Source organism: Argiope bruennichi, chromosome 8 (genome assembly GCF_947563725.1).
Source record: "Argiope bruennichi chromosome 8, qqArgBrue1.1, whole genome shotgun sequence".
Taxonomy (NCBI): Eukaryota; Metazoa; Arthropoda; class Arachnida; order Araneae; family Araneidae; genus Argiope; species Argiope bruennichi.
This window is the reverse complement of record NC_079158.1, coordinates 123,364,057-123,436,145: the sequence shown is the minus strand read 5'-3', so window position 1 is coordinate 123,436,145 and position 72,089 is coordinate 123,364,057.

Genomic DNA, 72,089 nt, shown 5'->3' with positions numbered 1-72,089 from the left:
ATTTCATCAAGGCTGAAACTAAAGTAATTTTTTTAAAAATAATAAATTAAACAAAAATCATACAAAAATTAAATTGATATCATTAAGAAGGTAATTTTTTGAATTTTTAAATATTGCAAAAGCTGTCTCTTGGAAATAATATTTTAGGAAGCTATGAATATCATAGTTTTTCATAGACAAATCATACTGATTATCCATCTAGCGATGATTAAGCCTATTTTCGTTCTCATTAAACTTTGTTTGACGCCTGTTCTATCACCTTCACATATTCAATCCTCTGATTGAATGAAGGAGGCACACGGCAAGCCCAGAACCAATAAATTCTAATAATATTTTGATACGCCATAATTTATTAATTCTAATATTATTTAGTTAAGAACAGTTGTAAAAACATTTAATGAAGCAATTTGAAATGTTTGTGTGACGCTTTGTTTACATTTGACTGTAATCATTAGATCATAAGTAATAAGAGGGATTTAGTATGATATAGATATTTACTTTTCCAGTTAACAAATAAAACAATAAAAAAAATTAGACTTTTTTTGTTTAGGGATAAAATCATTCTCATCCCAAATCCATCTTCCACAGTTACTTGAGAGTTTACAAACTCAGACAATTACTGCTTATATTCAACGTACTACAAGAGGCATTTATATATTTATCAGCAAAAATTGTTGTTTTTATAAAGAAGGCTAAGTTACTCTTACACATTTTTAAGAACAAAATATTTATATCTTTATAAAGGTTTGATATAATAAAAAAATTGCTTCCCGAATCGAAGGCAAACTAGAGAATATCAAGAAAGTATTCATTTGCATAGATATTATTTAAACATGGGAAACGATTGAGTGAATAACAGAAACCCAAAAAAGAGTAATTTTTACTTTAACCATTAAAGCAAAGGTAGCAATTTGAACTTCAACACCAAAATAGGAATAGAAACTAAAAAAAAAGAATGCATGACATGGCTTATTCATTTAACGAGCACTTTAGAATAGAAACAACTTTTGAGCACTTTCTGTTCATTTCCAATACTTAATGAATTTTTCATATTTGCAATTCACTTATTGGTTTAACAGTTCCGAATTTCTTTTTCACTGCTTTTCTTCTTTTATTTCATATCATCGCTTCCAAAATATATTGCATATGCTTCCTTTGAACATTCTGAATTAGGTTATTCTGAAAATAACACTTTTGACAGAAGTGTACATCTTGTGTCTATCGACTATTAGAGTGTTGTGATGTTACGGTTTTATTTAATCAGCCAAAAATATATATTTATGATGTAAAGAAGTCAACAAACCCAAAACAGAAGTTTAAACAAACCCACAATCAGAAATTATAAAAACTAATACCAGGTAAACAAAATTATGAATATTGAAATTCACTCAAATTTTGTTTCAAAATCAAAACTGCATAAGTTAAAAAGTATTTTTACTACTACTAAAAGTATTTTTTATGCTGAAACATCATTAAATATTACTCAATCATGCAAAATTTTCTCTTTTTTACTTATTTTTATATATGCGCAGCTCTATTTTTGCTCTCAATAACAAAAATGTGATTTTTTTTATAAATCAAATTCCATGATCTAAATAATATTAGTTATTTTATAAATCGAAGCCCTAAAGCCAAGTTTTATCTGAATAACTGAGCTCTAATCACCTAGGGTTTGGTTTTAACGATCCTATATTTTAAATTTAAAAAAAGATGTTATTTTATACCGCTGGCCAAATTTTTATTAGACATTATTAGCAGAATTACTGTTTTGACTCGTGCAGAAAAGCTAGGTTTGTTCTGTACATTCGATTTTACTTTTCTGCCATAAATATTAGACAATAATTTTCACTAAATTCAAATTCTTAAAATTTTTAAATACTTTTTTAATAAATAATTATTGCATTTTCTTCCTTAAAATGAAATTTAAAAAGCTTACAAATCTAATGTTTCCAAATTTTCAAATCCTCACCTTTTAATTTAATTCAGAACAAATCTTTTAAATAAATATCGTCTGTAATATATGGAAATTCATTATTAAAACTGTTCTACATGTTAACAATTTCACTCGACCAAATTTCTTTGTTTACATTTTCCCTCAAAATGTTTCAGCTTTTGAAAAGTTTACATTAACCAAATTATGTTGAATATGTTCCTATTGTTCCTATGTTCGAAAAAAAGTAGAACCATCATAGAGATTGAAATCATTGTACACAGAACAGAATAATATAATTTGAATTACAAAGAAATGTGATGCATTTAATTAATTTCCAAAATTTAACTGGGCTGCAAACATAACTGAGTGAGAAATAGTTTGAAATCTTTTATAAACTATTTCCTACTAAGTACTTTAAAGATTTATATAAAGCTTTTGAGGCAATATTTTCAAAATTCTTGACAAGTAATTCCTATTCATTTTGACACATTTGGAAATATTTATTTGTATGATTTTGCTATCATATAGTTTTTATGACAATTCGTAACAAAATATTTAATTACGCTCTCTTATGACTTAGTATTGATTGTTAAACAAAACAATCTGATAAATTGGCATTTTATGCATATTTTGTAAAGAGACAATCTAATTAGTCGGTAAACATCTTAATAATAAATATATTTTGCAGTAGAGCCTATAAAAACATAAAATTATTTCTTAAACCAAATGCTGAACTTTATAAATAGGTATTTTAATTCTCTAAAGAACCATTGTTTGAAATGTGTAACAAATAATTAAATTTTAGTTTTTTTTTAAATTTATTTTTGAGATAAATTTTTAAATTTCAATCAAACATCTTTTAATATGTTAAACACTTTGTCTTTTATTTTTTTTCATAAAATAATAGACAATAAAAATAAATCAGTCTATTCATATTATTACTTTGAAAATGTAAATTTAAATACATTTAGTGAAATATGCGATAAATAATAAAATCTAGTTTAACCAACTGCATCTGAATTCTTTTAAAATTCTTTTAATGAACTTTAAATCTAAAAGAAATACTGAGCTTCAAACTTCATTTAAATAATATTTTATAATTATCCCTATAGTAATCTTTAAGCTCTTAATCATAGAAAAGATAAACGAGAAACTCATAGAAAGATAACTCACTTTATCAAAACGCATTAAGCAATTTTATATTAAAGTGATTATTAAATGTATTTTGAAATTTATGCAGCTAAGTCCAATAAATTTCTGGGAATCTGTAAACAAAATTTCAAGCAAAAATGCTCATGTTTGACAATACTAATAGATTGTTTAAAAAATTAAATATTAGATAAATAAAAAGAATAAAATACATCCAGGTGATGTTATTTGAAAATGAAGTTTTAACAGTATCAAAAGATCTTCAATAATATTTGAGGTTTAGAAAAACATTGTAAACGTTGAAATGTGAATGTTCCTAATTTGTTTAAAATTTAATTGCATAAACTTAGCACATAGATCAGATTACTGCACAATTCATATCAATGAAATAAATTTTATATTTCGGAGCTATCAATAACATTTTAGATTCAAGGCAAATTGGACAGTATTTTGCTTTCATTAAATAAATTATAAATTAAAAAACCTACTATTGATCCAATATTCTACTTCAAACTATTTTATTGCAATATTCTAGAATTATTTTACTTTGTGTACTTATTTGTAAGATATTTATAAGAAAATAATTGAGTAATACAGAAATAAATGCTGTAATTTTTTATTTAAATGAAAAATCTATTAAAAATGTAATATTTCCTAATGTTTGAAATTATTTTGTTTGATTTTATTTATCTCAGTAAGATGCTTTAAGCATTATGGATTTGTATTCAGCTGTTAGCTTCCTTTCAAATTAATGCAAGGTACATACAAAAATTAAAAGAAGCAATAGACCCAATTGGTCAGTATGATTTCGTTATTTTCCACAAAAATGCGTTAGATTTTTTTATATACTTTATAATTTTGACTTAGTTGTTTTAATTTTTGTGAAGAAGGAAATTTTTTATTTAATTTTATTAACTGAAAAATGTATCTTTCTAATTAAAGTATCTTATTAATAAAATATAATACTTCAAAATGTAGTGCGTTGATTATTTTATCAATTAATTATTGCCTTATTTTAAATAAGTTTTAAAAAGGCAAAGATATAAGAAATTATGATACTTCTCAGATTAAATGTAATTCTTCGTTTCAACTGTCTAATTTCTTTCCTAATCCTAGAAAATGGATTAAAGCCAGGATTTTCTTCTGGCTGTAAGCTAGCAGTAATTATTGACATTTTTGAATTTGAATCTAGCCTTCTCTTTTGAAATTTGCCAGTACGGAAAATAAATATCAATATGGATGAATAAAGAAGCGAATAATTTTTTTAAAAAACAATTTATTCTTTTATTAAAGAAAATAGCATCTTAAAAAAGTATTTTTTTACTTTTTAAAATGTTGACTAATAAATCCTCATTAGAAATATGATAAAATCTTGAAGGTTTTTATTTATTTACTTATTTATTTTTGCTAAATTCATAATGAGATAGAGCCACTTTTACAGGGTTAAAATTTAATTAAATTAATCGATGAGCAGATGAATCGATTTGAGATCTGAAGATGTTTAGGAAGTTCATTGCCATCGGTAGCACATACTTGTAAAATATTTCAAAACTCTAACACATAAGAAACAGACTAAAAAGTCGAATATAAAATTCAAAAAAAAAAAAAAAAGAAAAGAAGTAAGTGAAATGAAAGTGTATAAAAAGCTAACACATTTTTGGTAAGTATAACTGAAACTTACAGATCAATTTGGATCTAATTCGCGCACAAATCCGTCATTAATGGGTAAATACTCATAGAGTGCATTCAACAAAGGAAAGTGAAGCAATACATCATATTACGTTGATGATTACAATGATTTATTTTAAAATGATTGTTGATAAATGATTGTAGTTTATTTAATAAACTTTTCAAATGAAATGTATTTTTTTTTTCACCATGGACGAATATAATGAAGATATAGAGTAAAGGCCAAGAAGCAGAGATAGTTACGTATTAAATTATTTTTCTCTACACCTTTTCAGGCTTTCTAGTCGTTCTTTCTAGTCTAGTCACCTTTCCAAGCATGTACCCGATGTAGAAATAAAAGTTAAATGTAAACAAACGATTTTTGTTTCATTTTGTAATCTTGCTATTGTTTATGTACGTCATGCTTGGTATGTAATATGACTTTTCGGATTTGCGATGGAGTGTGGCATTTGCAAACAGAGAAAAGCGTAGTCAAAAAGCGAAACCTTTGACGATTGAATTATGAAAGTAAATATGTAGTATTATTATATATTTGTGTTTGTAAAATCTGTGTGGCTAATACATTCTAAAAACCTGACTGCTTCATTAGGTTTTGGAACAACAACCGCCATTAGCAACATCCAGATTTCATTCACCAAATTATTTGTTTGTACGTTTTTAATCATACATAAACAAAAAGATTGGCAAATTAACTTTGAAAGGATTAAAACGACGATACTCAAATCTCCAATTTGAATTTTTTTTTACAATCTTTTAAATATATTCTTCGTATAAAAGAGAATTCCAAAGACCAAAGAAAAAAAATATATCTTGAAAAAGATACTCAAAATAAGATCACTTTGAATATTAATGTTCAATAACAAAGAAACTATTTGAATTCTAGATTATCAAACAATCATAATAAATTAAATTCATATACAACTGTTTTTAATTCATTATATAATACATACTTCAATAAATATATCTAGAAAACTAAAGCACTTACTTTTTATTTGTTATTAAGGAAATCTTTTACATAAAGGTTATATGAGAAATAACTTCAAATATAATAATATAATAAATGATGATAAAGTTTAAATTTCTGAACTTTGTTGAATTCGACTTGAAACAAATAAATATAAATAATGCTTTATATTTATTTGCTTTAAAATTTAATAGCATAAAAAAACCTAAGAACTTACATAAAATAAAATTGAAGCACTCCATTGGAATTATAAGCATTATTTCAAAACAAAGATTTTCGTATTCAATATAATTTCATGAATAATGATGGAAAAAGATTCATTATCGTCATTACTTCAGAAAATGATAATAAATGAACCATTCTAAGTCATAAAAACAATCTTTATGCTAATGAGGAGCAATCACTAAAATTATTATACTTTAAAATGGAACTTAAAAAGAATTCGAATTTTTTTAAAAAAAAAATTATCTTCAAAAATATGATACTTTATTCTTTTTGGCAGAAGGAGAAAAAAAACTCATAATCTTTGAAATTAAAATAAAAGTCCTTCAAAACAAAGGCATTAAGGATCATTAAGGAAAAATGACCTCCTATGCTCTTCTGTATTCTAAAGCTTAGTGACAAGGCACTGAACCATAATTAAAGGCAATGAGTGTTAAGAAGGAATTCGCCGACGATTCCACCGCTCAATAAGGTGGCAACTCAGAGCGACAATGGTCCAATGAGACTCGACAGATTCACTCATAAATAACTTGAAAAAAAGAAATATCTTCCCAAAATTTTCTCATAAGGAAAACTAAGTAAATATGATCTTTGTTTGTCAGCCTTTTAAAGAATGGATTTTTATTTTTAATGTTATAAGAAAGGTTTTCTTTTATTATTAAAATGAGTATTAATTGATATCTCACTTAAATATAAAATAAACACTATTCATGAAATAACATAGGCTCAATTCTTCCTAATTATAAGGAAAACGTGACCAAATATTCAGAAGAAAAAAGCTGGGAAAAAGAATTTTTCTTAATTTTTTAAAAAATTTCCTTTGAAAAAGAAATCTGACATTTTAAATAAATATTTGAAAATATGTTCTAAATAACTGTTCTTGTATAAAAAAAATAGAACACAAAAATACAAGTAGTAATAATGATCTGCTAACAAAATCGTCGAGTTTAAATATTTGAATTATCAATAGGGTTATAACACCCCCTAATTAGAAAACTAAATCCAAATTACACAATGAGCTTTAATTAGCTAATAACAACGAAACTGCAATAAATTAAAAGTATATCTTTATTAAGGTTATTATTTTATAATATATATTTTTCATTTGTTTGCTTTTTTGATACAGACAAGTCTCTCTAATTTGGACTTTTCTATATAACTGAAAAATTAAACAGTTTAATATAAGGTATTGCTCACCATTTTACAGCAAATTATATACTGAACTAAAATTTTGAAATATATTCTGAGTCATAATTCAATTATTGATAAAGTTCAAAAATCAGCCGCGGAATCAAAAAAGAAAAATTTATTTTGGAACTCTCAAAGCAATTTCTCTACAAATAATTACAATAACTTCGTACTGGATTATAAATTCCTTGCCTTTCGCCACATGACCGATGGCCAAATAAAAAAGACGTTAATAAATTACTAACTGACTCATGATGTGAGAAAATAAACTAGGGTCATCTAGGGGGAGAACAACATCTCTCTAGATGATATATCTTTCACTTAGAGATATAGTTTATAATATGAAGTCAATATTAATTTCTTCTAAATATTACGTGACAAAAATTAAAACCCTTTAAAAATTTAAACTTTTTCACCTCGATTCACGGTTTATTATTGTTATTGAATTTTAATGCTTTTCATTTATAACCTAGAAAAATACTGCAACGAGTAAAAGAGATTGTATTGCATTTTTAAATTTTTATCAATTCAATTAGATCGGATTGAATGTTGTAATAATTTTCCTTTAACCCAAATAGCTTCCATATTAATAAATGTAAAGAAACTTTTCGCCAGATGAAAGAACTTTATTATATGTGAATGCAATAATATAGATCCTGTGTTATATTATTGAATGTGGAAGCCTTAAAAATATGCAGCAGTTTTTATATTTATATGGCTTAAAGATATGGTGAAGAATATTAGTTATGTCGTAAAATTAATATTTGACTGGAAATGCTTATTTATCATTAAGACCGGTGTACAATGTTACTATCACATATTTCTTAAATTTTAAAACCAGTTATTACTATTCAACTACAATCTTCATTTTTAATCTACACTAGAAATAAAAATGCTAACTTTTTTTCCAACTTTTCTATTCGATTTCTAAGTGTTTTAAACAACGTGTAGAGGCACTTAAAACCTAATTCGTCGGTGATGAGGTTGGTCACAACTTAATTAGTACTTTCAAAGGAATTTAGATTTGAATATTAAATATTTTCTCCTTTCCCCCACAAAGGCATAAAATAATGGCGCTTTTGCCCATAAACTTTACAAATTAATTTTTAAAAGCATATTAAAGAATTTTATAATTTTTCAAATATTTTTTAATAGATAAAACATATTTTTTGCACTTTTTTACACTGATATTTAATTTGCTTTAATTCACGCTTATAAAAATGTAGTTTATAAATGGGGTTTTCATTTCAAGGACGGAGCCTAGAAATTAATTTAAGAAAAAAATTGATTTCAAAATATTCATAACAATGAATTTTAAATTAAATTTAAAATAATTAAATAAAAATATCTTGTTGAGCACTAATAAAAGTACGTTTTTAAAAATTGCTTTTATTGAAATAATTTAAATAGTTATCAAATTATATTTAATCCGTAAGTTATTAAAGGTTTAATTATAATATTTATTTATCAATTAAATTTTTCCATAGTATCTTGCAAAGAGCAAGATGAAAATAAGTATTCATTTAAATACTAAATTCGTAACTCTAATTTTTTCCATCATAAGAATTGGATCAAAATTATTTCAAATGCAAGTAAATGAAGACAAGTTACATTAAATTTTTTAAAAAATTAGAAATAACTGAAAAATAATTTCCATAAAACATTTAGAGAAATTTACAAAGGAAAGATGTTATTTTTTTATTAGTCCATTCAGAAAAAAAAATGTTTCAAAATTATCATCTGAAAAGAAGTTAAAAAATTGCAGAAGTTTTAAATGCTGTTGAAACTTTTCTAGGAAATTAATTCTTGTCCTTTGAAAATATAAGTGAACATTATTTCGTCATTTTTATTGTGATTAAATTCAGTATTAAATTAATTTGTATTCCAGAATTAATTTAATTTAATTTCACCACTAATTTACTATTAATTTTACAAGTTATTCTTTAAATAACTGCATCCAGATTTTTAAATAAGTATATGTAATACCATCAGAAAAATTCTCGAAAATTGAAATTATTAAAAGCAATTTTGGGTTGGGATTTAATCATTTCAGATTAAGAAAGCAATTCTCCTTTCGAAATGTTTGCTAGTATTTTACAGAAAATTCGTGTAAATTCTTGTAAATTTTCTCTTCTTATTATCCATTAAAATAATTATTCATTTACAATCAATTAAAATTAATTCATTTCAACGGAAAAAGTGATAAATATTTTCTGCATTTTATAACTAAATTTTATAACTATAAAAGTATCTGTAATAAATCAGAAAAATTCTCGAAAATTCAAATCATGAAAAACAATTTTGGGTTGATATTTAACGATTTCAGATTAAAAAAGCAATTCTCCTTTAGAAATTTTTGCTGGTATTTTGCAGAAAATTCTCATACATTTTCACTTCTTATTCTCCATTATAATAATTATCCATTTACAATCAATTAAAATTAATTCATTTCAATGGAAAAAATGCTAAATATTTTCTGCATTTTATAACTAAATTTTATATACTTTTTTTATCAAATTAAAAGTGAAATATACAGATAAAAATATTTTTTTCCTGATAATGCAACCATTTTTTGCCATTCATCCCACCCCACCCCTTTTAGAGTCTGAAATTCACGCAAAAACAAAAGTTTAAAGGGATATTTATGTTACGGTATCCAAAACAATTGAAATTTTCTATTAGGTTAGGTGAACAAAAATAGAAACTTAAGAATAAAAATATTTTTGAAAATATTATGAATAATATATTTGAAAAAATGCTGGCGTAAAATGACGTAGAAAATTATTTCAATGGAATATAAAGAAGTCGAAATACGAAACATAAAGAATGAAGCCCTAAAAAAATTAATTGAAGAAAATCTGAAATTTAATTACATTTTTCGTATTTTTTTAATTGTTAATGAAAACTTGAGAATTTTCTTTATAGCTAGATATTCAACTTTCTTTCAAGAAAAACAAATTGTTGTTTTCTTAGTTGTTTAGATTTCAGAGCAGTGCGCTTTTACAATGTGGCTTTGTCCTTATTTTTACTTTTTATGCGTTTTTTTTTTATCTTCAGAATATTTCATAATCCAATTCATACATATTATCTAATGAACAAATTTGTTTCTGAAATTCTCTAGTAATGCTATCTAGTAATGATCAGTAATTAAATTCATCAAATGACTAACGGTTAAATTCAAGTAATATTAAAATACTTTAAGAGCACGAAAGCACAAAAATGTTCAAAGCATCAAAGGAAAATAGAATACAAAGTATAGTCGTGCTTTGCAAAAACGTAAGAAGATTCAAATTAAACAAAAAAAATATTATAAGAATTTATTCTAAAAGCACTGATGACGGTGGTGGTTGCTGCTTAATACACTTAGAATAGAGAAATTTGGACCATCGCCTAATTAAGTCATATCGTAATCTCAAATGTATTTAGCATTTCGTTCGTACAATGAGCCAGTTATTATGTTGCAACCACATAATGTAGTCTTTAGAACACTTTTTCAAGAAATTATGTGTTTTTCTTTTGTGACAGTGTTTTTATTTAGTGAATATCAATACAGTATTTTAACAAAAGAATAATACTCCTTCCGATGATTTAAACCAACTAGGAAATATATCTCAGAGTTGAAACTTATTTGTTTACAATGTTAATTTTATAAAAAATTAAATATATGGTTATGTGAATATTTATTTTTGTTGCCCAAAAGTTATCTAAATTTAATCAACAAATTTTACTGATTCTAATCAAGGGAACTATTATCTTGAATTAAAAGAATAACACAGAACATTAATAATATTTACAAATACTCAAAACTCAACAAATCAAAGCAGAAACCAATGTTAAATGTCGTTAAAAAAATGAGAATACCTTATTTTGTACCATATGTAAAAAAACAAAGGAAGAAATAATATAATGTATAAAAAGTCTTGTATGGGTTCATACATTCTGTACTTCCGTTATGAAAAAAAGATAATGGTCCAGTAAATCAATTTCCTTTACTCAAATGATTGAATATTTTTTATGATTTCTTTGTCAACTCTAAAACTTTTTCTTGAAAAATTAATTACATAGTTTTAAAATAAATAAATGACAAAATGTATACTTCTTTTATCAATTGAAATTACGTCTTCATATTGCATATTAAAAATGTTGAGATTATTCAAATCTAACAAGTTCCCTTAATCCCATATAAAAATAACCATTGCAATAACAATAACAATAATAATTGTTTCAATGAATACATTGATAAAATGTCATAATTTAACTTTTAAGTTAGTTGATCTTATGTAATATTTCATAAAAACTTTCCCTACGAAGTGCGCGTTTCCCTCATGCAAAGTATGGTTGTGTTAAATTTGGCAAATTTGGGCTCAAAAATATCCAAGGAAAAGGTCCAACAAAAAAAAACAATCCTATTTGCCTTTACAATGAATAAAGTCACCCAATTTTTCACGTGTTTCACCGAACAAAATTAATCCAGTTAACCTACCATTAATTACACCATTTGCACATTATCATAGAATTAATAAAAAGAAACTCTAAGAATATATTATTGTCATAATTTATTTAAAATTAACTATTCTAAGAACATTCACAGTTATTATTTAATTAATTCATCAAGTAAATGATAATGGAGGCAAATGATAGTAGATTAAAGTTCCTAAGCAAAAAGAAGGATTATATTACATTTCTAACATTGTTTTCCTATTTTCTCATTGTTGGAAAATTGTAAAATTTTATCAACTTTCTAAAATGAATGATTTATAATATTTGAATCAAGTTTATGATTGCAGTCTTTAATAATACTCAAGATAAATGCTGACACTTTTTGAAACGTAAAATCTCGAAATCCTAGCAACCATTTATTGACATGAAATGAACAAAAAACTTCAAAAAACATTAAAATTATTTTTAATACTTTTTATAATTAATTTTTCGGCACGCAAAATTTTCTGAACGCACTTTTTAAATCTTTACGTAAAAATTTAAAATAATAAATTAAATATTTTTTTTTAATTTCAAATACTGAAACTAACATTTTAATCTTAAATTTTTTTAAAAAATGCGATCTTTCTTGACATTATAAATTATTAATTACATTACATTATATTGCTGTTGTTATTTTTTTACAATGGCGAACTGGGGCATAAAAAAGAGGCTTACAAATGAGATACTAAACATGGATCCAATTTTTTTTGTCATTCATTTCAAAATTTTATATTCAGTAATAATTAAAGATCGTAAAAAATTATCGGAACTACAAGACTAGAAATAATTTAATGTAAATTTAAAATTTTAAGTTTTTTTTATTATTTATAAGACTATAGTAATTCTTCCCTTACCTATTTAACCTGACGACTGATTTTTTTTTTGTTTACTTATTTATTACAGTTTGATTTTTGTAAATAGTGATATTTATTAATTTAGATAAATCAGTATTTATTGAAAGAATCCTGTTTACACGCGACCTAACCAAATATCCATTTAAGGCATTTTGACTTGCACCACTTGTAAGTTCGTAAATTTATTTTAACACGAAGAAATGACAAAAAACTGTGCACGAAGTGGAAAGGCTTTTTCGAAATAAATAAATGACGTAAAAAGAATAACGGATTAAAATGTCTTAAAATAAAACACAGTAAAAAAATGCTGTATTTCGGATGACTGCCACTTTTTTCCAGCCGTAATCAATAGCTCTAATTGAGGTAACGTTTCACTGATTTACTCGCAATCCATAAAAAATGTATTTGAATCAAGAAAATGAACTAAATAGAAATAAATGTTCAACATTCTTATTTCAATTTACTAAGCTGTTAAAGAAAAATATTAAAAAAAAGCAGCTAAAGCCTGGGATTTTTTTTCTTCCGTTTTCTTGCTTCTTTTACACTTTAATTAATTAAACCTGACTTTCTTACTTTCTGTCACAGCAAATCGGTAATTGAAAGTGAAACTCTAATAAATAAGTCTTGTATTTAGATTTAAATACCATCGAGTCGGGAAAAAAATTACATTCGTTGCAGTGAGTTTTTCTTTTTCGATGAGCAATAAAAATGGATGATTCATTTTTGTATGGCCTTTTTAAGCTTATAAATGCATTTCAATCCATAAATATTTTATCATTCATTACTTCAATGGCTTAGTATGCTTAAAATAAATCTATCTGGAATGTAAGCAGAAGCTCTAAAATACTGCTTAAGTTTTTTTTTATTGACTTTCGCCTTTTTGATCATTTACTTCATTACTGTATTTATTTTGTTTATTTATTGAAATCAGGACAGTATTTTTTGCCATCCATTTAAAGAAAAAATAAAACAGCTCAAATTCGTATAAAAGGCATTTCTATTTACCTAGATATAGAATATTAGTTTGAAAAAAATGCACTGCATTTGCTTAGATATTTAAAATTGTAGTTTACACTAAATGATTTTGCGATTTTCTTCAAATCAATACGGTGAATGATTATTTTTATCCATTGGCTTCCAAAAGGGATTATTTCGAAAAGAGAGAAATAAAAATAAATAAATCATGCAAGGTCGCCAACGTTAAAATGAAAAAAAAAATTCTAGATCTACACGTATTAAACCTGATAATCCTAAAATTCACATTGAGCTGAGCAGAAAGGAGAAACTTATACATATGAGATAAAAATAAAGATAAGCTGCTTTTTTATTTATTCATCCTCTTTCAATTTCTTCCATCTTCTACAATTTCTTATCATCAACACATTTTCCATTCATAACGGGGGAATTTCGACTAGATAATTCTTTCTTTTATTAGTGCTCAGCTTTTTTTTTTTTTAAATAGCGATAGATTTTAATTCAGGTGAGCATGGGAGAAGTTCTATTTTCGATTCAAGTGAAGCTACAAAAGAATTCTAAAAAATAAAAATAAAATGATTCTGAAAAAATAAACAATGTGCAAGTTAAATTTCTAATAATAAAATCTCTAAAATTAAGAAAATATATATTAAGCATTCTAAACCATATATTTTTATCAATTATTCATATCTTTCTTCCAAAAAAATATTTTTGTAAATTATCCATATCATTATTCTAAACGAAATATTTTTTCTGTCATCCATATCATTATTCTAAACAAAATATTTTTATAAATTATCCATATGAATATTCTAAACAAATTATTCTTATGAATTTTCCATATCAATTTTCTAAACGAAATATTTTTATCAATTATCCATATCATTATTCTAAACGAAATATTTTTATCAATTATCCATATCATTATTCTAAACGAAATATTTTTATCAATTATCCATATCATTACTTAATACAGATTAATTATTCATGTATCATTACAAAATCGTATAATAAATTAAACCGGAGATCTTTATTGACACCTCATGTATGAATCTTTCACAAGAATGTATCTTGTGGTATGTAATTTCCGATGTATATATGCTTCAGTATATCGTTTTACTATTTAAGTTTGTATAATCACATAGAAGTACTCTTCAAACATTTTTCATCACAAATCTCTTAAAAAATCGAGAACATAATATAATTCACATCCTAAAAATCCCCTTTACTGTTAGTTAAATTTGTTATTTAAAGTTTCAGAAAAAGAATTTTAAAAAAGTACTTCTAATAATAAAGAATAATTATTAATCCTAAAAGGTTGATATAGATTATTAAAATTTATAGGCCATCTAAAATTATACAGAATAAGAATAAGTCTTTGAGTTTTAAAAGAATTTTCAATTTTTAAATTGGTAATTCCACTAATGAGAATTGAGGAGCAATTAACTCTAAAAAAACTAGAATTGTTCTAATTGGGTCAAAAGTGCATGAAAGCTTATTCAAAAATCCATGTAAATAAACTTAAAAGTTTGCAACTTAACTTTCATAAAACATTGAAATTTTCTAATTGGACCCAAAATGCCTGGAGAATCTTATTTAATGAGCCTGTTTACGGCTTAAATTCTTTAAGAAAGACAGTAAATTACTCCTTTCTTCTAACATGAAACCCAGTGCTCTTTTATGATCCAAAAATTGACGTTACTTAACCACGATCATCTACAGTTCTTTTGTTTTCTAATTAAAGTAAAGCGTTATTATTTAAAAGAAAAGTCACATTTCACAGTTTAAATCCAAGATGGTGGGTATCTTTTTTTTAAACCCAAACTGCTCCGTTAATAAAGTGATTCAATTTTAATTCTACTAGATGTCACTGCTTTTTCTTACTCTTTCTCTGAGATTTAAAAAGTTATTTTGAAAAGATATTTTCTTAAGTATTTTTATTCCTCCGAGATACCGAAGGTAGAAAAAAAACCTATATCATTTCTCCTTCTTTAAGAACCTTCAACCTTTCCTCTAAAAGGTAATTCCATTCTAGCCAAACAGAAAACTCAGATTCTTTGCTTTATAATGAATTGGGCAATCAAAACTCAAAAAGGAGAGAAAGAAGAAAGAGGCGACTGTGATTTTTCTTTTGTTAATTCCTCCCTGGCTTATTAATATTGGGGAGGAACAAAAAGAAAGTAATATGCAAATATCTGATTCAAGTTCTGGATCTTTTATGTCCCCCTCGCTCTCCCGCTCTGTCCCACAAAACTAATTTAGGTTTTATGACGTTTTATACTGCAGATGTTTTCTGCGAGGGGCAAAATAATATTTTCTCTCGAGATGAAAAATGTTTTTAATCATGAAAACGAAATGAAGGGACACTTTCCCATTGTGTTGCTATTATTTCTCTTCCCGTTTTAAACACGTGCATTAAAACAATCAATTAAAAAGTCACCTTCTCCCTTCACCTCCTGCCATCTTTTCTTTTTGAGCGCTCGAATAAATTGGATATGTATATGAGTGCCTTAATATCATTTCATGGCTGCTTTTCACACGAGCCCGGTTTTTAAATGAAATCTAAGAATAATTAAAAATCACTGAGGATTTGCATATATTTTCTTCTTTTTTCACCACGGCAATGAAAAAGTTATTTATTTTGTCTCAGGTTCCATCCAATTTCGAACTATTATAATAATTTTCATTTGGGTTTTGGGATGAGATGAAAATAATGCACCGTTTTGCATTGTAGCTGATGTTAATTAAGTAGAGTATTAGCATATTATCTAGTAACGTATAATTACAAACAATTGTTCTGCATCACTGATTGGCTTTAATGACGTGTAATCGGATCACTACGAAGTATTTTCTGTACCTTGATTAAATTTCTCCAATTAATTTAGCCAGCATACAGTTTATTAGATATTTTAAAAGAAAAATTAATAATAATTATTTACATGTATTTGCTTCTCTAACTACTCTTTGGAGTCATTAATTATTTATGTTAATATATATATCAATTATCTTGAAATTATAACGTGTTTAAGTAATTTGGAAATTTTATCAAGCTATCGTTTGAAAAAAACGCATCAAAATTTATAATTGTTTGAGAAAAGTATTAATTATGAAACTTTTCTTTATGGCCATACTTATACTCTTGACAATAATTATGTTAAGTTGTTCGTCTGCATTTAAATGATTTTTTTACTCACAGATCCTTAGTTTTTAATCCTCTCCGTTCAAAAAAAATCACGAATTTTTTTTTTAATTGTTCATTTAAAAGTTTAGACAAACAATATCAGACAATTTTGCAAAACCGAATATGAAATTTGTGGCGATAAATTCACGGGAAATAATATCATCATCTCTATCCATAAACCATAATAGATCTGCAAGGATAAAATATTTTTTTAAAATGTATATTTTTTAAGTAATTGGTTGAAACTATTTTATTAACTGAATTATTTATATATCCTTTCGATAACACGTCTGAATATTAATTTCAATAATTTACATAACTACATTTTCTAACAAATAACAAACATAGGGCACAATTATGTGATAAAACAAAAGGAGTAAAAGGCGAATCGAAATCGGATAAAAATGAATGGCGGATTTCCACATAGTGGATGGCTCCACAAATATTTGCAAGGAATGTTTCGCTCTACATTGTCAAATTCACTCCATAACGACGGAAGGGTTCCATACTTCATTCCTTAAAAACGAAGCTCTTGCTTGCATCACCTTTTCTGTGATTACCTCCCCCCCCCGCCCTCTCCTGATAAACATTCATACATTGATAAAAAGTGCAAACGATATTGCTATATTTATCTTCATGGCTGCAACTAATTTCCAAAGAATGCGTAAAATATTCTGGAATGTTTTTGATTCTATAATTTCAAGAATTAATGATGAGTAACAATTTGACCTTCGAACACTTCCTTTGACCTTCATGGTCAAACTCACCTAAACTTCTTAGAAAATTCATTTTCTTTATTGATTCATCACTCGTATTCTCTTCCAATATTGACACAGAACAGTAGCTTGTCTGACCATGTTTAGGAATCGTATGGAAAAATAGTGTCGGAAATGCTATTTAAATAATTAGTGAACTCCATAGAAAACTAATACTTCAAGTAGATGTTATGTATGTTTCGATTCGTCTTTGAATTATCAGTTATATTCTTGGATTTTTATAAATTAAGAAGTTAAACATGCCGTGTAAAAAAATCCTAAATTAATACTAATTTAACAGAAATCAGATTCAAACTAGGTACTTATTTATTTAGCGCAATCACATAATCTGTTTATCTAAATACAGATAAACATAACAATTAGAATTTAAAAAAAAATAATCTAAATTCTGAAAGATTCTAAACTTAATGAAATTTAAAGTAGCAAACAAAAAAGCCTTAACTGAAATTTGGAAAAAATAAGTCAATATGATTCTTCACCAGTATTTCCGTTATTAACACATCACTTTTGATATCAGTTATCATCCTTTATATAATTCCTATTAGAATTGTTTCCCCTCTATCAAGTGCTTTCTTTATATATATTAAACTCCAATTTCAATTTTATTAATTTCCAAGGGTTTATCTTAATTCAGCCCATAGTAATTTCATTCTAAAGTGTTCTCTTGTTTCCTGATTCATTCCACTTTTGAAGCTTTGTAAAATTGATGCGCCATCAGTTACACGTGTCAAGTGAAAATGATCCCTTCGGTACCCTTATCCAAGGTCAACACGAAAGTTGAATTGACACGTGGCCCGAAATCCCATGTTATATAAGACTAGTGATCATTTGTTTCGTCCCTTCTTTCACTTCTGCTTTTATGCCGCACTGTGTAAATAAAATGTGTCTGCTTGTAAATAAAATTGCCTTCCCGTAAAATATCTCTTCAGTGTCTTCAAACCTACCTTCCACTTTCAAGAATTATAAATTATACGTTTATATGCAAGAAATAAATTATATGCACACACACACAATCGTTTTCATAAGTCTTAAATGTTTAAATGTCTCAACCAAATAAAATACAGGGACATTGACAGCTGCATACGAAGCGCAAATATAATTAAGATTATATTTTCTGTTAATTGTTTGAAAATCGATTTTAATATATGAGGATAGTGATTCTCTCGTAGATTTTTAATATATGAAAATAAGATTTTTAATGAGAAAAGGTTATTTAATATATTATATCTCAGACAAACACAATGATTTCTTATGGCAGAAAACTTACGCCGAAAATAAAAGGATAAATGCAATAAAATGAATATTTATTGCAAATAACATCTTCATATTATAAATTAACTTTCATTACTCTTTTTAAAATGGAAAATTCAAATTTATTTTTTATTAAAATATAGATATATAAATAATGTATTATATATGTTAAATAAAATTAATATGTATTGTCATAATTTGCGCTATGGAATTTTACAAAAGATATTAACAGCATAATAAAAATATCAGATAATTATACCCAAATATTTTTGATTATATTTATTCTGTACAATTAGTTTCCATCTTTATTATTTATACGATAGCGTTTTATTGCTACAGCATTTAAATGTTCATATTTATATATTTTCAAATTTTATGAAGGTCGAATATTTATTTTGGCAATTTCTACCTGAATTATATGGAATGGTTATTATGAAATTATTTTTCGTTTGTTTTCGTAATAAAAATTATTCAACTATATTATACAATGATTTTCATTCCATTTTTGACAACATTCCGCAGTTCCAGCAGGTCATTAATAATTATTTAGTACTTATTAAAAGTTATTTTTAGTTTTATTTCTGAATAAATTAGATTGCTATCTTGTTTTATTAACATTATTATTATTTATAACTGCTTTTTTAACATCATGAAAAGTATATTTCTTCTGAATTTCTAAATGAGTTAAATAGTTTAGAAATATCACTAAAAATGTAGATGTTATTGCCTTTTATCCAAATATAATTTGCTCTCCATGAAATAGTTCTTATGCATTATTTCTTGAGTAGTAAATAATAGTAAAATATTATAGCTAAACAATATTTTATTTCTAATTATTTCTTGGCTTCTAAGTGGACTTAATTTATAAATATTTCTATATTAAATTGTATTATTTATTTTTCATTAATGGTATAATTATTTCGGATATAGAGTAGTTTTCGAACATTTTAGAGTGAAAATAAGCAATTTTTTTATCTCAGAATATTTCCAAAATGTTATATTTTTACCAGTTTCTTGACTTTTTCATGAAATGAACCAACAAATGATTGTTATAAAGATTATATATTTGTTATAAAGATTATTCATTTAATCTGTATGACAAAGCTTCATGTAATATTTTATAATAATAAATGACATTTAGTTTTTTATAATCTTCTAATGTTCTATTTCTACGCAATTTTTGGTTATGCAGTGAACATAACAAATGCATTATATCTAAAGCAATATTATTACTTTAAAATTATGTACATAATAATATGAACTAACGTTTCAGGAATTTTGTTATATTAAGAAATCATCCATAATTGAAAAAATAATTAAAAATTTAAATCGAATTCAGACTTTGAGCAAGTTTTTATTTATTTATTTATAGCATTGGTCTGAAAGAGTTGACATGCTCCCAAAACAAGTTTCGTTTATTTCCCATTGGCTACTCTATAACTAGATTCTTATTCCAACAGTACATAAATACATTCCGTAAAATTCCCCATTAAAAACAAAAGTTAACAATACGCTTCAAAATAGGAAATTCCCGCATTCTTCTCTAAACTATTCTTCTTTTTCTTACTCCAAAAACCAGACGAAGCACGGCTCATATTATATTTCCTCTTACTTCATAAATATTAAACCCGGTCGCTGAGTTGTCGTCTTTTCGGCGTAGAAAAAACGCTTTCCAGGGAGATTTTGAGAGGATAAGAGAGAAAAATATGAGTTTTGGCGAAGTTCTGTTGGCGCCTGTCATTATCACCAATCGCCTTCAGTGCCGAGCTTCATTATATACCGTCCTAGTTCGACGCTTGGCGACAAATGGGCCTTCTAGAAACTGACAGGTTCTAGGACCGTGGTCCGCTGTCATTGGCTCAGAAATGCAGGCCTATGACGTCAATGGCTTCAACCGTTTATCAAACGCGTCACTCTTCTAGATTTTAATTGGTGGGATTTTTTTTCCTGACTAGACCACCGTTTTTTCAGTCATTTTTATTTACTAAAACTGCTTAGCTCGTGAAAAAAAAAATGGAACCATTTTTTTTCTTTGATATTAATGTCATCTAACATAAAAATTCTAGTTGATAGTGTTAAATGTTTTTATGCCAAGTCAAAGTTTAGATACTCAATATCCTAAATAACTTTTAGTAAGCCTTATTATTTTATAGAGGAATTAAATAAATCTAAGCATTAAATTAAAAACTTTAAACTAACAAGGAAAATGCAAAAGAATAAATCAAATATTCGAATAAGTATCTAATATGATTTTTTTACCATCTTGTCCTAATTTTGAAATATTTTCTTCAGTACTACAAAAAAAAAGTTTAAGCGAATACAAGATGTCTTGTGAAGATCGTTTATTCTTTAAAGTGTAGTTTATGCAACTAAAGATGTTCTTTTTTACTTGTATTCTGTGACAAATTCAGGATATACACAGAGTAATGAAAATAATAAGAATATCCTTCATACAAACTTCACGTTCCTCCAACATACGCCTTGATCACTATTCTCTCAGCCGGAGGCCCGGTAAACGGTGCAATTTGTCAATTCATGGCCACATTTAAGCGGTAATGAATACTGCCTGATTGTTCGCTAGAAGATCAAATTCCAGTTATCTTTAAAGTTGCTGATTCTTTTTTTTTTCCGTATATCTGTGAATGAATGGCAATTAAGCCAGGAAACGTTAAATAAACAATGAAAAATGAACGGAAATTCTTTCCTTAAGTGAAAGAGGAATAATCATATACAGTAACAGAAGAGTACAAAGCAGAAAATAACAGTGTAATACATCCAATGATCATCATCAAATTTACCTATGCTGTCAACAAGATGGGTAATACAACAAATTGGTTTTAATAGCTAAGGATAAAAAGAAATACTTTGATATTCCAGCAACATGAAAACTAGCGGGAATGGTCTCCGCAAAACTTTCTGGTATACTCTCTAATAAAAGTGAATTTGTGTCTTAGATATGGTTCTTCACATCCGATTGAAATCAAAATTTGACAGATAACTATAATTACAATCACAAAATCACATACGAAATGTCTAATATTTGAGTCACTGCACTTTTTAGTTATCTCATTTATATGCTTCTGGAAATGCAGATCGACACAGGGTCAATCGCTTATCGCTTTGATAGGGTCTACAATACAGATGTTAAATATATACACCGAATTCAGCCCATCTAACTCTCCTCGCTTTATAATTATTGTGCTAATATTTTCCAGAAATATTCTTTTCGAACTCAGGTACTACAACGTGTAGTATTGTCAAAATATGGAATTTGAATGTTTTGGCAGTTACAATACTTTTTCTTTACTTCGTATATGAAAAAATAGAAAACGGCTTCTGTTAATTGGTTAATAATAACCATGCTCATTTTACAAGTGGTAAAGAGTTGTTGTCCTGTTCCAATTTATTCTCCATCATATTGTTACGAATATGTGATGCTGCTTCCCAGTATAGTTGGTTCCATCATCAGAAAGACTGTTTTACAGTCATCTGTATTGGACGGAGTCCGGGTGTCACGTCGGAGGTCCCAGAGCTTGGTGACAAAATTGGCAACCATTTGGCGACTTTGCGACGAATTCGGCTACTTTGGCGCCAAAATAGATTATACCCGAAACATCGAGAATTTTCCCGATCCGTCCATCAGGAACCGAGATACGCCTTGAAAGTTCCTGATTGGTTGAGAGGCTTCTAGCCCCGCCTCCTGAGACCTATAAAAGGAGGCAGTCTGCAGTTGCCGGAGTAGTAGTCGGAATCGACGGTAAACAACGGGTCTTCCAGAGATTAGCAGAGCAGCGACGGCGTCAAGCTAGTGCTGAACTAAGCTGTGCGCTACTGTCTGCAGTAGAGTCTTGTTGTGTGCTGCTGTGTGCACGTCTCGGCTGAAGATAATTATCTTCTCCATGCTGTATATAGTGGTCGTCTTTGTGCTTTCCTGTGTGTCGTAGTGTCAATAAACGTGTTGTGTGTTTGTCTACTGAAAGGACTGATCATTGTGTTGCGTTATATTCATACCATACACAACCACTAAATGCACACAAGTATACGAATCCGACGGATTGATAGTGATAGAGGGAAATCCGTAGCAATATTAATGGTATAGTTCGTATGTTGCATACTTCAGGAATGAAGCGAAAAGAACTATACACAGTTCCGAAATACCCTCATTCAACCAGTTGGAATAAAAAGTTGCCATTTTATTAGCATGAGTTAATATTTCTTTTCAACAATTTATAGAATTCAATCTTAAAATAATATGTCCTGTTGTCAACGCAAAAGGACTTCGGACATGAGTAATGCATAGCACCAGGCTGTTTCTAATAAACTGGTCATTTATCTTATATATAATTTTAATTCTTCGTTTTCATTTTTCCATGTGTTTCCTGTTCGTATGCGACACTTCCATTACACGCAGCCAATATTATTTTTCAATCATTGTGTATTTTATATCAGCAAAAAAAACTTTGTGATAAAACATGTTTGAATATCATATATGCAGTTGGATACTAGAAGAAATGGATAATTATGTATAACTACAGTCTCACATGAGCCAATTCCGTAAATATTCAGGAGCATGGCAAGAAATAACTTTTAAGTACGATCCTCTGTATTCACTTCATAAAAAAATCTCAAATATGCTGCATCTAGAAGAATAATGAAAATTGAACATTAAATAATAAATAAAACATTAAATAATAATTATTTCGGCAAACAATTTCAATTATTTGCCGAAATAATTGAAATAAAGAGAACTCCAATAAAACTCCAAGTTAAGAAAAAAGTATCTAGAGACTATAAAAAAATTCTTTTATATAAATGATCAAGCATATTTTCAAAAAATTCAGCTGAATTAAATTTTGCATAAAGATGCATGCTTTATATTAAATAAAAAATTGTTTACTAAAGCAATAAAAGTACATAATATCGTCAAAGAAATGTATGAGATATTTCTTAAAATTTGTCGAAAGAATCTTCAAACAAAGAAAAAGTTAAAATTCTATTTTGTAATTTGTATAATGAAACCATTGTAAAAAATCCCTAATGTTTAATACGAATCCCGATTGACAAACTAGACTAAATGTGTTATGAAAAAAAATTGATAAATTTTCTTTAGTTCAATAAAATGAACAAAATTACTTATCTTTTTATCCACAATAATACAAAAATTTACAAAATACCTGAAGACTTCAATGCTGTACAGTGAAGTTCATCAAAAAGCGATAAAAATGTTTAGCTTTAAAAAAAATTGAATTCATTAGAACTGACATATTTTATTTTGAAAGTTTATTGTACAATATTACTCAAAGTGCTATTTATGATTTGTTAATTGAAATTAATTGCTTAATTTGTGAATTCATAATTAGATATGAAATTTTTGAACTTATTAAAGGTATGAAAAATTATTCTTATCACTTATTAAGATTAGTTCATTCTCAGATTCATAAACAATAAGAGCATTTGCGCATGCGTCAAGAGATAATTACTTCTTCAAAAAAAAAGGAAAGATGGAATAAAGATATGTTTATTTTTATTAATAAGGTGAATTCAGATTATTCATGGAATTAAGAAGCATAATAACGGCCTGTCTTTCTACGTTCCACCATTAATGAAGTAACAATCGTAGAAACGTTCTAACCTCTGGAATATATAGTACTTGCTCTTTCTTTACTAATCATATTTTTCTTTTAAAACTGTTAAATTTAAAAATAAATCATCACAATAATTTTTACTTTAATTTTTTTTCCCTTGTCTTTTTTTTTTTTTTTTCTTCTTCTTCTTCTTTTTTTCTTTTATTGCATTTTTCTATGGTTCCATGTTTGCTTAAATCAAACTTTTGAAAAAGATGAATTTTTATTCTTTTTTGTGAAATCTCGAATTGGTGAACAATAATTTATTAATTTTTAAATCAAATTGTAATGTATCGATGGCTATATTTTGCTGATAATATGGCCCTACAATAACTTCAAAGCTTCCTATAACCCATTGCTTATTCTTTGATTTCACAAAAAAAAATTAATGAAATTCTCTAAAAATTTTTATTCAAAAGAATTTTAATGATAAGAGATCGAGCTTTTGAAAATGCTCTAGCAATTATCAACTCTATTTTCACAAAATGGTTAAATCTAAACGTTATAACATTTTTTTTACGTTTCTTAGTCTCTCAAAGAAAAAAATTATGTTATTGGACTGGGGAAAAAGCTAAAATCTAATTAAAACTCTGGCAGTAATTGTCAGAAGATATCACAACGCAGAATAGAACAAGTTTCCTAGAATTTTCGTTCACAAAAGAAAGAAAATAAAATTACATTCTAACTTTTCTAGTGAACACTTTTTTTTTCTGTTGCGTTAATTAAAAGTAAAGATGCAAACTCTAATCTCATCAGAAAATTTTGCTTTTTAGGATCCTTAACCATATTTATATCAAAGTAGATTAAAAAAGGATTCTTTTTTTTCCCTCGTTGCTAAGAGATTAACTGTCCATTTTTTTTCTGTAAAGTTACGGAATTTAAGATAAAAAAGTTATCTAGAGTGATTGTTTTAGAAATATGTGGCATTTTTTTTCCTGTGAAATATTTTGTGTATTCTTTCTTATAAAACTAAAAAAAAAATGTCTACAAAAATTTGCATTGCATTGTTTGAGAAATAATAATACAAATAATATTTGGATCATTTTATAGTTTCCATAATCATTAAAAATTATTTTGTAGCTTTGATTAAACATATTCGAATTATTTTGTTTAGTTAAAATTTATCTATACTAATAATAAGTAGAATGAGCATATGTGTATGTGTTTATGCACAACAGGAGATCGCTGTATCAAGTTCTACAAGATTTGGCCCAAACAAACCTTAAACGGTAGAAATGCGCATTTTGAATATTTTTTTCAATTTTTAATTAATTAAATATTTAAGAAAATTTTAATATTTCACGTATAACGTTTCTCGTTAATATTATTTTATAAAAAGTTATTTTTTTAATAAGTTTTAACAACTTTTTAAAACATTTTGAGTAAACATTAATAATAACACTTTTCATCGCTACAATGCATTTTATATATTTTTTATTGTTACTAAAAATGAATGCTAAGATTTTTTTTACAATATTGATAATAAAAGTGTAAAGATTTATTTTGTGTCAATTACGAAAGGAAAATACAGACTTATTTAATTTCAAATTTCTACATCTGTGATAATATTTAATCAAATTTTTTCTAACTTTGATTTTATGTAATGTGTGTGTGTGTACCTCTATGTATGTGTGTCTCTATGTGTATGTGTGTGTCTTTATGTATGCGTGTGTGTGTGTGCGTGCGCGTTTGTGTCTATTAAAAGAGACAAACAGCTGGGAAGCAATGAAATATTTACAGCGTATTTCGGAACATGAATGTAGAGTCATTTTCAGAAATTAGCTTTAAAATTTTAAAAATGAGAAAGCATTCTTACTATCACATAAAATTATTTCTACCCCATCTTTTTTTGGTAGATTCCTGTAGGAAGACTACCTGTTTTTCTTCTATCGTTGATAACCAAGGCATAAATATTTGCCCTTTATTTATGTTGTAGATTTATTCAACAAGATTTTTGTAATTTTTTATTGTATTCAAAATACAGATAACAGATTAACGATGATAAAAATTAATTTATAGCTGGTATTTTTCTAAATTATTATGCTCATTAATAGTATAACTGGATGTATAAAAATATTGGATAGCATTTTACTCTGGAAATTTTGCTTTCTTATTGCAGTCCATAAAATCATTTTCTGAATAAATAGTAAAAATTATCTGAATTATGATAGAAACGGTTAAAACTTTGAGGTTTTGCATTAAAACCGATGCTAAGCAATTTCATTTATTATTATTCAGATTGTCAGGTGCATGACACAATGAATGCAATTAGCGTAAAACCTCTAAAATGATACGAACCATGTGACTACAAAAGTTTAAAATAGAAAAACTGGGGAAAACATTAATAAAAATTTACGCATAAAAATCTTATTGAAGATTTTGTTTGCAATAATCCCGGTGAACTAATGGATCGTCAAAATAAATACTTAGTAATAACTAAGGCATTATTGAGCTGAATGCAAGAAAGAGTAAAAATTATTTATTATAATAATTAATATCTGCGAAATTCTGTCTTAAAATAGAGATAATTATTAAATATGAAAAAATTAAAACTTTAATATAAAAATGCTAAAACGAGGTAACTTATAAGGCATTTTGAATCCAACTATTCATTATGAAAAGATAATTTTATCATAATCGTGTTTTTAATAACGAATGAAAATGAGTGCAAGAATGAAGAGGATATTGACTTCCGACATAAACACACTAATTAATTTCATAAATGATGATAAAATATATTAAGGTAATTAATTCTAAAGTAAAAAGATCATTTTTCTTCCATTTATTTTGTTACGAAAATGTATACTATAGATATATGATGTTTATAAGAACTGCGAATTTTTATATAATCTTAAACACAGATTAAATTTTGAGAATATTCTTAAAGTAATTTGAGATTTAAATAGACTGTAAGTTATTCTTATAGAATGATGATGTCGTGTCCGCTTTGCAGCGGAAGAAAGGAGCAGTAGCTTCTGAGGGTAAGGCCAGCGCCCGACTTAGCCTAATTGGGCCAGGGGCAAAAACTTCTGTGGGGCCACCCTCTGCTTCAATACTTCAGTAATGAAGAACCGATTCATTACTGAAGAAGAAGAAAACGTAAAATAAACTTTCTATTCAATTTGGGGGCTCCTCTGATGTAGAGGCCGGGACAACTGCCCCTGCCTTAGTTAGGCTCTAATAAGGACTCCTGAGCAACCGAGGGCAGAAGTCTGACTTCTAGCTTCATATGAAGATGACACTCACATACTCGGTTCCACAACCCTTTTTACAAGGGAATCATTCACACAACTCATAGTTAGAGCACAGGGTAAGTACCAACCATGCCCGAGCCAGGGCTCGAACCCAGGACACCCAGATCACGGGGAAGACATGCAACCCCTAAGGCAGGATGCTGGCATTCTTAAATAATTTATTATATATTTCGCTATGATCGAAAAAATTCCAGAAAATAAATTGTTTGCATAACTTAAAATTAAATCGGAAAAATACCTCATGAGCTCGTATTTTACTTTTGGAAACATTTATTTGTTTATCATAACAGACAAACAAATAATACTAGGAAAAATGCCTATTTCATAAATCGCATAAAATCAAGAGCTAAATGCTTATCTATTTCATTTAAATTCCCTGCATTATCTAAAATCACATTCCGTTCTTTTTTAACAATAAAATAAATACGCGATTTTTCCAAGCGATTAACGAAGAATACCGGATTTTTCCCTCTACGATTGCAGCCTTTAAATTTGTGTTTTTAAAGGCGCGCGTGTAATGTCATGCCTCATTGCTCTACTGGAAAATGGCAACTGATATCGAAGAACGATTTTCGCTCCGAAGGTTTCGCTGCAATCGGCACAGATCAAATAAACACGTAAATGAGCTATATTTCGAAGCTGAATTGTTTTCCCTGCGATTCATGGAGTAATTTGCTGCAGAAAGATGCCTTATTCTTCAGTTTTATGGTGTAAGTTCCCATTAGTTTCAGATCATCTTCTTTGGAATCATCTGTGAAGTCGTTATTTTACAGCTTATATCTCGAGATGAATCTATGTGAGTTACTGCTAAGTCATAGTTATTTCTGCATTTCAGAGAAATTCTGAAGTTCTTAATTTGTTCTTTTTAATTTCTAATAATCGCAGGAATGAAAATCTATTAGTTGACTTACAGTTGTATTGGGAATTGAATGATTTTAAATAAATACGTGATCTTTTTGAATATGAGCTGTGTAAATAAGAATTGTGTACTAAAGTTACGTTTGATTATTTAATCACTTTCTGTCCATCGAGGCCATTTGGAATCATTGAAGTAATCTGTTTTTAATAATCAATGTATATCCTCAATTCTAATAATGCATTTACTGGTTCTTAAGTGGCAACGTGATTTAAATAGAAATAAATAACGAATGAATAATCTGAATTAATTTATCTACATATAATTAATTAATGAAGCTGGATGAAGTAATTTTAAACGTAAACTATTTCAAAATTCCATTTTTTATTATCAAATTTTTAAATTTATTTGTTAATAAATAATAATTTAGGCTAGAGAAAATTGTAGTAAATCTAATTTAATTAAATTAAAGTTCGGCTTATAATCTGCAAATGAATTATTTTTGATACGGTTTGATTATTGTGATTTTTAACCCGGTTCAGACGACAAGAGGTACAACTAAGCAGACGATACATTTTTCAAACTTCCACAGCTTCGTTAATCTATATACAAAGAAAACCATTCATTCACGAGCACACCATGCCAAGCAAACCCAACATTCGCGAACACTTCGCGCTAAACAAACTTGACATTCACGAACAAACCACACCAAGCAGGGTCGATAATTCAGTATCAAAACTAAGGTTGAATGAAGAAATTGCTTCGTTAAAAAAAAGTAACAAAAATTAAATTTAAAAAAGAAAAAAAAAATCTTATTTAGTTGCGGTTAGTTTTCGAAGAAAAGCGTTAATCAGCACTGTCGGCGAGCGTGAAGGTCATTGGAAAATAAATTCAGACATAATAATTATGACAAAATTAAATTTTAATTTCAAATTTAATTTTCAATCCTCTTTTCTGGAACTAGATCATAATGTTAATATCTGAAATCAAAGAATAAAACTTTTAGAATGGAATTATTTTTAAAAAAAGAGCATTCAAATTTTTTTCTTGATAACCCTACTTTTTAAAATAGAGTCAATTACGCTACCAATAAGCTTCATAGGCCAATTACAACGAAAGTAAATAAAATTTATAAGCCGTCCTTCTGACTTACATTTTTTTGTTGTTGTTGTTTACAAAGAATTTAAGGTCAATTTATTATTTGGCTTTATCTCAATATTAATGTTTCCAGCTTTAGATTAAGTTATGAGGATATAACGGTTTATTATTTCTAGATCAAACGTTTATCTTTTCTAGCCCTAAAATAAATATTAATTCTAGTTGCTATACATCAAATCCATACTCGTTTCAAACAACACCCAAAATAAAATGTAAAGACGAAGAATTAATTATTTCAAATACAAAAAAATTATAAATAATCTTTCCTCTTTTTTCCTAATAGCTAAATGCAGCTTTATTAATTAAATTAAGAAATCGTTAAAAAAAATACATCACAATAAAAAAAAATCATTTTCACCGTTAAAATGAATCAAATATTTCATTTTTTATTTATTTCAACTAATAGTTTTTATGTAAAATGGGAATTCGTAATAATGATTAAAAATTATTAAATAAAGATTTAGATATACAAAATTAACTAAATCACTTTGTTTAGTTTTAAATGATTCATTAAAACTTAATTAATAAATTCAACAGATAATGACGAGTTATGAAACATATTCATAAAGAATGTATATGTATATTTTATATTTATGTAATTATATCAAAATTAGCTTTTATAATTCATTATGTCATTATTATTCACGTATTTTAAATGCTTTATGCGAAAGGTGTTCATAATTTTTATAAATGAATTTATCAATTACAATCCTTTTATACGCACAAGTTTTATCTTGATTGTATGCTTGTTTCATTAAAAAATATAAATGAAAATATCGTGTGAGTATTCACTTTAAAAAATTCATTTATTTTCTGAAATATTATTATTATTTTATTGGTAACTTACAAGACAAGTTTTATACGAATTCCACGAAATTATTGTAAAAATTTTATGACGCTTTCAAGTTTAATAATTTTTAACATAAACATAAATAAACAATAACTTGGTTTATAAAAATATCTTGACTTCATAAAACTTTCTTATAATTCATTTACACTTTTCTGATAAAGCAAATTAAAAATATTCTTTTCATTCAATTATCTCTTAAATATGTGTATGAAAAGTAAATGTTAAAAAACAATGCGCGAAGTGATCCTAATTTCCTTACATATAATTCTTTGAAAGAAAATATTGCGTTTATTAAATTTGAAATTAATTTGCTTAAAGATATATTTTATCAGTTTGTTTATGTCATTTTTTCAAAATTTAATGAAAATTTATATTCAGATATACTTCGTTTTAGATCGAATTCGGTTCTACTTATACGCAGAAAATCGCATTATATATTTTACGATACTGTTTTACTCAAGTATAAGATAATGGTGAAGATATCTGATATAATATCTATCTTACTGACTCACTAACAAAAAACTAAAACACAATCTGAAAAATTACGTTTTACTTTGAAATCTGAAATTTAATCTTGAAATTGCAAAGCCAGAGCTTGTAAAACAAATAGAACGTGTGCAAAAGTTATCGATCATTCTTACAGATTAAAAGAACGATTGTTCATTGCTTTCATAGATTGATAATGTTTTTAACTCAAAATTACAAGCATTAATTAATTACGCAGTATTTTTATATATTTTATGTATAGGGATCTTAAAATAGTGAAAACTGCTTTCAAAGACAATATATAATTATTATTTATTAAATGGTTTGTACCATTTTTTTTTCAAAATTTAATTAAAATTTACATACATATCCACCTAGTTTTAGATCGAACTCCGTTCTACTTAAACGCAGACAATTGCATTATATATTTTACGATTCTGTTTTATTCAAATATAATATAATGGTGACGATATCTGATATAATATCTATTGTACTGACCTACGAATCCTAAACCAAAATACAATCTGAAAAAATTATGTTTTACTTTGAAATCTGAAATATATTCTTGTAGCTGTAAAACGAAAAGTCGTAGAACAAATAGAAAGTGTGCAAAAGTTTTCTATCATTATTACAGCTTAAAAAATGATTGTTTATTGCTTTTATATATTGATAAAGTTTTTAACTCAAAATGACAAGCATTAATTATCTACAATTTTTATAGATCTGGAGTATACATTCATCTTAAAAAGCTGAAAAATACTGCTCAGAGACTATATATGGTTTTATAATTTTCTAAAGAAATAAAATATTGTGATAGCTTAGGTTTGAGATTAAATTTCTTGAAGAATAGTTTTTTTTTTCTCAAATTATAACCCAATCCTTGCATAGAAAAACATTCCACCATTATTACAGTCCCCAAGAAGGACTAATTAAAGCCCCCAAAGTATGCCGGGCCAATCATTTATCACTTCCCCGCAAAGCTATTGGCCGATAAATGACTAAGACATTCCCCACTCCACCGATCGCACTCTCGCCACTGGAGGTATTTATCTCCAATATAGGAGATATTCGGCGCAAAGTATTGAAATCGCCTCGGCTGGCATGTAAAGGGCGCTTAAGACGCTTGAAATAATAGCGTGCCTTCTTCTTTCTCGCTTATCTCTTTTTCATTCTTTATTCCTCAATGCCGAAAGAATGGGGATTAAGGGACAATTAATATCCAACGCCTCGAGGTGAGAGGTTGATAGGGTGAATTGTGATAACCATAATTATCATTGGCTTCTGCCACAGCTTTTAAAGGGGCGTTTTGAATGGGCTCGCTAATAACTTATTAAATGCGTTCGTTTGTTTGGCCAAAGCGGTTTCGGAAATCACAGGTTTTACTTCTTTGTGTTTTGCGGTTTAATTAAAGAGCATAAAAAGGAAAAGCAGCCGTTTCATTTTAGAGGAAAATTACGTCGAGAAAGTAATTGTGCAATATTCATTTCGTAATTATTATAAGAAAAAAAAGGGGGAAATTAAAACTAAAAAAGGGAGACTCCGATGTTTTTCAACAAGCAATTTTAGATATTGTATTGAAACATATTGTTTTTCAGTCAGTTTTATTCGCTGTTGTATCAAATTTTTTATATCAGAATCGACAAAAAAATTATTTTATATAGATAAACTGCAATTGCTTTCGAACTGTAATATGCGATCAGTAGATAAAATCAAGTTATAGATCAAAAAATAAAAAAAATCATATCATTTATAGTACTATTTATTACATCAAAGTGTCATTTGTGTATTCCTTTTTTTTTACATACGACATTATGATATAAAAGGGATGTTAACTTATCAAGAGATTAGAAAAAGTTTCCCTAATCAATAAATTGTATAGAAAAGTATTAAACAATAAGAACACATGTTCTGGTGGTACGTGAATGTACCTCTAAAAATTTCACAAAGTAAATGATTATCATTCATTTTTATAGACTAAAAATACGAAGAAATGACTTTAATGTTGACAACATGGAAGTGAATTACATTCTTTTTAGTCTAAGCTACTATCATTAAAAAGTCTAGGTATTAAAATTGTAAAAGATAAAAAAAAATCTAATAAAAAAACTTTTTTCAAAGTTAATTCATTATGAAGAACAGAAACATGATTTAGTTACAAACAAACAGATTAAAAACAAAAAACGATACTAAATAAATTAAATTAAGATTTAAAAACTAATAAAATGACATTAATATCAGTTCCAATTGAACGAACAGGAACGAACAAGTTTGCCATTAATAGTATTGCACATAAAAATATGAGTGAGCCAATGGAATTGCTCTATCCGAAACTTTCTCGTATACGCAATAATGTACATAACATTCTCGTTTTCTATGTTTAATATCTATAACATATACAATATATGTAATATAACCGAGGCGTTTGGCGAACAATAACTATAAAGAATCTTATGGGAATGCAATTTTTGGTGATTCATCACTGATATGAGATTAATATAAAAGAACCGAAACGAAAAAGAGTTTCGAATGTGTGTTGGCGAATCGGATGTGTGTTTGGGACTCTCGTCTTCAGACCGATTTGAATTATAATTTCACATAGAGTTACAATTGTAGTATAAGATCACATATTACATTTCATTCATTTAAGTCGTTTCGTGTTTGAATTATTATGTTTACATGCCCGTGAAAGTACAAACCGATAGATGGCCAGCCCATAGACATATTTGATTCCATATTTGATAAGATCCTACATTTTAAATACTAAACCTATGCAACCTATGTACATTTTAAATACTAAACCTGTGTATGTAAAAGTGGTCATTTTTACTCGATATTTCACGTTGTAACATTCCCCGTTTCACAGTACTGATAAGAAATTTACAGCCAGCTGTGTCGTCGCTGTTACTTACTAAACTCCTCGAGATAGCCAGATGGTGGATCTTTTCACCTGGGTGGTCTCGCATCTGTTTATTAGCGAATACAGTGAAAGACCACACGTGGACATTCCTCTTTCAAGAGATATTGAAAGTATCTTCAAAGAGAAAGGGATGTTCAGACATCTGGATGCTAGTTGTTTCTCTTTGTGAAAGGACTATGATAACTCTGTGTTCCAGAATAGTCAGTTATGAAAGGTGCCTCACACAAAGGACCTTCCCACGACCGACTGGCGCCACTGAGAGAGCATATTGCTGAACCCTGATTGGCCAAAAGAGAGCTCAAATGGCCAATGTAAATTAAAAGGCGGAGATTGTCGCCGAAATAAAGTGCGGAGATTTTTTTATTAGAAGAGAAGAAACGAATTGCAGGTAGATTGTTGGACTACGCCCACGTGTTCGGAGTCCGAGAACCAACTGAGTTTCAAGATATATCTTCGACTTCGACTGTTGTGTCTTCTACTACAGGTGAAAATAATTATTTATTTAACCAAGATTAGAACAAGTTGTTCTTTTGTATATATAGGGCTGAAAATAAAGAATTGTCTAGAAATTCTACTTCGTTATTTGATCAGTTTAGATCAAGACATTACAACGTCATTTCATTAAGTCAGTGATTTCTTGAGGTGAATACTCTGAGGTGGACTGTGAGCGCTTTAATTAGCCTACAGATCTGAAATGAAATGTTTTTTTATTCATTGCAAATAGGATTATATGCATTTTTTAACAAAATGAGCGGAACGAATGATGTAATTTCAATGTGGGAACCTTCACTGATAGCAATAATGTAATCTAGTCAATAAGCCTTCAGATACAGATACTTATTTTTATGTTTAAGAATATAAATTATAACAATTTGATCAATAAGGATTCACAGTCTCTTCTAGACATTTCAAAAGATTCTAAAGATAGAAATCACAGCGAAAAATGAATCAATAGATTAATATCTGTGAATAAAATGCCAGTATATGATGGAAATAATCTTAAACAGTATCCTTTTATGCCCTCATTCATTGCAAGTATTCGAAGGCCCATCTAAAGACGCTCAGAAATGTTACTACTTTTCAAAGTACTGGTTATATAAAATTTACACTACATATCACCGAAAGTTCACATTCTAGCAAATGATTTTTTTTCTCTTCAGTATTTGAACAAGGAACATTTATTCAAATCATCTTGTGCTTTAAAAAGTTATATGAAATGCAAGAACTAACTCATAAAAAAAAGATCATCACTTATATCTTAAAAATATTTATATATGCAGCCATTTTTTCGAGAAACTCGTGCCAAATAAAAATGTTCTACGTAAAGCCCTACTTTTATTTTTGATGGCTTGCATAGACAAAGAACGAGATGTCTTTCGTAATCGGCTTGTAGTTGAATCTTTTTTGCACTTAAATCTGAAAAATTCCGCTTAAATCTCCTTTATTGAAACAAATAGGCCAATTCTATCATTTGTTGTCCCAGCTATGAAGGTTTTTTTTTGCTGTCAGATTTATGCGCCTAATTTTAGCAAGAATTGTTTCATAAATATCCTTTTATGCTCCAAAATGTCTCTCATATTATTTCATAGAACATGCAGATATTATATACATTATCTAAGCAAAATTCTTGCTCTGCTAGAATTTAATAATCATTTTTTTTTATCTTTGTCGAAAATTTAAAGACATTTTGAATTTTTATACATTATCTATAAGACAGAATAAAATGCAATACATAAAATGTAATCTATAAACTGGCAACACTGAAAGCCTTTGAATCGACATCCCATTTTTTTCTAGTTATGATGTACAGCTCCGTAGCATTTACTTTTACAACTTATTTTGAAACATAAATAACAAGAAGTATTTTTTATCATTATTAAGCTGTAATTTTTAATTTAGATTTATTTCAAAAATAATTTCGCATATTTAATCTTCTTCAAAATAAAAACTATTATTCAAAAAACTTTTAATCAAGTCTTAAATGCAAAGAAAAATGATAAAAATCGGTTAAAAATGCTGAAAACTAAAAACTGTATTTCAAAATAATAATTATTTTTCAGAAAAACATAATGAAGTACGGTTTAGTTAAAGCTCCTTAAAATATTTCTTGAAATTCTTCGCAAGTTTTTTCATACCTTGGCTTATAATTTATTTGGTTGTTAAGACCAATTTCTTTAAATTATTACTTCAATCGATAATTATATTTTTCTTTTGTTGGCTTATTTTTTTCCAAATTACCATTTTCTTTTTTATTCTGAAGTAAAACAATTACGTAAAGTAGAACATAATTGATTTATAGTTAAAATGATTTTTTTAGATAGCGGAAATCATTCATTTTAATAAAAAGACCAATTTCTTTAAATTATTACTTCAATCGATAATTATATTTTTTATATGCACTTAAAAAATTCTATAAAATAAGCAATCAGGAAATTTAATTATATTTTAACCCCTTCGAGGCTCCATTTATTCTCTGTTTTGAGTCAAAAATCATTACCTTTATTGTCATTTTTTATAAGTAAGTATTTTTTAATAAGATTGTATTATTAGTATGATAGAAATTACAAAAAAACTTAATTTTTAATTTAACTTTTCGCATAAGGCAAATGAATCAGATCCTTTTTGAATTATTAAATATAGCATACAGAATAATAAATAAGTTTTAATTTTATGTTAACAAATAAGTTTTAATTTTACCTAATTATTTGCATAATTTCTTCGTTTCATATTTTAATATCAAAACTAAATCACTTATGACAGAGGCGAAAGTAATGTCTATTGCACTTTCCGAATTTAACTCATTTTGAGATTTAGTAGAAAGTTTAAAATCAGAAAAAAATCTAACTCTGAACTATCCAAGCTATATTTAACCTCAATACCGTTGAAGTCAGATTAGCTCAAAACAGAATCATAAATTTGCGCGGATTTGGATTTGCATTTGTTTGGATTTTATGGCGCATGTGCCATGATTTTGATTATGTTCCCCCAAGCCAGGATTAGAATCGTATCAATGTAAGATAGTTAAAAGCGAATAATGTGCAGGAGTGCTAAAAAATTCAAACAAGATTTAAATGAGTGGATAATATTTTATAAACTTTGAAAATATAAAAATGTGAACGTGTCCCAGGTACACAGACTGTTGCACAGTATGGTTCGATATTATATGACATTAATTAATATTCCGCAATATACAATATTGCAAATACTGATCAATGACATACAATATTGTACAATATTTGTGTGCTACTTGAGGTAGTGTCTTATCATGCAAGAAAGATTGTGGAGTGTCAGACTTTTGAAAAAATTGCTAACGCTGAGAGTTAAAATTTAGACATTCTGAAAGTGTATATTGGATAGACATTATTGGTGGCTGATCGCCTAAGAAGAAGTGAACATGGGGAAATCTAGTATGTCCTGTGCATAAAAGAGTTAATACAGTATGAGTTTTTCGATTTGTAATGAAGGCAACATTTGTATAAGAGGTTTAATAACATGTAGCTTATTGTTCATTTCAAGGATCCACTGAATCTGCCTTTTGGAATAAAGAAGCATGATTTTTCATAGAATTCATGATAATAAACAAAAGGTGCAAAAAATAGATGAATAGATTTCATAGCCCTCGCACTCTGACTTGCAAAAAACACATTGTATTATCATTTAGTTGTTAGTAAAAACAATAACAATTATTTTCAAAAAATATAAAATTTATTTTTCAAACCGCACTAGCCACGAGACAGATGTGCATAATTCACAATTTACATAAGTTCCTATTTACGTTATACGCCCTTTACCAGGCATTAAACTTAATGAATATGTATTATTCATGGCATGAATACTCCAAAATAAACTAACTAGATTGACCCCTTCGAATCTTTTTCACACATTCTCTAACTAAGGTATTCTTAATCTTCCCTCGGCATGAAGTTGTGGACCTCGAATAAGGACATGAAAACTACAAAGGCCAGGAATTTCATATGCAGAATTCGGACTTGAGGGCTTTTCTTTGTAGTAAAGAAATTAGTAAAGAAGTTCTTTTGTAGTAAAGAAGAACTTTCTACAAAGTTTATACCGATTATTACCAAAATTCCGAAGGCAATATGACAGTTTTAGTAGTAAAATCATGTACTAAATTTCGTTCATTTAAATTATTAAGTTTTTTAGTTATTACGCTTACAAGCATGAGAAAATACAGACTAAGAAACGATTCCTCTCTCGAGGAATTTCCTTCGAAAATTTGGTACAAATTTATACTTTCAATTTTAAATCTGTATACACCAAATTTCGTTTCTTTAGACCGTTACGTTTTGAGGTATCGTGTTCACTAGTATTCGGATAGCCAAATGGATGGACGTCCTGTTCAAAGATTTCGCCCAAAAGTTGATAGAAACCTGCACATTTAGAGTAAAGACTACATGCCAAATTTCCTCTCTTTAGTACAAAATGCTTTTTGAGTTAATATGTTAAAAGACAGATAAGAATTGATCCAAAAAGGTATTTTTTGGACTTACAGAGATCAGAAACGTGGAATTTCGTTAAAATCTCGTGCCGTTTGGCAATTACAATACTTTCTCTTTATATACCTCATATAAGAGAAAATGAAAATGAAGCTACATAAGCGCTAAACTAATAATCAAAACTTATATTAATAAAATATTAATAAAGCATTAGATTTATTTAAAAGAGAAATACACAATGCATTTAAGTCTTTGATGGCAATCTGCTTCCTTGTAGACAAATGTTAACTGCCACATTATACCGCATTGTGAAAATTCTCACGTTTGTATTTGTAATATTTTTTTTATAATATTTGCTGCATGAGTACAAAATATAGTATTTGATGCTCGACTATAAAAATTTTAGACTACCAAATTTCACATTATTCCATAAAAGTGTATTATTCCAAATTATGAATAAGAATTTCAGTATATACAAAAACATTTAGTTCCAATTTTCGTCATCAACAGCAATGCAAGGCTGAACAATGCACAATTTTAACAAAAAAATTTTAAAGCGCTGTTTTAGCAGTGTTCTAATCTGTTATTTGTTATACTAAATATTAATTATTTTCTATTTCAGAATTTATCATTCATATTTATAAATAATTATCAGATTATTATCAGATTTAAAATTATTATCAGACGGCGCCACACTTTGGAAACAAAATTTAATTTAATTAAACCATTAAGGATAATTAGGGTGATTAAGCATTGAAATAGAGTATCATCATGAAGAACACGCTTACATAAAAAATTAAAAACTCTAGTACATAAAGAAATGAATGAAAACTTTATTACAAAATTCTACCTTTGCAATCATAAAGCAAATGAAAATAAAAAGGGTGTTTAAAAAATGAAATTAAAACACACAAAACTATAAAAGGCTTCTTCTTCAAAATCATAAAGTTAGAAATAGCTATCTATAAATAAAAAATTCTATCAATTTTTATGTAAAATTTCTGAATTTTTTTTTAAAAACAACATCAATGTCCCTTATGTATGTCTTAAGATATCTCTTTTAATATCCTTCTATTTTAAATACAATTTTGAGTTTTTAATCGTTATTATTGATAAGTTTCGGCCTTTTAGTTTTTGGAATAGTGTATACCGGTATGAGGAAACATTTATTCAGTGTCATGAATAAATTCAAAATATTTTACTAATATGCCCTTTTATAGTAAAACTATTTAATTATCAGCCTTAAGTATATCCTCAGTTTAAAAATTCCATAAACTTATAATGAAAACGCAACTAAAAACATATTTTTACGGGACATAATAAATCACGTTAATCCATTCTTCTGTAGAATGTAAATATTGTAGGCGTTTCATGACACTTTTCATGACAGGTTAAAATAGTTACTATCTCATGTATAATTAATAGAGATTTGTCATTTTTCCTCTATTTAATATTCAATTATGGTTAAGGAGTTTTAAGACTAAGATTATTTTAACATAATCTTGTTTCAAAACTATGTTAAAGCATACTTTGCGCGTTTAACTGTTACAAAATCGATACGGATCATGTGTAGTTAGTTATTATCTGATGGGGGTTTTTTTTCACCATTAAACGTCCGCAAAGGAAGGTAACAAATATAATTTATATGGAGGAGGCTTGGTAACATTAATTAAAGGAAATAAAAATATGTTAGTCTTTATTTTTATTCTTATTTTTAATGAATCCAGTATTTTTATAGGAATCAGGAAGACTAATAATATATTGCATTCGTTAGGTGTAAATGATTTCATTGAATGATTAATATTAAGGTTATTCAATAAAGAATAAGCACAATTTTTCAGAGATGATTAAAAAATCGAAAAAGTTGAATCAATATTATTATATGTGTAGTGGATAAATTAAGAATATATGGCACGTTTTACATGGTTATGACATCACTACTGTGGCCATGGTATTCGATGAAGCAGTTTTGTTTTACATTCGCTTACGCCAACTAGCTGGAGTGGCTTTCCCAAAACTTTCTCTCATGTTCTCCAATAATTTTTTTATTCCCTCCCTCCCCCGTTCTAGTACAAAATTGTGGATCTTGAGTAAGGCCGCAAATACTTTGCATGGTATAGACGGACAGGAGTTGCGAAACATAGATCTTTGGAAAGCAAATAACGCTTTTACTGACTCTGGCGTGAGAATATGTATTTTGGGCACTTATTTTGTGACCAAAATTTGACACAGAATTACAGTTGTCGTCACACGAAAACCGAAGCATCTCCTAAATAAATACGAATAAAAAAATAAATACGAGAATAATTTTATTCATTCTGCTACACAATATTTAAACTCTGCTGCGGAGGTGTGTACAAATCATAGGCTGCCATAAAGGTTACAAGGAACAACTGATTTATCCGAAGACTTCCATCTTCTTGTTTAAGATGCTCCAAACAGGATGTTTTTTTTTATTTTCTTTTACAGTTTTGAATAGAGAACCGAATATGGGGTTACACATCTTTTCTTGATGAGTAGTTGGGACAAAAAATAAATGGATGCTGTTTTATAATTTTGATCTTAAGATTACATATCGAATTTCATTTATGTCTTTTGAGTTATTGCTTTCACGTGTTGTTAAAAAGACGCTCAAACAGAAAGCCAAACTTTTGAAAGAGTTGGCCAAAAATTTGATACACTATTATAATTCTTTTAATGAAACTAAGAATCAAATTCCGTCCATCTTGCTTTCAAAGAGAGTTTCGGTCAGAGTTTTTTTATATGGTTATCGTGCTTGAATGCACGCTGGCGAACAGGCAGACAGACTTTCATACAAAATATCGTGATTATCAACAAATTTTAGAATTCTGGCACTTAACGTTTTTGAATTGCATCCCGTTCTCATTGATAAATAGACATAATTCCTAAGCTAAAACTTTTTTTTTATTAACTGATCTCTAAAACACGGAAATTCATCAAATTTAGATTTCAAATTTTTTGATTTTCACAGAAATGTTCTGTACTTCAAATACAAGAAAGCAATATTTATTTTAAATAATTACATTAATCAAGTTACAATGAATCTTGCCTCCATTTATCGTACTCCATAACATCATACTAAGTATTCCCAATTCAATCAAATAGTTTTCTATATCCTCTGATTCAGAATTCCGGCATACCGTTCGCATAAACTTAAACAGCATTATTACAGTGAAAAAAAAATTGTTTCAAATATTCACTTTATATTTTTAAACAAGCGATCTTATTAGTAAGAAATCTTACTATTATATCATTTTAAATATGAATTAAAAGTTGTGAATTCAAGTTGTGACTACACAGGTACGTAACATGTTACTTCCTAAACAAACGCATCGAATTACATCGAACATCGCATGCTTATTATTTTAAGACAAAAGAAAAAATACTATCAACCTTTCAAAGTGCAGGAATTAATTTAATGTTCATTAAATGTAGAAATTAACCCATGGCGGAAAATGGCGTTTTCCCGCGATCACTTTGGAGTGAATTATTCCACAAAAAAATATTTTTATATCAACTTAATTTTACCATTAAAACAACTCTTTTTCTATTAATATTTATGAATTTTTAAAATTTAATAATTTAAAAGATGTAGATGATTTTGAAATAGGAACGTTTATAGATATTCGATTCTAGACAATGATGAAACTCAGATCTGCTCTACCTTTAATTTTGGATATCCACGTTTTACTCTTTAAAATATTTTTGCAACATTTTTAATGATTTTAAAAAAATTCGAAACTTTATTTAATTAGATAAAAAAATTCTGCCATTAAAATTTCTTATCATCTTTATTAGTATCATCTGCGAAATAAAAAAAAATTAAAATATTGTTGAAAAGTATAAAAAATCTTGAAAAGTGAGAAATTATAGAAATTTACAGCTTTTATCGCATCTCGAAGGAACTTTCTACACGTGTTTAATGAAACAACAGAAAGATTACTGTCGACACTTCAAATCCCGAAAGTTAATTAAAAGTTTAGTTAATTAAAAAAATAAGCAAGTTTGCTGCTAATTTTCTTCTACATCTTTCAAAAAACATTATTTCACAAAATTTATTTTCACATAATACTAAAATTGAAAAAAAATCGGTGGCATAATTTTCATTTCCGTAAAGTTCGCTTCGCTCATTTCGATAAATTTTTATACTCAATTCATAGCAATGTATATTTTTTTTTATTTTCAAACTAAAAATTAGGTACGTTGAACTGTTGCCGGAATACGCTAACAGAGTTCTGGAAAAAAATAAAAAAGACATTTAAAAGCAGGCCATTAAATTTTATATCAGGAACAACTATTGATTTTATCTTAACTTTTTAATGAAAACTTAACTATTTAATCATTTGTCTCAAAAAATGTGTGAATAAAATTTAAAGTACTTATAGAGAGCCTTATGGAAAAAATTAACTAGCAGTGATTTTTAAAAATTGTCTTTATCCATTGATAAACTCATTTTAATTTTTAAAATAAACATCTTTCAGATGATAAGAGGATTTTTGTGCATTATATTTTATCTAAAAATAGGTTTTCCATTAAACATATTAGACATGAAGGTATTTTAATCCCAAACAACGTCGAGCAAATCAACTTGCATTAAATAAAATCTACACTTTTGCTGAAATTCATACAGAAAAGGTTTTTGCGCACTGCAGAAAAAACATAAAATACTGACTATGTTTTCTTCAAATCTAGACGAATGGAAATGATTTTAATGAAGATTTTGTGATAATTAGTTAAATAGTTAGTTTCGTATTTTATTCTAAATTCCAACTCTATTGTGCCTTCAAAACAATATGATGGTGATTAATTTTGCCTAGTAAACTAATTTTTTAAGTACCAAAACACTGGAAAGAGATATTTAAATAAGTAATTTTTTTCTTTATTCGTGTTCAAATAATATTATTATCGTTTAATATTATGTTTGAATGATACTATTATTGTAAAACATTATATAGACTCTGCTGTCTCTGTCATTCACATTTCCTTCTTCTTATGCCTTTCCCTTTTCTAGTTTCTGATATTTATTTTCTTTGGTTGTCCTCAGTTCCTTTTGCACTTAGCAAATTTTTGAATGATTGATCATTTTATTCTTATCTAAATTCTAATTTTTTTTAAACTTTAATTATGATACTTTTGCCTTGTAACGTCACTTTTAATATACACCAAATCATCATCAGACTTACTTTATTCATATTTAAAAATGTCAATTTAACTCGAAAATTGCTTTGAGATTTCCTCCTACATAATGATTTAAAATCGAATACTGGATTTTACTAGCCAATGAAGTTTCAAATTCACTTTCGTTTTCATTTATTACAGACTATTTGATTTTAATGGCGAATCGAATATGTGTTGTAATTTGATAGTTTTCATAAGTTTACAACTACAAATCGGTACTCATAGAAAAAATAATTCCGAGAATAATCACTCAAAAATTATTAAAATATATTAACATACATTTAATAATTATAATGAACTTATTTTCATTTAAATATGCAAATAATGAATATTTCAATAAAATAGAAAATATCCCGTAACTTGAAAGTCTAAAAATATATATGATATTTTGAAAGATAAGTAGCCTCTAATGACTGATAGACAGATTTCGGTTTTTTGGCACAAGGGCCATTTTTGGCCATACAGTTCCATTCATATGGTAAACTAGAGCATTGTTAATGTTTAAAACTTAGTATAGGATCAAGTATGTTTATGTATAAACTAATATATAACAACTAAAATACAAATGAAAACGAAAAATAAGTTCTTGGTTTTAAAAGAACAAGTGAAAAATAGAAATAGTTAAGCTAAATATGTGGTAAAAAAATTTGTAGCAATTAAAAATGTTTGATTAGTAAATCTTTCCCAGCAATTCTGGGTTGATTGGTTGTATTAACGTCCCGTTTGAAGCAACACTAGGGCTATTTTGGGACGGACCTCGTAATTTTGAACCCCGGTCAGATGACGAGGACGACACCTGAGCTGGAACCACCACCCCCTCTCCACACCAGCAGGAGGACGTTTGGTCATGACGGATTTAACGTGCTGCAGACCCTCTTACACGACGGTTCTTCGGTGGAATCGGGTCTCGAACCTGAAACCCTCTGGTTCAAAGGCCGATATCTTACCACCAGGCCACCGCGGGCCCCCAGCAATTGTGGGAGAATTACATTTGATGAGTGAAAACAAATGGTAGCAATGATTGTCAAAAGCTGGGCATTCAATCAAAATGTGATGAACTGTCAATTCAGTGTAGCATGTGGCATCTAGACAACCTCTAAAGATTAATATTATTGCTCAGAAAAACTAAAACATGTTTAACATATGCATAATGTTTGTAAATATTGTTGTATAAAATTTCATATGATTATAATGAAAAGAATGCTTCTATTGGAATTGAAGAAAACGTGTTTCGAGAAAAAACTTATCTTTCTATTCGGAGGAGCTCTTGTTAAATTCATTGTTAAAGGGTCATTTATAAACTTTCGTCTTTTCAGGCCAATACAAATTATATATTTCTGTAATCAGTAAAATGATACCTATTTTATTAGACTAAAATTGGAAAATCAATTTTTTGAAAGTGCAATTATCCCCAGTTTCCCTAAATGAATATTTCGTGACAATTAATTAAATAATAAATTTTTTCATTAACTAAAAGTATGAAAATAGTTTTTAAGTGCATATTAGTTAATTTGAAGTAAAAATATGTTTATATTTTTAATAAAAGATACACTGTTAAGTACTTCCTATCCTAAACAAGCATCATTCTTCAAGAGTCAACTGTTAACCAACAACACTGCTGCATCTCCCACATACATTCTTTCGCCCTGGCTCTCTATCAACTAAACAATGGCCAGCAAATTACCCAAAGTCAAGGAAGCGAATCACACACCTGAAAAGTAAGATGGATCCATCCGGGAGAAGTCATGCTTCTCCCTGTGTTTTACTTGGCTTCTGCCATGAGTTATGATGGCCGGCATCTGCAGGGGCTGGAAATCTCTTTCGTTGAATAGACACGCTGGCATATTGGTTATTGTCTTCACCGACATGCTGGCTCTTAGTGATAAATGAAGCCGGCTTCACTGTCTTTCAGCCATGAGGAAGTGAGATCAATCATAGATTATAACACGCAGAAAGATCTTAACCATACAGCTGGATTCAATTACGCCTTTCAAGCCGAATGAAGACTAATGCAGTTGCTTCAGAGAGGGGTATTTTTGTTGCTGCTTTTGTTGGAAAAATCATTACTTTATTTGGCCTGATTTAGCAGTAAGAAATATTCTCTTGTTTGTTTAGAATCCCAGAAGTGGTAATACTTCGAAGTTTGAGTAATTGTTTTGAAAGTTATATAACCTCCTAAATAAATTTTTAAATTTCTGTATATGTATTACGCCAAAACTTATTTCATAAAGGTAGCAAATTTATGAGAAAATTCCTAATTATATAAAAAATAAATATTAAATTAGTGACAAGATATGAGTATGAAGAATTGCTTCTTTCGAAACCGCAGATTCGTCGATTTATAAATCCAGTACAAACAAATAAAATGCAAAATGAAGCTTTTAAAATTGAATGACATAGAATTGTAATTATATACAAATAAATTAAAGTGACATTATAAAAGACTGTAAGATGTCAATCAGTCCTGTAGGCTTATTCAATGCATTTTTTTTTTCTTTTCTACTTATTACTAATGAAAAAGATTGAAATACTTATTCAAAGACAAATAAAACAGTTTAAAAAATAAAACACTTTATTCACTCGATCTATATCATCATATCCTTAAAACTCAAATTATTATGTATCCAAATTGCCAAAAAAAATATTGTCTTCTGCCATTAAAATATATCAACTATCACAAAGTTGGAAAAGTACATTCCTATCCAAGCCCCAGATGATTTCCTTGATCATTCTTGAACTCACAATGATTGCTTAACCCAGAAACCTATCCAGACTTCTTGTTTTTGTCTTTCGAATTCTACTCTCTGGTTCGTTACCAAATTGTTTCATACCTTCGAATTCCTTCCCGTATGCACAACTTAACAGCGAAGAGTATTACTTACGATTCTTTGAGAGTCTTATTCGTACTGATAGACATAAACTCTCACACCCATCTATTATCCAGATATAGTCTACCAAATAACGGAACCAACAATCATCACAAAAATGCTCATACAGGTTTGCAAAGTCACCCTGAACATAAACTCTAGAATACATCTCTAATATTAAAGTGTTATGCTTCTTGCCTAACATTGTGGGTGTAGACAAAAAAGACCATGAACGCCACAAGTTTTCAGATTCTCTTCTCGAACTCTTTATTTCTATGGTGATTAATGGTAAAAAGTTAAATTTAAAAAACTACCCAAGAGTACAAAAGAGTCAATGAGTAAAATGTTTATATTACATTCATCTCTATATATACAAAGTTCCCAAAATTTTACGCGTCTATCTATGGAATTTACTTTTAAATTTAGGGAGGCTTTGCACAAATTTATTCGGAAAATTTTATTTTAGAAATATAAATTTATTCAATTTAGAAATTATTGTAGGCAATGTGTTTTTCCAAAGATTCAGATCATCCATTCGTCCAAACATTCAGATCCATCCAATGATCTTGAATTGAAAATATCGTCTATTTTGATATTATTATTCAATTTCTGGCCGATATTTGAAACTTCGGGTTTATAAAGAAGGAAATTTGAATAATACTTTATAAAAAAGGAAGGAGAAACTGAATATTTAAGATATCTCAGAGCAGTAGTTTTTGCTCACAATTTTACGCATATTATTAAACTTTTTTAAAAGAACGACACATTTCAGTTACAAGGAACATTTTGAAATGCTTTATGCAATCGTATTAGTTAAAGAAGAAACTAAATTATTCCTCGAATTCCTAAGTATATTTACAGAACGATTTAGCAATTGCAAATTGCATAATTTTTACTTTCCTGGGGAGGATAAGGTATTAATTAATAGTGATATTGACATGTTAGCTTATTTTTCAAGCTATCATCTTGCTTGTGCTCATGAATTTCATGAGTAGTTATACTCAAGCACGTTTAGAGTTTGCAATCGGTCCTCTGTCCCAGTCATATTGAATTGTCTTTTTTTTTCTTCAGAAATGGAATTTAGATCAACAAATGCCACTGTCATCTGGACTGAAACACCAATTTTTCAAAACGATCATCTTTGGAACTATCGAAGTCCCTTCTCAGTACACTGAGGAGAAAACGGTCGTAGGATAGCAATATGTAAATATATAGATAGCAATACAAAATGAATAAATGGATAATGCAATTTAGGGCTTTCATTTGTGTTCATAGGGATTCATGTGAAAGGGTTTCTTACGTGATGAAAGTCGCATGAGAAGCGTTAACAGACTTTGAATGTGAATGGTAATTGAATCTAGACGCATGGGTCATTCCAACGGAAATTCTTAGGGAATTCAACATTCTGAGATTCACAGCGTCAAGAGTGTACTGAGAATGCCTAATTTCAGACATGACCTCCCACCATGGACAATGCTGTAGCCAATCGCCAGCATTTAATGATCAAAACCTGCGATCTGCGTTTAGAGTTGTCAGTGGTAACAGACAAGCAACACTGTGTGGAATAACAGCAGCAATTAATATGCAACGTACGACGGACGTGTCCATTAGCAGAGATCACGGCGACATTTGACATTCATGGGCTATGCCAGAAGATGATCAGCTCTCCTTGGCTTGTGAATATATCGTTTGGATCCTAGAGCGACAAAAAAGCCGTGATTTTTTCAGATGATTCATGATTTCAGATTGCAAGAACTGAAATTCGGGTTCAAATGCGGCTCATACCCCACGAGCTATGGACCCAAGTTGTCAACAAGGCACTGTGGTGCAAGCTGTCGGTGGCTCCATAATGGAGCGGGCTGTTTTTACATGGAATGGACTGGAACTTCTGGTCCAACTGAACCAATCGCTAACTGGAAATAGTTATGTTCAACTATTTGGAGAACAGTGGCAGCTATTCATGAACTTCATGTGCCCAAACAACAATGGAATATTTTGGATGACAATGTGCCATGTTCGCCGGGCTTCAACAGTTCGTGACTGGTTTGAAGAACATTCTGGAAAATCCCTTCGAATTATTTGACCATCTAATTCACCCGACGTTAATCTCGTCTTACATTTATGGGACATAATAGTGAAGTCAGTTCGTGCACAAAATCCTTCACTGGCAACATTTTTATGAGCGTTTATCTAGGCAACATGACTCAATGTTTTAGCAGAGGACTTCCGATGACTTGTTAAGACGATGCCACATTGATTTTCTGCATTTCGCTGGGCAAAAGGAGGTCCCACACGTTATTAGGAGGTATTCCATGACTTTTGTAACCTCAGTGTATAAGGGGTTCATCAGTGAAACCTCTGATACACTGTAATATAATAGAAAATAGTACACACTACACATTAATAGAAAATACAATAGTATTTTCTATTAATGTGTGGAGTATCTGTTTTAGAAATCTTCTATTCTGTATATCAAAACGATGAATGGTAATCGAAATTTTCAGCTAAATGTGAATCACTTACATTGTTCTGTGCATTAAAGTCTCCTATAGATGTGGCAGACTGTTGTCGACGAATTCAAAAAGTCTGTCTAAATGTCACAACAAATGATTGCATATAGAGAAGTATTGTTACAAAACGCATTATATAGGAGTCGAAGGCCCTCATTTTGAACAAGTTTTGAATATATTTCAATTAATGTATTATTTTATCTTTCTGAAAAGAGAATAAGAATTATTATTTTTCGATTCCGTCCTTTTAATAATTTACTATGCTATTTGTATCATAATTGAAATATATAGAAAAAACTCTTTCGAACACCAGTCTAAGGTAGGAAAAAGTGATCTAATTCAATAAATTTACCTTTTAATATCTTAGAATTGGATTGGATTGGATTGGATTTTGGTGTTTATTGGCTCAAGAGCCATATCTGACCATACTGCGCCAGATATATGGTAAAAAATAATAATCATCAAAATAATAATATCTTAGAAAGTTTGCATATAGAAACGGGCTTTGTGTGCTTATATATGAAAGAAAAGAATTTACTAATTGACAATGTTTCACTATGTTGGCTGTATAAAAATTTAATTTTTTTAACATTTCATGATAATTATGTCAGAGAATCCAGCTTTTACTTTTTGTAATCATATGGGAAACAGTATTATATATTTAAAATTCCACTACAGAAATAAAATGTTGCATACAATTGCCTACTTTTTCTTGCCTATCTAAGGCAATATTTAGGGAAATAAAAGTCTACTTTTTTGGAGATACTTTGCATATATATATATCTTGTTGAGAGAATGTAACATAAACATGATCTATCTGTGTAATACCTAATTGTTCAGGTTATGTTCCACATTTATTTTGTGCAGTGCTCTCTTAGGTTGAGAAGACCCCCTTCGTGCTAATTGAATTGCAACTAATTTAATAGACATTTTAAATGTAGCTGATTTGAATTTCATTTAGCTTCCCTTTTTTGTGAAAAAATTGCTTTTATATTTAAGATCTGATATTCTTACCATAAATACATCAGAGAAAGTGTTATGCATTTAGATTTAGGGCACATCAATATCATTTTGTTAGACACAATTTATCTCATTGAAATTCAATGCCATTAGCCTAAAAAAAGGGACCAATACTTGCATTTTTTCTCTCTCTTTAATAAGGAAGTATTTTAGAATATTAACTCTAAAACATTTTAATTTCTTCATTACTTTGGAATGGGTGTAAACCAAGGAAACCGCTAAAAATACTCAACGGAATATTGATTAAACTTTTAAAAGAATAATATTACCACTATATTAAGAAATGGCTGGAAATATTTCTTCTCATAACATTTAATTAAAAGTGTTTCGGTAAAAAAAGGGGAAAAAAATTCTAAAAATAAACAGAAATAACGCAATTACCATTTTAATCACTTCGTTGGATTCCGAAAGTTGGAATGGTGCTTTATTTAAAGAAATGGGTTTTGCACAATAGGTAGAGAGGGGAAAAATATTCAAAACCCAAATTTTAATTCTTCTGTAAGGCTCCAAAATCACTGTTTTCACTTTCGAAATCGAATTAAGCCGCGAAAATTAATTAAACTTGTCATCTTCCAATATTTAGCATAAAATAATTTGGTATTTCGGAAATATCTTTACCAATTTATATAAGTAGTACTTCTCTTATTTAATTATGTATCTGAAACTTCGGAATCTCATTCTTTTCCGAATTCATTTAAATAATAAAGCGGCGGTCTTATTATTTTTTTCCTGGCTTCGGAGCAACTTTTCTTTCGGCTCCGGAGCAAAACAAACCATTATTCAAACTAGCATTCTTTAGAATAAGTCATTCCGAATGCATTTGGTTTTTATGCATATGCAAATGAGTTTAAAATAATACCTTCATCGGTATCTTTTCTCCCTTCGTTTATATGCTGCACTTAAAATTGGGAGAAAGTCTAGACGTCTTTGTTTTATTCAGTGCACCTTTGTGAGGAAGTTTTCTTTTAAGCTCATGTTTCGGAGCAAAAAGTTTGAAAGAAATAAAGGATTCTAAATTCGGTGATAGTTTTTCTAAAATCATTAAAAGGGTGCTTAATAAGCTACGCAGTCGTTGTTTCTATGTGATTCTTAGGGAAACATGAGACAAATATTTCTATAATTTCATGTTGTTTACAAGAATTTAAAATGCAAGGAAATGGTCGTACATAGCTATTTTTACATCGATTTATCAATTGAAAGCTTTATATTTCTGTTAGCATAGTTCTTAGTATTTTTGCCATTACGATAATTTGAAATAAAATGCATATAGAATGTATGAAAAATAAAAGAAAAAACAAGATTTATTTTAGGTAAATATGCTAGAAATGTTTTACAATTAAAGCTTGTCAAATAATTATTTTCATTCTATGAAATTTCGCCTGAAATGGTATGTTTTAATACACAATCATAATTAATAAAAAAAATTATTTTTCAAGATTATCTCATTTTTACTAAAAAAATCACTAATGATATATTTGAATCTTCTACTTATATAAACATTTTCAAAAGAGAAAAAAATCTTTTTACCTTCTGCTAAATGCTTCTTGCTTAGTTAGAAATACTCTGCAGACAAAGTATTTAAACATTAATACGAATTTAAACAAGTGTTATTTGTAAGCAAAGCATATTTTCTATAGATTCGGTGAATGCTTTAAATAGTGAAATTGGTACAGAAACATCATCTCTATTAAGGACTACAAAAATTAATTAATTTGTCAAATTTGTTTGTTACAAATCTATAAAATACAGATCGAAAAAGAATTGAAAGGCTACATTAATGCTATACAAGATGTCTCTGAATTCATGTGTCAAACTTTTATAATAGATAAAATAAATATAAAGAAGCACTTTTTCTAATGGAGTCAGATATAAAAAAGTGTAGGAGAAAAAAAACGATAAATATTGAGAAAATGAAAAAACACTTTTATTTACATAATATTTTCAGAACATACGAAATACAAGTTTAGAAGTGTAGCTTAAATAACGATGAATTTTAATTTTTCGGAAGAAAAATATTGAATAGATATGGATGTTTATTTAGTTTGAATTATCAAATCGTTTGCAAAACAATTTTATTGAACTTGAATGGCATTACGCGAGCTTCAAACGATCTTTTGCTGTTACAGAATATTTTTCAGTAATGGAGCGATTTACGCTCTCTGAGAAAGCAGACATGCATCTTGTATACAGCGAGAGGCGTTAGGGTTTTGCCATGAATGCTCCCCCAAGCCAGATCACAAAACATTTCCGCGTTTAAATTCCAGCTTTGTGAGAGCAATTCATTTCATGTCAAGAAACCGAATGCGGGCCGCTCTGTCACCAACACTTCTTGTTTTTTGTGCCTACACCTTTCATTTTCAATTCTATATTGCTATACTAAAAAGTTTCTTTATTTGTATTTTACCTTCCCTTCAAGCTTGGTCCACGAATTGAAAAACGCCCTGTATATGATATGTTAGCAAAGTATAAAAATAAGCCTAAAAAATTTTCAAAATTATAACTATAAATTTCTTTGAGGTGTTCACAATGAAAATAAATAGGACCAATAACCTCACTTCGAAAGTCTTTGGAGCATGTTGCCAATAACAATTGAAATAGATTTCAAGAAAAGACATTTTTGACCAATAAAAAGAAAAAAAATCTTTTTAACTGCTGCTTAATAATCATATTTAAACACTCAACTCGTAACATAGCGAGACATTTAACATCGCCAGTCTCTGTGCCTATTTTAAAATTCCTATTCTTCTACTTCATAGAGGGGGAAAAAATTCTTCGTAAGTCATATAGATTGCGATACGTAAAGCATAGTTTTCCTCAAATAAAAGTCAATCATTTAAATTAAATTGATTAAAATAAACTATTCAACATTTGTTCTACAATATTTTAGCAATAAGAAATCTTTTATCCTTTGTAAATTTTTATCACAGGAACCTATTTCCATAGTTGCTCAAGATCCAATCTTGAAATACTCAGTTTTAAATTAAAGAAAATAAGTCAATAAAAAAATTCTCAGTCTTGCTATCAGCTTGGGTGAGTTCTGTTCTAGAGTCTGGGATCCTTGGCGCTGGTTATGCGTCTTTTGAACCGTAGCTTCTCCCATTACTATGGTGTGAAATCATAATAATCTAACTATAGTGAAATATTGTGATTATCATTTCCATATATCATCATATATCTTCCAGACGGTATGTATAGGTAAATTGTTTGCAGAAATATACCAGTAAAAACAACAGATCCCTTTACTACAGTCGTTTCCACATACCTTTATTTAACTTGACACGCGTCCTATTAGTATGGAATTTAGAAATTTATTTTTCACTTACTTCATGATACGCCAGAGTTTTGAAATTTAACTCACTTCAAAATTAGTATCTTCATATAATTATTATTTAATCGGTTTCATATAGTTAAATTTTAGCGCTCTTCTAGTGCCAACATCTGCAGTGACTGAAAAAAAAATTCATTCTTACTTCTATATTTTATAATATTTATACCAAAGAATAATAAATTAAATAACAAAAGAAAAAATAATTAAGTTAAATATTCTATTCTTTGCAAGAGAACTGAAAATGCAATGATTTAAAATGCATTTATTAGACCTATTTTATAACTAAAATATGTGGCTCGTTTAGGGAGCTGTTACAATGTCTCAAATATGATTGTCACAGATTTACAAATGAAAATCATAGAAGAAAATCTCATATACATTCAAAGATAACTTTAAAAAGATTAAAAATATATATTGTTTGCAATACAATTTAGATGCAAAAATATAGTAAAATCAAATGTTATGTTTTTTACAGTGGAAACTTCTCTATCTTTAATGTTCGCGAACAACCAAATCATAACTAATCACAAAATTCGGTTTGAAATAATTACTGATCCGCTACCATAAAAAATGCATTAAAAAATACCAAATAAAAACAAAGGAAAAATATTAGCAATAAGTTCCAACTAGTGAGAATAAATATAAATCGATACTTACAATAAAGTAAAATGTGTGTGTGTGTGTGTGTGTGAGAGAGAGAGAGAGAGAGAGCATGTGAAATCAATATTACAAATCTGTAATTTTGCTACCTGGCATGAATAGTGTCATCGTAAGAAAGACAATTGTACGATCTGTCGTGTGCATGTTGAGTGGGTGCCGCGTCAATAACCTCGGTGCTTGGCGACAAATTTGGCGAGCATTTGGCGGCTTGGCGATGAATTTGGCGAGTTTGGCGACTAAATGGATAGTACCGGAAAGTTCGAGAAGTTTCCCGATCCATCCAGTAATAACCGAGATATACCCAAGTACGCCCTAATTGGTCTGAATATTCTAGCCCAGCCTCCCGGAACTATAAAAGACGAGCACTCTGAAGCTGCAGTGAAGTTGTGTGGATCGTCAAAAGTTGTGTGTGAGAGGAGTCGGAGTCGCCGACGAATAAGAGAAATTAGAGGATGAGACAGCAAGCAAGCAAGTTGCTGAACTAATGATTAGCGATTAAATGTGTTGCGATTGATTAGCGGTATTTGTAGAAGAAAAAAATTTGTAACAATATGCGTGATTGACTAAGAGATTGCTTAAAATTGCTATGAACTAAATTAAATTAAAAGAACAAGCAACACATTTTATCAATAATAAAAAATGCAAAGTATAGAAAATATAAAAAAGCGCGAAAAATGAAGATTGATGTCATATGTAGAATAACGAATTAATCGGATATTTTTGCTACCTTTTGAGTGTGGAATAATTTTATTTTGCTTTAAGTTCGAATCAGGAAAATAAAAAAAGGCACCCTTTTTTATTTTATTTTCTAGAATTTTGTTCACTTTTTCAGGGTCCATAATATTGTTACAAACCTGCAATTTTGCTTCCCGGCAAGATGAATAGTGTCATCTTAAGAAAGACCGTTGTACGATCTGTTCTGTGTGTGCTGAGCGGGTGCCGTGTCAATAAACTCAGAGGTTGGCGATTAACTTGGCGATCATTTGGCGGCTTGGCGTTGAATTTGGCGAGTTTGGCGACTAAATGGATAATACCGGAAAGTTCTAGAAGTTTCACGATCCATCCAGTAATAACAGAGTTACACCCAGGTACACCCTGATTGGTCTGGAATATTCTAGCTCCGCCTCCCGGAGCTATATAAAAAGACAGGTACTTTGAAGCTGTGAAGAAGCTGAAGTCGTGTGTATCGTCAGAAGTTGTGTGTGTAAGAGAGTGGTCGGAGTCGCCGACGAGTAAACAGATTTGAGAGGATCAGACAGCAAGCAAGCTGCAGAATTAGCAATTAAATGTGCTGCGCTATTACAATTGATTAGCGGTATTTGTTGTAGAAGAAAAATTTTGTAACAATATTAACGTTGAGCTGGATTTCAAATTCTTCGCTGGGATTCCCATAGCAATGACAATTTCGTCAAACTGGTTCAGTTTGAGGTCTTAAACCAATAATCATTTAATGGGTGCAATATTTGATATTGAATGATTCATCGAACAAATTCTCTATAATTACATATTGATGTCCAGGATGGATATAAATTTCATAAAAATTCGAAATTTTTTCGTGTACTGAAGTGAAATGCCAAATTCTTGGTTTCATTTTCTAAAAAGTAGAATTTATTGTTCATTTTTTTATTACACAACATAAAAAAATAAATATTTCATTTTGCATTTTTCATACATTTTTTGACATTTTTAATATTTGCGGCATCGATTGCTGAATTATTTTAATAAATTTAATCTTATTAAAAAGTTCTTGCTTTCTTGAAGTATATTTTCTTTAATAATAATGAATCTCAAAGTAGCCAGAGGAACCTTTGGCATAACGAGGTTTAAAAGAGAAAGCCAAATATTTATTTATGTGAAATTTTTTAAAAATTTTGAAAAATGTGTCTAATATGGGTTCCAATGATCTTTCCAGAGTGGAATAAGTTTGCGCAGATGTTCTGAAAGTTCTCTGAAATAACCACATATAATACATATTTCGATTTGTCAGTCATTAAGACAGAAAAAAAAAATTATTATTTTCAAATGTGTTTACACATTTTAACTATATTTGTGTTAATAATTACTATATTATCTAATTTTATAAATAGTATAATTAACTTTAATAATTAAGATGCTTTGGTCGGACGATAGATCAAAAAGTTCCAATCAATTTATATATATAATTATTTAAATTTAAATTCTTCCTCCTGTGTGTGCGTGTTTCGGCGCTCTACAGTCTATACCGTTCAACCTACAGTTATCAAATTTGGCATATGTGTACCTTGGAGGTCAGGAATGTGCACCTCGAAGCAATTTTTTTAGAGTTTTTAATTAAAATTTTAATTAATTAAAAATTAAGCGAAATTTTAATATTTTACCGCTACAATTTCCGAAAATATAATAGCACAAAATTAATTTTTACATCATATTGAAAATAAAAAAATATATCTTTCCAATGATACTAATGCTTTAACCAATAAATTAAATTTCTATTTTTAATAAATTAAAAAAAAATAATTTCATTATATTTTTCAAGAACTTATTTCGTACAAAAGAAAAATAAAATTTAATCGATGCCAGGCCAGTCGTAAAGAGAGTTTTTGCGAAAACGAGGTTGAAAACCTCGCTCGAAAATTCAAATTTTTACAAATTTGAGAGCTCGTAACTCGCGAATCACTTGGAGTAGCAACGTATAGTTACGTGCATTTCGGCGAGTACTATCCAACGATATGAGCAAATGCAATTTAACTCGAATTTGTAAATTTCGAGACCCGATCTCGGACACAATCAAGGTCATAGTTTCGGCAAACATTCATTCGATTCTATTCATCGAGACGAATGTTTAGACGGGTCGTATTCGTCTCTACGTTGCATAGAAGCCGAGATATAATAAGTTCTGGTCTGACCGGAAGTTGACGTTATCGACATCCTGAGACCCATAGGAACTCTATGGTATCGATCCGACATTGATTTGGCCAATATTAAGCAAAATCCGTACTGCGCATGCGCAATAGATCCAAAATTTAAAGGACCCCCGGGAGTACTTGTCTCTAACATATGTAGTTTACGAGATATAACGTAAGCCATTTGCACATGCGCAATAGATGATTCCATAGAGGTCTTCTATGAAATCATCCATCAATTCTTTCATAGGAATTACTATGGGGAAAACCCTATGTCTCTAACAGCAGGTCAACCTTTTAAAAACCCTCCTGCTTTCAAAGACGCATACATAGTAATAATGCAATACTGGTAAAAGCAGGTGAAGCAGATAAAGTTTAATATTGCCATTTATGCTTTATTCATTGCCTATGCGATTTCGAGCTCCAATTATTCGTTACCTTCAATTATTCAAAACCACGTAACAACATCATGTTCTCACACGATAATAGGATATTTTATAAAAAGTAAATGCAAAGAACAAATTTCTATAATCTTTTACGATCTATATTATTAAGTCAATAAATCAGCTTATTTAAGGTAAACATGATTTAATATATATCTTTTAAATTCAAGGTCTAACGGCTAATTTCTAAACCTTTAATAATAGTAAATAATAGTAATAGCAAACTTTAATAATAGTAATAGTAAACCTTTAATAACATGTATAATAATATATATAATAATTATATTTTCTGTCACTTGAGTCAAAATATGCTTTAATAAATGACGAATGTTTAATTCTTATCTAGATCTTCTGCTCTGTGAATCATAATGAGCAAAATATTCTTGCGATAGTAATATTTCAAGTAATATTTTAATTAATATTTAACTTTTTAAATAAAAAGAGTTGCATTCCAATCAACTAAATCAGTTTCTAAAACTGACTGATTTATGAATATTTGTGTATTATTATTCAATAAAAACGGGTGATTTTAGACCACTTAATCGATCGTCACAAAACCGATCAACGCCCAGGATTTCTTAAGATTGATTAGTCTAAGGTTATGAAAATATTGATATTCTAAACTATTCTATTCAAAACTTTCTAAATCGATCATATTATATAGCAGAAAATAGTAACCTTCATTTACTTATTTAAAAGTTGCAGCGTCAAGAATATTTCTCAGAATATAATTCCTGAGGAACAAAAGACTGTATAAAATTTAGATTTCATAATTTTTTTAGGTATATTTATAAACCAAAACAAAATAAAATATTGTTATTAACGTCATTTAAAACCTTTTGAAATAAAACCTAAAACTGAATTTTTTGATGAATCTGAGAAATTTTTGTAGAATAATTCTTGAGACGCTACATAAATTATGAAAATTGCTCTGTAGTGCACGTAAGACTTAAATGCTGAACAATTATGCTTTTCAGTGCTCATATTTGGAAAAAAAATACGTGGTTTCAGTAAAAAATGTTTTTATATTGATGGCAGTTTAATCATTTCCACTTTAATTTAAAGTTGAAATTTTACGGGTGCTGACAGAAAATTAGAGTGATACATGATACATTATGGCTTAAGGCCTTTTTAATAGTATGAGTGAGATTATATGACTATCAAAATTTGAAGCTTAAAAATATTTTGATGATACGCTATTAAAGACAAGTTACATAAAAGATTTAACTGAAAATTTTAACGAGCATTAAGATAGGTGAACCGGCTGGTTGGCAAAGGCGGCTAGTATAAAATAAGAGAAAATTCAGACTTCAGATGACAATGATTTCAGACTTTGCTACAATTCCAACACAAAAAATGTCAACAAAATGTGAAATCCTCATATAACATATCAATATCCATAGTAAAATGTTGTTCCCGTAACTAATTTTTATTCATGCTAGTAAAAAAATTCAGTATAAATCAGTAAAACTTCTGTCTCAGTCAAAAGAAAAAGTGGATTTTCGCATCCATTAAGGATCCTGACCAAATGAATCAAGAATATTTTAAACGCCGCCCAAGATTATTACGATATGAATTACAATTATATTTACTAATCTATACATAATTATTACCTCTATTCATAAATTTTGAATTATCGATCATGAATTTAAAAATAAATAATTCAGTGTTTTATGAAGTATCATATATATATGTATATAATATGCAATAACATATATATATGTGTAATAATAGATATAACAAGTAATTTTGAGCCTTGAAAATGTATAAGGGATACGGCTAGAAAATTTAATTTTATCCTGTATTTTCATCTCATAGAGGCAAAAAGAAAACCCTTTTCACAGTGGCTCAATGTTATGCTCAGACGACCTATGCCTAATGCATTGAGACATCCAACATCAGTGCCCACTTTACCTGTTACAAAGTTACGACTCATTCTCCTCCTCCCAGAACGGAAAAAGAATCCTCCTTTCTCCACGGCCATATTGTTTGCAATACATCAGCCAAAACCTCCCCCGTATAAAAATCAAACTCGCATCAGGAAGGAATTTATCCGCCAACTATTTTTATTGCTTGGCGAACGAGGGGAAAAAAACGAAGAAAAGCCGCGAAAACGTCTTCCGATTGGCTGGGAAAAGTGATGACGAACCGGTGACAGCAACTTTCTCCCGGACGATTTATATCCGGCACTTTTCGTCCCTCGACTTTTAGTGTCGGGCCGGACTCGGTTGGGGGCCTGGATGATAAAAGAGGCGACTTAATGTAGGCTTTAGTGGCGGGATTTAGGCTGACCGTCGCCAAGTTTGTCCGCCGACTTGTTTTCTAGAAGAGGTTGCTAAGAAGAAGATGAGAGGTTATCACCCTAATATTCCCTCCTTCCCAGCAGATGCAACAGTTAACTTCCATCACTCATTGCAACGGATGGTCCGAGAAAGAACGGGAATTAAGTGCCCAAAGTCACTCTCAAATGAATTAGGGTAACTCTAGGGAACTTATTTTTGCTAACTTGGGTTTATGGCCGCCAGTGACAAGGAAATAAGTGAAGAAATTTTGGCTAAACGAATAAACAGGCATGGAATGAAAATAAACAGCAGAGAAATTAAAATTTAGTAGAAAAAAATTATTTAAAATGGAAATCTAGGGGTTTCATATATTTGACCGTGATAACACATCATTTTACAGGTTTTCCACTCTGTAATCCAAAACCTAATTTCTGAACTGTTAAAAATGAAACTACATTTTAATTAGAAAAGCACTTTAAATCGTATGAAGAATTATATTTTATGTTAGTTTAGTCAATAAATTTATTTCTAAGAAAATATAAACAGTTTTAGAAGATTTTTTTAATGTAATTTCATGATCCTACAACTCATATTTAGTAAAATACCTGTCAATCAATAACATTTCAAACAAAAACTGCTCCGCATTGCTACAATTAAAACCCGTCTAAGTTTGGTAAAAAGCATTGAATGCAACAAATACGGGCGTTTCAGTGATCAACTCGAGGAAGATCTACCAATCCAATCATTGTACTTCAAAAATTTTTAATTCGTACACTCCTTGAAATATGCTTTTAGAAATGGATATTTTTTAAATTTAAAATATTAGTGTATCAAAAATATTTTACTAAATATGACATAAAAAAGCAGATGATTGCATAAAAGTTTAGAAGTCATAATTTTTTTATTGATTGAATATAACTTTTTATGGCATTTAGGCCATTTTTCCAACTAAAAATATATGCTTAAAACAACTGTTTAACGGGCTGCATTTAGAATTCTTAACCCTGCGTAAAACAAGTTTAGAGATATGGAGACAAAAACAAGTTTTTTCTATTTTGTAAATGACAAGGATCAGTTCATTTGCAAAACAAAATGTTGCTCTGTAGTAATTCTGGTCCTTCTTCAAAAGTATAACAAGCTTCCGTATTCTTTATGGTTTAAAGCAACTTTTTCTTACAAAAAAATTGAATTTACAAAGTCGCAGTAATATATATATATATATATATATATATATATATATATATATATATATATATATATATATATATATATATATATATATATATATATATATATATATAAAAGCAGTTTCCACTTTCTCCCAAACATTCGCTTAATGTACTTACTTCTAGACATTAATTCCATGAAGACATAATTTTTTTGTTTGTACACCTTTACTGTAAACACAATCGGCCATATCCTTCAAACAGTAATATTTTGAAGTTTGATTAATAAATATGCTTGAATCAATAGAAGAATTGCTAAAAAGATTTTTTTAATTTATTCTAAATTTGAAACGTCGTTAAATTTGATATTTTAGAACTTTTTCCAATTCCATTTTAAAATGAGATAACACGATTTTCTAAAAAAAATGTGGAGCAAATTTTGATATTTTATTTTTGCTTAACATTTATTCAACTATTTTTACTTTCACGTATACGTTGTAGAGAGATAGCATATAATCATCGAAAAATACGAACTCAGTATTTTGACGAATCTCCACGTTTTAGACCTCACAAGTTCTAAAAACTCATTTTTAAAAAAATGTCCGTCTGTCTGTGACAAAGATAACTCGCATAGAGATAGACGGTTGAATTAGGTGTACTGTCTTTACACCAAACTTAAGGATTTCTATTAAATTTTGTGTAAAAATCTGTTCGAAGGAAGTCCATCTGTCCAGATGTTTCATTATAAATGAACTCGATAAGTACAAAACGAAGAGAGCTAGATAGAAATAATTCGGTACTGAGATTTAAATCAAACTTTGAGCCAAATCTAATTATGGGTTGACTGTCTGTCTATCTGTATTTCTGGGAACATGCAAAGTGATAATTCAAAGCCCAATGAATTAAATATATCAAATTTGGTATAGGAGTTTGTAACGACAAGTGCAATTTTGTATCAAATTTCGATTTCAGTCGTTGATTGAAACGTGTCTAAAATACAAATTCAATTTTTAGATATTATTACGCATGCCAGGGATTAATTGCGAAATAACTCGCCAAAAAAGACACGATAGATTCATTAAAAATGCTGAATTCACGCCAAAAGTTAACGTTTCATAAATATTGTACACCAATGACATGTAAAGCGTTCTCTGACATGGTAAATTTATTAGATTATATGCGAGATAGTTTTGGGAAGACTACTCAAGCTGGTTTATTAATATGATTTCACGTATGCATTAAGATGTGGCATGCTCAATAATTAGAAAAGTTAATGGAATCATTTCAAAAAGAAAGGCTTATCAAGTTTTATAAAAATTTCTGCTAAAGTAAAACCATAAACAATGAGCTGTGTTTTACTCAAACTTTTCAGGATATAATTACGTCTAGACGCACAAATTCAGCCAGTAAATTACTTACTGTAGCTGTGGAAATTCAGTTATCTTGAGTGCTTCGTTAGAATTACTCGTGTGCCATTACATTACTTCTAATACTTTTACTTTGTTATTAAAGTAGACAAAAGAGTCACGCCTTCTTTCATGACAAAAAGGAATTAAATTTCCGAGATTGAACCAAGTGTGTGCAAGAATAATGTAATAAATATGCATAAAGAGTTAAGGAAGAAAATTGCAAATTGCTTTTACAATAAGGTCAAGTGAAAAAAACGCAAAATGGTACCATAAAAAGTGAGATAATACGTTGGAGAAAAAGAGCATTTACTTATTCTTATAACAAGATCTCATTTCTCGCCAAAAACACGCCTATACTTGCACGATACTTGAAAAATATATATACTTCTTTTTTAATATAAATAAGCTTACAGAATATAATTAGAATTATCAAATTTTCTGTAAAAAGTGGAAGATTAACAGTAAAAATGAAACAAAATAATTATTCAGAGGCAACATGTTCACACTTGAAACATGTCCAAATCAAAAATACAGTTTTTTTTTTAAAACATGCATTTTTGAAACACTAAATCGCAACTTTGACGATATAAGCTTTTTCCAGAAAGTTTCGGCGAATAAAATTTTCTAATCAAGTCTAATTTACTTTTTGTTTTAAATTTCATAAAGTGACAGCACAAAAATGATTTTCTAATCGATTAAATAAAAAATATCCTTAACCTTAATATTTTAGTGGTATTATCTTATAACTTTAAACGAGAAATTCTTGTATATACCTATAGGGCCGCGGTGGCCTAGTGGTAAGGTCTCGGAACCGGAGGGCTTCAGGTTCGAGACCTGATTCCATCAAGAACCCTTCTGTAAGCGGGTCTGGGATACGCTAAATCCATCGAGGCCAAACGTCCTCCAGCTGGTGTAATATGGAAGCTTGGAGTGGGCGGATCCCAGATCAGGCGTCTTCCTCGTCATCTCACCACTGCTCAAAATTACGAGGTCTGTCTCAAATTAGCCCTAGTGTTGCTTGAAAACGGAGCGGTATTATAACTAAACTAAACTGTATATATATATATAAATTTATTTCGCATATGTCTGAAACGGTTCTAACGTTTGGATCAAATTATATATTTAGGTAAGGTTTTGATTTTTAAGTTTCTCTATATAGGTATCTTTCCTAAAACAAAATGCAATTTTACAAACAAAAAAAGTCTTTATAACTAAATAGTTAATATATGGCTGGCTATACATGAACTGCATAAGCGTATCAGAGATGGAATAGTGGTTAGGGTTTCGGACTGTAAAATTGCAACATTTTTTTTCATGTTCGATCCCGCGTTTGAAATTCGATTTAATTTGGCTTATAACTTTAAACGAGTCACAGAAGGAGATTTTATTTATGATTTTACAAAAAACTACAAGCAAAGTTCGGTTTTCAAGGTTCTTTATATAAACAGAGTGATAATCACAATACATAGAAGGTAACTATATACAGAAACAGATGGATCTGGCAATACCTAATTTGACATGCAGACTTTAACCATATGAAATTCAGAAGAAAAAAAATTCAAAATTTTATCGACTGTTTAAGTCTTGAAAACTCAATCAAAATTTTAATTTTTTGCTCACTAACTTCGGAGCATACTGATGGGAAAAAAAATCACGCCATTTTTTTCCATAATTTTAATTTTTTGAAATTACCTTCAAACACAGTTTATAATAATGATTTTTATATTTATAATGAAATCCAAAAATTGTATTGTTTTCTTCAAGTTTTTCATTCGTGTGTTTTCAACAGTATTAAAGCTATAATAAAAAATTTACCATCTTTGGGCATTAGTGGAAAGTTGAAAATTCACTTTCTCTTTTATTAATATGAGAATCATTTTAGATAACATTTTTTCTCTAAGCTATGTAATTTAAAAATCATTACGCATAATGTGTTACAGCTAATGCAATCAAACGGAGTGAAAGAAAGACAAATCAATCAACCAAAATTATCATCTTAGCACGATTTTTCTGCCTGGCATTTCGAATTTCGTTTATTTTTATTATTTGAAATGATTTGTGCACCTTACTTTTCTTTTAAACAGAAATGCATAATAAATTATTTCTGATATATAAACGGAAAAGTTCAAGATTGGTATTCTTAGTTTATTCAGTGAATTCAGTGAACTTTCTTTCTCAGTGAATTATTTCATTTCAAAGTGTTTTTAACTGAAGTTATTTTTTCATAAATCAAATTTCTTCTCATTTTGATGTTCAGCAACTGAGCTTTTAACAAGATCCAAATAACAATCCTATGACATCATTATGAAATTAATGTTAAAGCTTATAGATAAATATTTGCATTTTAGTCCCTATCTTTCCTTTTTTGATTTCGAAAGAAATGGTATAAAATTCATTCAACATTCAGGTTTAAAAAAAGTGCATGAACATATCATTAGAGAATTGGATTATAGTGGTCTAGTTTCGTTACATTAACGTCTCGTTTTAAAGCAACACTGGGGCTATTTTGAGATAGACTTCGTAATTTTGAGCCAAGGTCAGATGACGAGAACGACATCTGAGCTGGCAGTCCCCTCTTCAAACTTCCAAGCCACGCCAACGGAGGACGTTTGGCCCCGACGGATTTAATGTGTACCGGACCCGCTTACACTCCGGGTCTTCAATAGAATAGGGTCTTGAACCTGAAATCCTCCGATTCCGAGATCTGAGCACTAGGCCATCGCGACCTTGGATTATAATTGCTAATTCTTGCTATTTTTCTTAGTAAAAATTAGAGAAAAGTGATATTCAATATTTCCTCTAACTCATTTATTTTACATATATTCTGCCTTTTTTTCCGTCTTTTGCTCATTGTACTATATGAAAAAAAGAATATGAAAATTATTCAAAAAGTTAGTTAAAAAAAGTGTAAAGGACATCTAATTCAATATTAGTTGTTTTTTCCAATATCTATAAAACAATCTTAAAATTAGATAATTTTGTCTTCAATCAAATAAAAAATTATTTATTGCCTTTCTCTTTTAAATTCATGCAGTATCTGGCAATTAAAACTATTTTTTTTTATTTATCGTAAAACATATTGCTTTCAAACCTTAAGTTAAACAATTCATAAATAAAAATGCTTGATTATGCTTTTTGGATGTCTAAATTTGGTAACAAGCTTTTCATATTTAATTAAATAAGTGAATTCAAGAAAAAAATCATACGTGAAATTCTCGGTAAAAATATTTAAAAAAAATTAAGATATGGTAGCCAAATCATTGAATGCATTTGACGTGATGCACGGCAAATGAATTATTGGACATCATAATTATCATTTTAGACTCAGAAAATTAGTTTCATAATGATTATTTAGAAGCAAAAGAAGGCAACAGTTTATATGAAATCTTGACTAAAGCCACAAAATTTTACCAACTGACAGAACATCAGTAATAGGTTTGTAAATTTCGGTAGAATGCATGGCAGCTTTAAAAAAAATGTGAAATTCTGTCATTTTGTTCATTTTAATACACAATGTATGAGATTTCTAGAGCACTCTTCCCGATTTTTTGCTTCGATATGCATTAAAGTCATTCCTGATTCACAAGATCTTCTACTGCTCGTTTTCAGGAAAAAAGAAAACCATATCTCTCAGGAATTTAAGCGTTACCGAGCCAAAATCCTCTCTTTGTTATCTCCACTTCATATTTCCCATTATTTTTCCCTCTATGTATTTTATGACCTCAAACCTCAAGAAATCTCCCGAAGAATTCTAACCGCCCTCATCTGGAATGGGACGCATTTCAACACCGGAACCGGGGCGTCTGGGGCGCACTTCCTCAGCTGCTTATCCGCACGAACAAAACATTCCCAGGACATTTGCCATGCCCTGAATAAACCCCTGATTCACTGCCGCTCCGCCCCAAGCACATGCTTCCATGTACTCCAGCCATCCTCTGAGACAACCCCTGAATTGCCCAAGAAAACAGCATTCGTATTCGCGGGGCAGTTTAGAATATTCCGAATGTGGTTCTTCCGGATCAGGGAGGAGATGTTTATGTAGTCTCGGGCCTTCTTCCTTGCTGTTTTGGGAAGAATTTCTTTTTTGGCGTAATGGTTTATAGTCAGATCACGCCAAAGGCTGTTGGCGTGTTTTTTGCCTGCTGCTTTATTTTTTATCTCTTTCATGCAAGTAGATGGCTGGAAGGGAAGAAGATGGAATAAATTTGTTATGAGGTGCGAGTCGGTCCCTCTTTGGTCATTGCGGGAATAAATTTCGTGGGAGATTTAAATCGAGGAAAGGAAAACGCTGGGACTGATGGCCCACTCGGGTGATCTTGGGGTTGTCCGGGTGCTTTTCTTTATTATCTGGAAAGCGTGAAGGCCAAGAAACCTGATTTGAATAACTTGGCAGTTGAGTCAGATTTAGTGGGAGGATAGATCTTTGGCTTGTTGAAACTTCACACAACATGAGCCAAATGGGGAGCAGAGAACAATAGATGTATGAGAATCTAGTCGCTTCAATGTAGGAAGTGACAAGAAAAGCTGCGAAAATCGAGAAAAACGAAATTAGGTGGATATATCCGGTAATTTTAAAACAGCATGCGATTTAAAGAATTGTTTCAAAAGTTAATCACTGAATGAAGTGAATTTAAGGGAAAATCAAGCCTCAATTTCACCAAAAAAGAATATGTATTTTGATTAGTTTATATTCAAAATATTATGAAGTTCAAAAAATTCTAGAGTTCCGATTTTATTATATAAAAATGAAAAAAGATAAAACATTTATTTGTCTACTGTCTTCGAAATAATTACCCAGTGCCATAACACAAACTATTCAACAGTACAGATAACAAACATTCTTTTGCACCCCCACTCCCCCTAAGGCGCCTTCGTCTTAATACTTCTTCGAAACTTCCAAAGAAAACTTCATACACGGCGCAATATGCACTCCATGATGCTAAGCGCGTACATTTCAACGCTAATATTTCGAGCTAATATATCAACAACATAAAAAGAGCTTGTACAGCTTGTTCGTATGATAAACTCTTAGCTCTTAGTTATGATAAACTCTTAGTAACATTTATATTTGGAAAAGACTGAAAAGTTTTCTAATTTCAACTTAATTATTTTAACATTAATTTATTTATATATTATTCCTCTGTTTGGTTGTTGATTTTGTGTTAAAAAAATTGGTTATTTATGAAATGTTTATTATTCTAAATATGCGATATAGAATTGTTTTCATTTAATAATTAAATATGTTCATATAATTAAAAAAGGAAATTTCCAAACACATTTTGAAGCAACTTACAATGAGTAATAATTTTTGACAGAAATAATATCTTTTTTTACTGAAATTTCCTTCAATAATCATTAAATTCTTTCCTTCATAATCATTTAATTTTTAATGATATCTTCAATCAATTTGTTAAGTTATGGTAAAAGTTCAGGATATTAGACAAGTCACTCATTTAAAAAATAATAATGGTGGTATTGGATTTTTAAATATTAAGATTAGTATGAAAATGGTAATAAATAAATATCATTAAAATTGGTAATTCTTCAATAAAAAATAATATAAATTAAATTGACAATTTGAAATAAATGAATTCAAACAATATTTTTTAAAGGAAATAATGTTTTTAAAAAATTCCTAGATTTCTTATGTGTTATATTTAAGCACATTTACATAGTGATTTTTGTTTCGTTTTCTGAAATTAACAATTGCCCTTTAAATAACACGCATTTAATACAAAAAACTAATAGATTTTTTTTCTCTTCTTACCTTCTCACTATAGGTTTAATAATCTCTACTAATAATAAAGATGAAATTCTGTATGTGCGTTTTTTTTCTAGACCGTTTGACTCATAGCTTCCAAAATTGATAAACATATACTTTAGAGGATGGAAATGTACATCACTGGAGTGATTTGTTTTTGAAATTATAATTAAGATTTTCATTTATTAATAAATAAGCTAAATTCTGGCACTTTTCTACAATAATTTCGAAAATACTATTGCAAAAAAATAATTTTACATCCTTTCAAAATTTAAAAAGCTGTCTTTTTATTGATACTACTAATAGTAGTTAAGAGTTATTCTGAATTCTGAAAATTTTTTCTTGCCTACTTTCCAACAATAGATCACGCATTTACCTTGCATTTCAAACCGTGTTTCATTGTTTCATCAAATATTTAATCGCGTAATTTTCGTCCATTGTTGAAAGCAAAAGAATAAGCATTCTGTTTAATATCTGTGCAATTTACAAGACTGATGGAAAGTGAAGATACAATATCACGGAATTTAGAAAATAGATGCATCTTATATTTACGTTTTAATAGCGCTTTATACCATAGGATTTCTTAGAATGGTTCCAATACGGAATGCACAGATGTAGGACGACTAAAGAATACGGTTTTAATATATAATATTTTGGCAGAATCATTGGCATGAAGTTATTTATACACTATTTAATTGAAATTAAATATGGCCATTATCTTTTATGATCCTGTTCGTCGCTTGAGGCGACTAGAAATTAAATAATTTGGATCAACAAACGAAATGTAGAATTCATTAGATATGAGATTCATCGCCTAAAAATAAAATCGCCATGCCAAATGCACGTTTTTAACCCTCCAACTGCTTCTCCCACGATTTCAGCGGATTGGCAATCAGTCCATTTTCTATTACCTCCCACGTTTTTCGCAATCAAGTGTGTTTATTTTTATGATTCCAGATTTTATTACATCATATTATTATCGTGTAACATATAGTATCAGTTGACTTTATTTGAAAAAAATATTTGAATTTATTTACAAACATCGCATCTAAGTAGTGATTTTTAAAAATTTACGCAGTCAGAGGATTAATAGTATTATAATGTCATGAGACTGGTCTCCATTAGAAACAGTTCATGACCACATAAAACAGATGTAAGACATTTAAAGTAACACGGTTTTAATATCTAATATCTTGACGGAATCGTAGACATGAAGTTATATCTGCATTACTTGTTTGAAATTAATTAATTAATTAAATATGACCAATGATCTTGGCTAACCAGTGGGTCGCTTGAGGCGACTAATAATTAAATAATTGGGAATAACCAAGCGAAATATATAACTTATTAGATGTGAGATTCATCGTCTGCAAATAAAATAGTCATGCCAAATATAAGTTTTTAATAATGCTATAATGTCAAAGGACTGGTTTTCATTAGAAACAGTTCATGAACACAACAAACTAATGTAAGACATTGAAAGCAGCACGGCTTTAACATATTACATTTAACGAAATGGTAGTCATGCAGTTATATCTATACTACTTATTTGGAATAAAATATGAACAATGACCTTGGTTAACCAGTTGGCCGCTTGAGGCGACTAATAATTGAATAACTGGGAATAATCAAATATATAATTTATTAGATGTGAAAATTCATCGCCTAAAAATGAAATCTTCCTGTCTATGTCTATTATGAATCTGAATAAAAAGCAATAAGCAGCATTGATTCACATTTGGAGAAATAAAAATGTAGTTAATCTTCACATGCTGATATAACACGTTATCTCACATAAATTCGAGGCCGCGATGGGCTGGTGGTAAGGTCTCGGTTTTCGTAACCGGAGGGCTTCAGATTCGAGCCCCGTTTCCACCGAAGAACTGTCGTGTAAGCGGGTTTGGTACACGCTAAATCCGTCACGGCAAATTTCCCTCCCGTTGGCGAGAAAGTTTGGAAAGGGGGTGGGGAGGTGCCAGCTCAGGTGTCGTCCTCGTCATCTGACCACAGTTCAAAATGACGAGGTACGTCCCAAAATAACCCAAGTGTTGCTTTAAAAACTGAACATTAATATAATTAAACTAAACAAACCAAACCAAATTCACATAATGCCTTTCGAATGCTATTATAGAAAGAATTTATTCGTCTCACTGACTGAGCTCAAAGTATTAATTTTACTTAAAAGGATTCCCGCAAGAGAGAATAGAAAGGGAGAATTTAATTTTCAATTTGAGGAAGGAATCTCAAATTGAAAATTCTGTGGATGTGATCCAGCAAACTTCTTATCTACACCCCAAAACGTGGCAGCGAGCGCTTAAACTAAATAAATGACTCTAAGATCCAATGCATCGCCATTCCAATTGATCTTGCAGCTGGTCAGCAAATAAACATCCGTGAGCAAACCTTCTCCAATTTCAGACTCGGTTTACATTCCTTTCAAATGGTGTGGTCCAACATGGCGACAGCATCACTTTGCGGTTTTGAGATAGTACTGTCGGAATACTAATCCGTCGTCATTCCGTGAAAGCATGTTTGGGCAAGACTCGTGCCATTATTTGCTTTGCAGATGATAGCTTTGTCTGCTGTTTTCCTAATTCCGCAGCAAGCGCGCGAGCTCTCGAGCGGCCCGCATTTCAATGGGGCGCCCGGCCACCTTAAATAAACCAGACCCGGATTAGGGTGACACCGGAATAACTAATTTGGGAATGCGCGCACAATGCGCATATCTCTCGGGCGACCTGACTAAGGAGACATAACGCCGGGGGAGATATGAGCCCTAAATATGAAAGTATGGGCAAATAAAGCCAAGCCCTTATCTCAGAATATCAAAATTTACGGCGACGAGCCTGCCGCAATTATGATTAATTAAATTATTCAGAATTTATGGATATTTTTAGTCAGCTGGCGCAATTCCAATTAGATGCGATGATAGTGTTCGATAAATAATTATTTGCGATGCTTATCTTGGATTTTCTTCAATGAATACCATGTTGAAAATTATTTGATGAGCTTGTAGAATCTCCGAAAGGGGAATAATGAATGAAATTGAATTTTAAATGAATGGGGTTTTTAAATTATTATATTATTCTAAACCAAACATTTAAATCGATGTGGCGCGATTTTAATTAAGATTATCTATAATTTAATCTTGTTTAAACTTGCATAATATCGATAAAGTTTATTAAAATAGTTTAAATTTTATATTAAAGGATGGCTCAATCTTTGTTGCTTTGACTTTTTTCCATAAAACGCTTTTAAATTCGAATTTTTGTAAGAGACTTTGATTAATCGACGTGTTTTAGATCTCCCTGAATTCGAAAATTGTCACTTTTGGAATTATGTCTGTCACTCCGTCCGCGAACATGAAAATACATGATTCAATTAGTTTGGTTCATAAAAAATGGCATGATTCGATTCATGAGTGACCAAATCTACTTCAGCAGTATCAGATAGTAGTGTCATGATTGCGTTGTGCTTTGTTTTATGAGGCTTGCAAGTTTTCAAATAAATATAGTTTATTTTATGATACAAACACAACACTGAAACAGATGGAAGGCACAAGCTCATAAAAATTTCGACTCATCACGACTCATAAAAATTTCGACACATCTATATGAGTACTAGAAATTCTGAATATATTATCACGAAGATGTGAAGAACTACGTCGTTAGTTTAAACAAACGATTAAATTCATCAAAACGAAGCAACTCACAACAGCACGAGACTGAGAAATTACCCCTCATTGATGGGAAATCAGCTTTTATACGCATATGGAATGTTCAAAAACAGTCCCATTTCAATATTTAAGAAAGATCTAGAATCGCCCATATCTTAGATAAACAACACGTTACAATTTAAATAAAAGAATTCCAGTCTTTAGATAAAACATACTGGCTGGGATTTGAACCAATTCTGCCTACTGAGTCGCAGCGAATGTTAGTTATTCTGATTTCTGCGATAATATCTGTGGCAAAATAGGACCATTTATCAATTTCGTTGTAATTCACAAGCCCTGTGCACCAAATTTCAAAATTTTTATCAAGTTATGGGTCGAAACTATATGAATGTCTGTTTGTCTATTTATATCCGTGTGAGTTCTATAATTAAAAAAAAAATTGTTGAGTAGCTAGACTAGCTATGACATTTAGCATTCAGTTTTATTATTTGAATTCTAAATCTGTTCAAATTCTGGACTAAATCTACAAAAGGATTTACCTCTATCGGGTTTGCATATTTACGTTTACTACATAAACGCGATATCGCAATGTCTCACACAAATAACATTTGTTGACTAGTTTC